The 72,089-nt window shown below is 41.3% G+C and overlaps 3 protein-coding genes across 7 annotated transcripts; 1 reads left to right on the top strand and 2 right to left on the bottom strand.

Annotated features, from left to right (window-relative positions):
- Window positions 1-5,438: 5,438 nt before the first annotated feature.
- Window positions 5,439-5,951, bottom strand: LOC131230436 (uncharacterized). The gene has a single exon (XM_058226361.1). The coding sequence runs from the start codon at window positions 5,949-5,951 to the stop codon at window positions 5,439-5,441; it is 513 nt and encodes a 170-aa protein (XP_058082344.1).
- Window positions 5,952-15,293: 9,342 nt separating this feature from the next.
- Window positions 15,294-46,955, top strand: LOC131231317 (uncharacterized). 3 transcript variants are annotated; one of them, XM_058227474.1, is made up of 15 exons: window positions 15,294-15,590; window positions 17,893-17,965; window positions 18,161-18,182; window positions 19,096-19,174; window positions 19,379-19,411; window positions 20,675-20,823; window positions 20,905-21,061; window positions 22,026-22,266; window positions 39,085-39,326; window positions 40,080-40,343; window positions 40,539-40,649; window positions 40,916-41,140; window positions 42,625-42,828; window positions 45,467-45,640; window positions 46,551-46,955. In XM_058227474.1, exons 1-15 carry the CDS (start codon window positions 15,300-15,302, stop codon window positions 46,752-46,754), a joined length of 2,469 nt encoding a protein of 822 aa, XP_058083457.1. In that variant the 5' UTR covers window positions 15,294-15,299; the 3' UTR covers window positions 46,755-46,955. The 3 variants fall into 3 exon arrangements, with proteins under 3 accessions (XP_058083457.1, XP_058083458.1, XP_058083459.1); XM_058227475.1 differs by lacking the exons at window positions 20,675-20,823; window positions 20,905-21,061 and having other exon boundaries at window positions 15,295-15,590; XM_058227476.1 differs by lacking the exons at window positions 15,294-15,590; window positions 17,893-17,965; window positions 18,161-18,182 and adding an exon at window positions 18,276-18,297.
- LOC131231318 (uncharacterized) lies at window positions 46,657-63,788 on the bottom strand. Of its 3 annotated transcripts, none has more exons than XR_009164288.1 (6): window positions 63,628-63,788; window positions 63,296-63,453; window positions 53,490-53,551; window positions 53,297-53,389; window positions 53,050-53,219; window positions 46,657-47,015 (listed from the first exon to the last, which is right to left on the bottom strand). XR_009164288.1 is itself a non-coding variant. In XM_058227477.1 (5 exons), exons 1-5 carry the CDS (start codon window positions 63,753-63,755, stop codon window positions 53,160-53,162), a joined length of 501 nt encoding a protein of 166 aa, XP_058083460.1. In that variant the 5' UTR covers window positions 63,756-63,788; the 3' UTR covers window positions 52,885-53,159. The 3 variants fall into 3 exon arrangements, 1 of the variants encoding a protein (XP_058083460.1); XR_009164287.1 differs by lacking the exon at window positions 46,657-47,015 and adding an exon at window positions 52,620-52,844; XM_058227477.1 differs by lacking the exon at window positions 46,657-47,015 and having other exon boundaries at window positions 52,885-53,219.
- Between the last annotated feature and the right edge of the window lie 8,301 nt (window positions 63,789-72,089).

Raw genomic sequence — 72,089 nt, 5'->3', positions numbered from 1 at the left:
TAAGGCCCATGTGATTTGGCTCATTTGATGTATTTAAGGCCCAATGGGATGTACCTATGGTCCATTGCAATGTGTGATCCCAACATAATTTATGTAATGATATTTACGGCAGTCATGCCTTGGGGGCAATGTTGGTTTGGCGTCTACATTGTAAGTATAGTGTTGGTTCAATGTCCACATTATGCCTTTCCCGATGGCCCATTGTTAGGCTCGTACGTCTAATGTGTAGGCCGTCTAGGCCCATCTTTGTTATGAACATCATCCATCCTATATAACATGTTTAGTTCCATGATTCATGATCATATGCATCATACGTATGCTTGATATGAGAAATGACTGATCATCACATATGCCTTCGGGCAGATTGTTTAGGAGCTCCCGTACAGGGGGTGTTGCCCTACATGAGTGCACGATACGCGCAGGATTGCTGTATGACTGGATAGTGTGATTCATGCATTCGCATTGTGTGATATGGATTAATTTACGCCCTAGCGACATCAGGGCCGTAGCCTCCACAGACATATCGTGGTTGGCAGGATTGGATACCGAAAATACTGTTTTACATGGGGTGTGATAGATATCCCTGGGTGAAAGTCCCTAAACCCTTATGGTACCAAGAGGTTGCTCCAACGTCTAGACCGAGTGGTTGCATGAGCGCTGAGTGCCGATTACCAGATGGTTGCTCTTTCCACTGTGTCGTGGTCGGTTGGAAGGGGGTGCGGCCTTACCCGCCCGAGAGTAGGGGGCAATGCTAGGCTGAGTCTGACCAGCTCGAGGAATGGGTCCGCTATTGACGAGCTAAGCCCGATTTTGGTAGGCGGATAGTGAGGTCTTTTCCACTCACCTTATTGAGCGCGATGTGGCGGCAATCTTGCTTGGAGTGTACTAGACCCCGGTGATATTCCAGATTTTGAGCTGTATTGATATGTGGACTTAGATGAGGATTTGTATGCTTGAGTTGCATTTCGCATTGCATGGCCTTGGTATGGCCGACATCATTCTTTGCACCGCATGGCCTTGGTACGGCTAATGGTATTCTTGGCATTCATCAGCATGTTCCACATTACTCTGATACTGCATAACTGCATTACCACCTTGAGCATACACTTTCACCACCCTCTAAGCTTTCTATAAGCTTATGCACGACCGTTGCGTGCAGGTGACATTGGATCGCAACAGCGCTGAGACTTAGACGCGTTGCTGATCTTTTTGGAGCTTTTGGTCTATCATCATTGTATTTCCCTTTATGCTCATTATACTTGTAAAGTTTTTGATCATAGTGGAAATGTGATGGAGTTTTTGGTTGTTGTTTGTGGGTTATGCCCTTTGGTTATGCTTATTACGAATCAAACTGATGTTGAAAATTCTCCTTGTAACATCCTAGGATCGGAACCTGGCGAATGGGTGCTGGGAGCCGAGAATGGGGTTCTACGGAGGCTGTCGGAGCGTAAACGGTCATCCGGCTTGGCAGCTTGCACTTGGTCTTGCCATGACCCGTCTGGTCCCCTCAATTTGGCTAATCCTAGATTAATTTATTTGTAGAACCTCACCACAAGTAGTATAATCAAACAGTCTTGCGACAAATCCTATGTAGACGCCCCAGGACACTGTGCTGGTTGGACGGGATGTTACAGTCTATCCCCCTTACAAATAAATTTTGTCCTCAAAATTTGTACCTGTTCGTATTACTGAAGCAGGGTTGGGTAATGCTTGCGGACTTCTACTTCTGTCTCCTAAGTGGCTTCTTCTTCATCGTGATGGGTCCATAGTACCTTGACCAATGGGATGACCTTGTTGCGTAGGACCTGCTCCTTCTTATCTAGCATTTGAGTGGGTCGGAGAATATATGTGGCATTTTTCTTGAGTTCCACATGCTCCCACTTGATGATATGCGAAGGATCGAGGACGTACTTCTTCAACATTGATACATGGAAGACGTTATGCACTCCGGCGAGGGGCGTAGGTAGGGCCAAGCGATAGGCAACCGCACCAACTCGGTCCAAAATCTGGAATGGCCCGATGAACCATGGCGCGAGCTTTCCTTTCTTGCCGAAGCGTAAAACGTCCTTCATTGGGGAGATCTTGAGAAATACATGGTCCCCAGCTTCAAACTCTAAGTCCCTTCGCCTTGTGTCAGCATAACTTTTCTACCTGCTTTGAGCCGTCAAGAGGCAGCGCCGTATAATTCTAATCTTTTCAGTCATGATCCTCACCAAATCTGGTCCGAGCAAACTCTTCTCGTCAACTTCCTCCCAACAATGCGGGGCTCGACACGGGCGCCCATACAAAGCCTCGTAAGGCGCCATACCGATGCTAGCCTGGAAGCTGTTGTTGTAGGTGAACTCGACATATGGGAGACAATCGTCCCAACTCTCCTGAAAGTTCAGAACACAAGCCCGTAACATGTCTTCCAAAATCTGGTTCACCCGCTCGGTTTGCCCATCTGTCTGCGGGTGGAAGGCGGTGCTAAACTTCAGTTTCACTCCCATAGCTTCCTGAATACGGGTCCAGAAGATCGACGTGAATCGAGTATCCCAGTCCGACACAATCTCTAACGGAACGCCATGGAACCGCACTATCTCCTTGATATATAGCTTGGCCAAATCATCGGCGGAGCTAGAAGTCTTGATTGGCAAGAAATGGGCTGACTTGGTTAGCCTGTCCACGATCACCCATATCGAGTCGTGTCCCTTTCTAGTATTGGAAAAACTAGAAATGAAATCCATAGATATGAAGTCCCACTTCCATTCTGCTATGGGCATTGGTTGCAAAAGGCCCGGCAGTTGGCGGTGCTCGGCCTTGACCTGTTGACACGTGAGGTATCGGGATACATACTCCATTACCTCCTTCTTCATGTTGTCCCACCAATAGTTTCACTTTAGATCCTGGTACATTTTTGTACTACCAGGATGTATCGCTAACTTGGAGTTGTGAGCGGCATTCAAGACTTCTTCTCGTAGTCCTTGAAGGCTTGGGACACAAAGGTGGCCTTGGTACCACAATCCCTCATCGGTGCCGACTCTCCATTCAGACTTTCCATCATTCTTTGCTCTTTCCTCATCTTCTTCAATAGCTCATCGCCCTCTTGGGCTTCAATGATTTTGCTGTCAATCATTGGCTAAGCTTGAATGTGGGCTATGAACTCGTATGGTTCCTCCACCGTTAGCTTCATGTCAAAGTCCCGCACAAATTCTATCATGTCCCACTCCCTCACCATTAGCGGGGCCACAAATTCAATTGTTTTCTTGCGACTCAAGGCGTCCGCCACCAAATTGGCCTTACTGGGGTGATATGAGACATCGAACTTGAAGTCCTTCAACGTTTCCATCCAGCGTCGCTGTCTCATGTTCAGGTCATTCTGGGTGAAGATGTATTTGAGACTCTTATGATCAGAAAAGAGCTCAAACTCCACACCATACAGATAGTGTCTTCATATCTTCAATGCGAAGACTACCGCTGCGAGTTCAACGTCATGCGTGGGGTAGTTCTCCTCATGCTTCCTTAGCTGGTGAGAAGCATAAGCAATTGCCCGGTCTTTTTGCATGAGTACGCAACCCAAGCCCATACGAGAGGCGTCTGTGTAAACAGTGTACTTGACCCCTTGCTCAGGTAGCACAAGCACAGGCACTGACGTCAATTTGTTCTTCAACTCTTGGAAGGCCACCTCTGCCTTCTCATTCCATGCAAATTTGAGATTCTTCCGCGTAAGCTGGGATAGCGGTCGGGCTATCTTCGAAATGTCTTTAATAAATCTTCGATAATAGCCGGCGAGACCAAGAAAACTTCGCACTTCTGTAACCGACTTCGGTTGCTTCCAATCTTGTACCACCGCCACCTTGGCGAGATCCACAGATATTCCTTCCTTGCACACTACATGTCCCAGAAATTTGACCTTCTCCTTCTAGAAGTCACATTTTCTAAATTGCGCATACAATCGATTCTTCTTAAGTGTTTCTAAGACCGCTCTCAAATGTTCTTCATGGCTCTTTGAATAGATCAGTATGTCATCGATGAATACGATGACGAATGTATAAGAACGGCCTGAAGACCCTGTTCATGAGATCCATGAATACCGCCGGGGCATTAGTGAGCCTGAACGACATAACTAGGAATTCATAATGACCAAAGCAGGTTCTAAAAGTTGTTTTTTGTATATCCTTATCCCTAACTCGCAACTGATGGTACCCTGATTGTAAATCAATCTTTGAAAAGTATTGAGTACCGCTCAGCTGGTCGAATAAATCATCGATTCTGGGCAACGGGTATTTGTTCCGAACCGTCACTTGGATCAATCTTCTGTAATTCACACATAGTTGTAAGGAGTCGTCCTTTTTCTTTACAAATAGGACCGGGGCTCCCCAGGATGATACGCTAGGTTGGATGAAGCCTGACTCTAGCAATTTGTCGATTTGAGAACGCAGTTCTTCCATCTCACATGGGGGGATACGGTAAGTAGGCAAGGAGATGGGCTTGACACTCGGAGTTAGATCGATCGTGAAGTCTATCTCACGTCGAGGAGGAAGTCTAGGTATAGCTTTAAATACGTCCCCAAAATCTTGGACCACGAGTGTGAATGTTATCGAGGGCCCATCATAACCATCCTCCAATGAAGCATAACACAAAATCCTGTGATCATAGCTGACCTAGACTGGGAATGTGAGGAAAGTGTCGTCATCCTCGTGTATCTTCACTGTCATTGTGTCACAATCAATTTCTGCTTTCATCACTATCAACCAATCCATGCCTAGGATGACGTCATAATGGAAGATCTTAGTCACTATCAAATCGACAAGTGTCACCTTGCATCCCAAGTTGATGGGGCAATCATGGCATATCTTCGTTGCTTCTGAGAAAGTACCGGCGGTGATAATGATCTTTACCCCTACGAAGGGGCTAGGGCGTAACCCTAGATGCTTGACAGTTGCATGTGATATAAGAGAAGCAGTGGACCCGGTGTCCACCAAAAGAAATATGGGAGTACCTTGAATGTGGGCCGTCACCTCAAAGGTCGTAGGAGTGGGGATGGCCGCATCTTGGCCCTCGGCTGTCAAGGCATGCACTCGTGCCTGTTGTGGGAAGTTTGGCTGTTGCAAGGGCCATTGTGGCAGCCTAACTTGAGGTGGAGGTGGATGGCGAAACTGCTGACTGGGCCCTATTGCCCATAGGGGCGGAATCTGCAAGGTCTGCTGTGGGGGCCTATTGTTGCGCTGTAGCGTGAAGCCGAGGTCCCTCATCCTCGTAAAGCAATACGGCTCAGAGTGCCCTGCTCTCTTACAGTAGCTACATGTCTGGGCAGGTCGTGCGGAAGGGGCCGGTGCGGCGGCCAATCGGGGCGGAGAGTTCGGGCGTGGCCTTTTTCCTGTAAAGGAAGAGGACGGGCCCTCCATCCTGTTCCGTGGCCCTAACTATGAGCGGGACCGTGCGACACACTCCTCATCCTACTCCACCCAGGCCGACATCTTAATGAGCTCGGCATATGTTCTAATGCTGGCACAACACATCTTAGAGCGGATACCGCTCCTCAACCCCGCTGAAAATCGCCTCATCTTAATCGCCTCATTGGCGATCATCTCGGAAGCGTAACGTGACAATTCTGTAAACCGATTCTCATATGGCGCTACAGTCATTCCCCCTTGTTGGAGGCGGAGGAATTCATTCTCTCTCTCATGCCGGTACGTCTGAGGGAGATATTTTTCATTGAAGCGGATCTCAAACGCCTCCCACGTCCACACATGGTCCTCGGAGATAGAGCAGAGGACGCTCTCCCACCATAGGTCGGCCTCTTTCTCAAAAAGGTAGGAGAGGAGTTCCACGTTCTCTGTTTCTGTGCAATGGAGAGGCCTAAGCAATTTGGTGACTCGATTGAGCCAGTACTCCGCTTCCTCAGGGCGGTGGGTGCCTGCGAATGTAGGCGGTCTGTACCGCTGGAACCGCTCAAATAGGTTGCTCATGTTGTTTGTGGGTGTGGTCAAGTCGGGTTGCGCTGGTTACGGCATACCCATGTTTTGGGCCATAGCCCCCATCATAGTGGCCATCATCTGTTGTTGTTGTTGCATATTAGTGACCATTATCTATTGCTGTTGTTGCATGAGAAGCAACATCTGGTCTACTCGATCCATAACCGGTGGCAGAGGAGGTACGGATGCCGCGGCTTGCGGCGGTGGAGCATTCAGAGCCGCCTCCTGGGTAGTGCTACCCATATTCTGGGATCCGTTTCTCCCCTGGGGGCCTTACTGATGGTCGGGGAGGAGGTCCCTTTCGACTAGGCCGCCATAAGGAAGGCGGACATACCCACCCTCCAGTCGTGAAGGCATTTCCTGGAAAAACATTCCTGGATAGGTTAGTTACTAAAACATCTCTCATACCTAGTTTATGCGTACATATGCAAGATCCATATACAATCCATTCGTGCATATAGGCGACACTCATACAGGCATTTTCATGGCAACAAGAAATTTCCAAGGCAATCCATACATTCACATTGATTTCAAAATGTCATAGGTATGGCTAATTATATGTTACAGCATGGATTACAAGCATTACTAAACACGCCTAAGGAAAGGGAAACAGAACTAGTCAAGCAAGGGCCCTAACTATCTCCTAGTACATGAGATTTGGCCTAATCGGCCTAAAACAACTACTAGTTAGCAGTAAGGTTGTGGGGCTACTCGTTCGAGTCAAGCGAAAGTGGGGGCGCTTCTTCCCCTTTGCTGCAACAGATCAGGGCCTTTATGGCCTAATACATCTTCTTGTTCCACTTCCCCTGCTTCGCTTGGTTCTCTTTGATCCTGGCCATCCTAGCGTCGAGTGCTTCTAAACGCCCAAGTACGTTTGGAGCGATAGGTGGCTCCCTTCTGACTCCTTCAATCTCCTTAACTCCTATCGTCTCTTCAGCCCCCTCAGGCCCCTCAGGCCCCTCAAGTGCTTCGGCCTCATCCTCGCCCTCGCTTTCTTCCTCTTCGTCCCCATCACTGTCATCCTCTTCTTCGACAGGGTCTCCATATCGGTCGATGTGGGCTTGTCACTGCTTGGGGCCACCCTCAGGCTGTTTAACACGTCATCACCCAGCAGTTGTGTCGGTACAGGATTCCCGTCTGATTCGCGTATCCCGTATTCTTTGGCCAACCAGCAGACCAGACTACCAAACGGAAGACATGCACTCTTCCTCGTAGCTCGCGCAGCCCACACAATTTGATAGAGTACCACACTGGGAAGGCACATGTCCGCCCCACGCCCCACCTGATATAAGAACTCTACCATGTAGCCAGAGCACTCGGTGTGGTTAATCAGTCTCTGGTACATGTTATGGGTGCAGATGCGGTGGAGTACCTGGTACTCCGGGGTCAAGTTGGCTGCGCTTAGACCTTGCCCTCGCTCCCCTCGCTTCCACTGGGCCACTTGACTGCACAAAAAGCAGGTCCACACATCGCGGGCTTGGCTCGTATCTAAGTTCCCCTCATCAATCTGTAGCTCGCCCTGCGACACTCCAAGCACGTTAGCAATATCTGCCACCCCGATCGGGATTCTCTCGTCTCCCACCATCAGATCAAAACCTAGGGGCTTAAATTGAGGGTTTCTAATCCGCACATAGAAAGCCCTAACTTGTCTTGCATTCACCTGGTAATTTTCATAGAACATTGGGCCCCAGTCCTTCTCCATAAGTCGGCCGAGTTTGGCGAACTCGTCAAACAGGTGCTCCTCCACGGAGACCTCGAAAGCGACACTACGCACTCGGAAGTTTCCCACATCCTCCACGGGTGGTCGGGTCGCTTGACTCGCGGGAGCCCTTTGAGAGTCATTTTTACGCTTGGATTGGACTTTTGCGACCGCCTTCCTCTTTGGATCGGCCTTCTGCTTGCTCCGCCTTTCTCGGCTCGGTCCCAGCTTGGCGGTTGCCGGTCTTTTCTATGAAAAGATCACCGAGATGGAGAAGAAAGAGGCAATGGTTGCTAGGAGTGTCATTTGAGAAGAGAATGTGTTGGAAGAGAAATGGGCGTAGGGTTGGATTGGTGGAAGGGGTTCTCGATGTGTTTCACGATGGTGCTAAGGAAATGAGATTTTGAAGGAGATGATGGGTTTGAGAAAAGTGAGAGTTGGAGAAAATGGTGAGTTTAAAATGGGTTGAGGAAAAGCTTGAAGAAAATGATGGGCTTGATAAAATGGGGGTTTGGGAGAGTTGAAGAATGGTTTAGTAAGGAGGATTTAGAAGAAAAATGGGGTGAGATGGGTTATGGGGAAGAAGGAAATGATTTGAGGGGATGGGTTTTGTGAAGGGGAGAGTGGAGGAAGAGGGAGGTGGGTCTTGAGGTCTTGGAGAGGAAGAGGGCTTTTCTAAGGGTTTGTGGGCTATGGAGAGTGTTGTAAGATGGAAAATGGGGTGTTAGGCCCTTAAACTGCATTAGAGGTGGGCCCCACTCGTGCAAAGATGGAAGAGAGAGAGAAAACCCCCGGGGCTTGGCACTGGCAGCGCCGGGACGGGTGCTGCGGCGTTGGCTCGCTGGACGCCGGGCGCTGGCGGCACTGGTCGGGCGTTACGGCGCCGGCTCGCTGGACGTCGGGTGCTGGCGGCGCCGGGGCTGGGCGCTGCGGCACCGGATCTCTGAGCCGTCACCTTGCGATGGCCATATCTCCTAAACCGGAACCAGTTGCTCGACGTGCTTTATATGAAATTGGGGTAGGAGAAGCTGATCTACGCAATGGGCATAGTGGCTTTATGAGGTTCCCCATCAGTCATAGGTAAAAATTCAATTCTTCCTACATTTCTTCTAATCCCCACAAAAATTTATTCACTCCTACGCAACTATCCCCAAAAGGGGTCAGGACTATTAAATTTGTCCATAACTACCTCCTGCATGAGTGGACAATGGTTGCGACCGTCAAATCCTTGGAATTTCGGCCCGATCCTACCCGACCTACTATAAAACTCTCGGACCTGATATTAGCTCGTTTGGACCTGAACGATGGCTCTAACCGTCCAATCACTCCTATCACCGGACTGAAGTACTGTCAGTCTCGCGGACTCATTCTCTAGTGTCACTACTCCTTGCTACCGGATCCTAATTCCTAGGAGTCTTACACGTCCTAAATCTCTATTGCGTTTTCTAATATGTATCCTCTCTAGTCAGCAGACACGTAATGAGTCCATGACCCATGGCCCGATTAATTCCAAACCATGCTTTGATACCAACTTGTAACGCCCTGGAATTCGGGGGTCGCACATACACTTAACTCCAGAGTTCCCAAGAGTCACTTATAACTGATTTTTATTAATGTGCATTTAATCCGGTTTAATTGCGCAGCCTGAAATTTCTCAGGACATGAACATAACTACACAAGTCTCCTGAAATGAAAGAAACCTATCATACATACAGGTCCAAAAATATAAATGGGTCGCACAAGGCATTGCCCAACCAAAACAACAAAAGAATATTATATCTCAAAAATAATAAGGCTAAGCCCACTACTCAGCAATCCCGGTCCTGCCCATCAAGCCGATGGAGAGTCATTCATCAACTGAAAATAAGATAACTCATCCTTCTCGTCAAAGCTCGCCTCGTCAGGCTCCTCCAGTCCGAAGTCACCTGCATCTATGAACGGGTCTGGTTGGTGTTTTAAAACACCGTCCCAGAGTAGGAGTGAGTGATCAACTCAGTGGGTTCTATTAATCTTAAGTTATCACAGGCATCAATTATAATATGATCTTAATGAAAAGCAGTCAATCAAAAACATCTAACTAATCTTATTAATGCGCATATATGTTGTATGATATGATGCATGCCCTCGCCACAACGCTCCCTCGAGCGACTCCATCTAACGATCGCGTATGTTAACACTCCCTCAGAGCGACCTCGATTGCCGAGTGGCCACCCTAGCTAATGCGGTACAATGCGATCGTGTTAACCGAGTTGTTAGTTAAGTCCTTTCATCCAGCAGGTTGGGGATTCTGGTACACCCCACGTATCAACGCCCTAAACTGGTTGCGAGGCCAAGACCCCCCAACGTGTGAGGCCGAGACCCCGCGGTCCGTGATCCCGTCGGGTTCCTCATCCCCGACTTCAAGCACATGAGGAGTGCCGAGAGAAAGGGATCGCTCGCGGTCACTACGGGGAGGCGCGGTACCCCAGCATAGGCCGACAGCTCGGACACAGTGTCCTATTCCACCATGCCCGGCTCACGAGGCTGTAGACCAATTTCAAGTGGGTTATTGATGGGCTACCACGGTTGTAGGATATTCCAGGTTCCATACATGTGTGAGCAAATAGGGTTAACAATCAAGGTTAGTCAGACAGTAGGCTAGACCGCACGAGTCAGGCGAGCGTGAGACGAGTAACATCAGGCACAAGGGACCCATGTAGTCGAACTATAGCCACCCGAACACACCCGCCTAAACCCACGAGTCCAACCATAGCGTAGTCCTACCGATGGGACTACCGTTTCTCCTCAAGTTCCTGACCAACCCAAGGGGGTGAGGGAATCCATAACATGTCAACTATCCAAGTTATCAACAAGCATTTCACATCATGTTTTCATGCATCTCAATTATACAAATCACATATTCTCAATGAGCAAGCTATCACTATCATGAACAAGTTCATGTGAGTTGTGTGGGCCTATGAGGAAGTTAAGCACTTCCCCCATATTACGAAATCATATGCACAAGCGAAATGACATCATATATACTATGAGGCACAATACATGAAGAAATCAAACATGGCATAATCATGTAATCATACATACACAACAATCATGTGAGAGACAAGAACGACATCAAAGAGCCAAATATGCAAATCCATACAATGTCACAAACACATACTTCCTAGGGTTTCTTCTATATTCTCTAAATACTTCAACCAAGCAATCAAAATCATTAATCTCATAATGAAATTGGTGCTAGGCCACCTAAGATCAATAGTCCACACCTATGGGTTGTTGGAGATTCGAAAAACGCCCTACAAAAGAGGGCTTTTGGGTCGATCGGCCAGAATCCCTAAAATAAGCTCTTGCATGTTAGAATTCCAAGCCAATCCCATCTTAATACATGGATTTCATGAAGAATGGGTGAAAGATCTTACCTAGACAACCCACGGACGATCATTGAAGTTAAGGGGGGGAGGGGAGTTTCTCCTTATAAGAGAGGTAGGGAGTTGGAAGGGTTGACTCTCTTGAGCCCCACTTCAATCTAGAGTCCACCTTGTATCTCCTTCACTCACACTATCTTCTCCTCTTAGCTCCTTTACTCTCTTTTTACTCTTGGTGGTTGTGGTAAATGAGAGAGAGTTATGAGAGTTAGGGTTTATTCCCTAGACTTGAGCCCTTTGGCCTTAAGTTCCCATACTTGCCCAAAATAGCCTTCTAGGTCTCCATATGGAATTTGGAGTAGACCCAATACATCTTTTGGCCACCAAATTTGGTGGGCAGGTGCCCTATGGTCCAATGAGTGGCCATATAAAATTTGAGAACAAACGGATGAACGGTTATGGGGTTTGAGTCAACGACTCCGATCTTTAAATGGCCCTGTGAGGTCTATTCTGGTGATTGGAGTGGTTCTGATGGCCCTCTAACTATGAAATTCATATAATAGTTACTCCATAGCCTGATGAAGGGCCATGCAAAATTTGGGGACAATCGGATCTGGGGTTTGATCGTACGGGTCCGATTTGTGATCAACGGTCACCGTTCCTTGATCGGGTCCTAGAGTTTGTGGACGGGTGTAGAAAAATTCATTAGACCTCCACCGTAAATGTAGAAGAGATCCGACTGTTGGATAGCCTGGTATCTCGGTTTCATTGCAAGCGCCAGATTTCGGTCCTGGCATTGGTGGGGTGCATTTAGTCAATGCCAAATCCCACTTCTGGGTGTCCACTGGGTCCGTGGTCCGCGATGGTCCCCAAGCCCGGTAAGATCTATGCTTCCCTTATTTTTTATAATTTTCTGACCTATTCTCTCTCGCAACCAACTTGGACTGGCCATTGCACCCGTTTGATATAAAGAACGCATTTCTCCATGGTGACCTTGAAGAGGAAGTCTACATGGATACTCCTCCAGGCTACACAGCATCTTCAAAAGCTGAAGTTTTGTGCAAATTGTAACGAACACTGTATGGATTAAAACAATCACCTCGAGCATGGTTTGCGAGGTTCAATCTGGCAATGAAGAAGTATGGCTTCTACCAAAGTAATTTGGATCATACATTATTTGTGAAGCACCAACGGGGCAAGGTAACAACTTTAATTGTATATGTCGATGATATGATCATTACAAGGGATGATAAAGAGGAAATCGCTAAGCTTCAAAAATATTTGGCGGCCGAGTTCGAGATGAAAAATCTAGGAGGGCTTAAATATTTCCTAGGAATAGAGGTTGCTAGATCAAGGCGAGGTATATTTCTTTCTCAGTGAAAATATATATTAGACATACTATATGAGGTTAGAATGTTGGATTGTAAGCTAGCAGACACTCCAATCATTCAAAACCACAAGCTAGGAGAATATCCAAGCCAAATGCCAACAGACAAATGAAGGTACCAGAGATTAGTTGGTAAACTTATTTACCTCTCCCATATTTGTCCAGATATTACCTACGTAGTGAGTATAGTAAGTCAATTCATGCATCAACCTAGTAAGGATCATACGGAGGCGGTGATTCGGATTTTATGATACTTAAAATCCTCTCTGGAAAAAGGGCTTATGTTTTCGAAAAAATAACCATCTCAGAGCTAATGGTTATATAGACGCAGATTGGGCGGGGAATACCACAGATAGAAGATCCACCTCAGGATACTTCATGTTTGTTAGAGGGAATCTTGTTACATGGAGAAGTAAGAAGCAAAAAGTGGTGGCATTATCAAGTGTTGAAGCAGAGTTCCGTGGAATGGCTAAAGGACTGTGTGAACTTCTATGGCTCAAAAGACTTCTAACTGAATTTGGGTTTGCTCCTACATCCGAGATGGACATCTTTTGTGATAACAAGGTAGCTATTGCCATTGCTCACAATCCGATCTACTATGATCGTACCAAACATGTGGAGGTTGACAGACACTTTATTAGAGAAAATCTCGAAGCTAAAATAATTCGGTTTTCATTCGTGAAGTCCAAAGACCAACCGACAGATATTCTTACGAAGGTTGTATCAAGCAAGGATTTTTACAACTCACTTAATAAGTTGCGCATTAAAGATTTGGATGTTTCCACTTGAAAAAGGGGAGGAGGGGTATTGGCATGAGTTGTCAAATCAATCAATGAGTTGTCAATTAAGAGATAAATCAGAAAGATTATGTTCGTGATTGTACAATATTTATGTATAGCCAAGAATAGGGTTGCTAATCTCCATATAGTTGTACAATATCTCTGTAAAAAGAAAATGAAAGAAATACAATAATAGAAAATCTGACAAAGTTGACTATGTAACATGTGCTAGGTTGGTTGGGAGGCATGGGCTAAGTGGGGTAGAGGGGTTGAACTTGGGCTAAGCTAGGATATAAACTAGAGTAGTGACTAAGTTGTGGGTAAGAATCCTCTCCCTCTCCTCCACTTGGTGTTGGAGTGTCTTGAGAATGAAAGAGATGAGGGATACTTATAGGTGAAGGGATCAATTTAATAATATAGAAGTAGGTAAGGGGTAAACATATCAAATTGTATTTTGTAATTAGATAATAAAGTCTGGTGCCGTGTGGCATCTCCTCATTAACCCTTAGAGTGGTATTTCTTGTAATTTTGATAAGTGTGAGAGTCATTTTAGGAAATTGATCATGGCCACACCTTGATCTAAAATGACTCTCACACTTCTCAAAATTAACTTAATGTGGGGCACACCTTTATCATCTGACTTAATTTACAGGTGTGGACCACCTAAAGAGTAGATGGGTCCAAAATCTCCGTATGCAAATCAGGTGGTGTTGCAATAGGCCAGCAGTGTCCTTCAATGATGTGGGCTCATCGAGACATGAACTCAAAAAATTAAGTAAATCTTAAGCTTAAGTGAACAACAGGAAACAAGATAGAGTGGTGATTGAATGCCCACTGTTAAAAAATTCATGAGGGCCACAAAAAGTTTTGGATCAAGCTGTTGCTTGTGTTTTCCCTTCATCCAGGCTTGACTGTCTTTAACAAGAGGTCTGATGACAAATAAACATTACCATGAGCCTTATAATAGTATCAATGGTGGGTATTGTCATCCCCAGTGTTTCGTATGACGTGGTCCACTTGATATTCAGGTATCTTTCATTTTTTGATTCATTTCCTATAATGAACTCCTAATACATCAACACACCACCACTGGGGTTGATGATGGGAGAGCCGCCTAATCCAACTTGTCTTTTATGAGAAACAGATTGTGTAGATTGCGTACTGAGTAAACTCTGTGGGGCCCACCTTAAATGTGTGTTATATCCACGCTGTCCATTCGTTTTTTTCAGATCATTTTAAGGCATTAGCCCAAAAATATCCACACTGTCCATTCGTATTTTTCGGATCATTTTAGGGCAGGTATTCAATTCACACTATTTCCTTTAGTGTGGTTTATTTCATCTTTCGGTCATATAAGCATCGATGAAGGAAAACACAAAATATAGGGTCATATAAATATGGATGAAGGAAAACACAAAACCAACTTGTTCCAAAACTCCTGTAGCCGCATGAAGTTTTCTAATGTAGGTATTCAATTCACACTATCTCCTTTAGTGTGGTCTATTTTATCTTTGGATATGCTTCAAATTTAGTTTCAGGACCTCAAATGAGCTTCTAAGACGGATGGACGGCGTGGATAAGATACTTACATCACGGTGGGCTGCAAAGAGTTTACTCAGTATGATATAGCTACCGAACTACTCAGTACGCAATCCGCTTCCTTCTTTACTTTTCTTGCACGCCTGGGATGTTCCGCAATTGACAGGTGAATGGCAAATAAACGGACGCGGATTCCCTGCCAAAAGCCTTCGCAGGAACTTCCTACCGGAAGTTAGGTGGGGCCCACCGTGATGTTTATGGGAAATCCATCACGTTTATCAGTTTTCAAGATCATTACATGTGATGGGCCTAAAAATGATCTAAATCCAAAACTCAAGTGAGCCGTAGATCAGGAAAACGTGTGTAGGTCAATTCCTACCGTTGAAACCTTCCCGAGGTCCAACGTGATGTTCATATACCATCTATACCGTTCATGAGGTCATTCCTATTTAGGATGAACTGAAAATATAAAAATTATTTTCGGCACTCCAGATCACACCAACGCCACGTGGCGCCCATCAAACAACATCACAAGCAAGAGATGACTAATCCCTTCTCCCTCCCTCATTCCTCCAAATGGCATTTCTAAATACGCTCACACCTACAAAACCGTTTTCACTCCCTTCATCTCCTTCCCTTCTCATCCATTCCATGCTCGTTAGATTGTTTCGTTCTCCCATCCATCGCCTCCTCCCAATCAAAACCAGAATTCTCCCAAACCCCACCACCTCCTTCTTCCCCCATCCTACTCGCAGCATCCATACTCGCACCGTTCTCGCCATGGCAGAAGGGTCCCACACACACAAACACACCAACCGCCTCGCGGCGGAGCACAGCCCTTACCTGCTCCAGCACGCACACAATCCGGTATCTTCCTTCCTTCCTCACATTTTCTTCTTTTATTACAGAATTTCTCTACCACTCAAGAAAATAGAGTGGTTTCTCGAACGATAATCTGTGGTGTATTCTACGGTGTGCCCGATGTCTGTGCGAGGGCAGGACCATGAATTTCGTCAAAGTCGGGGGGTAATTTTATTCATTTTTTTTTATATGAGTAATGGGTATTTCACGTGGAAGATGCGGAATTTACAAGAGAGTGACAATGGACGAGTAGAATGGGAGGACTCTGAATTTCATTGAAAATCGGCGTAATTCTCATTGCTGTGAGAAGTGTGTAAGGTGTGGTTTGGATGTGAAGAAAGCTGCCATTATGGAGAGAGTTTTATTGTAAGCAGAATTCTGTAATTGGATGAATTGGAAATTCGCATCACCATACATGTGCCGACTTGGGTCAATTGAGATATGGTATTGGGTCGAAGAATAGGCTAACCCAAGCATTTTGTAGACCCGTTGATTTGGTCCTGATACTCATTCGAGGGTAGGATCGTGAATTTTAGTGAATTGGGGGAGGGGGGCGGTTATGTAGTCTTTGAATGGGTATTTTGTGATTTTGCTTATAAAGGACATGGTTGTGGAATTTACAACATGTTGTTGACCACTAAGCACAAGGAAGGACTGAATTTCATTGAAATTAGTGGTTATTTTTGTGGTAAATGTATAAGGTGTGGACTGTATGCAAGGAAACTTGTGATTATGGAAAGAGTTTCTGTAGTAAGATAAACTTTCTAATTGGGTTAGTGGGAAATAGATGCTAGGAACCTCCTTGTGGGTATTCACATGAGAGGGGGGATTGAATTGGTAAGTTGCATCGCCTGTGCGAACATGTCATGCATGTGCAAGATCTGAGGCATTCATTTGACCTGAGCCATTGTAGGTATTCACATGAGAGGGATTGAATTGGTAATTTGGTAATTTGCATCACCCGTGCCATTGTGGTGCACGTGCAAGATTCGAGACATTCATCGACTTGGGCCCATCAGGACATGGCCTTGGCACAAACAATATGCTAACTTAATCATCTGGTGGCCTGCAAAAGTGGACACTGATTTGGTCATTCAGATCTCATTGGAGAAGACAACCATCGTGTTTAGAATGCACCATTGTGAGTTGAGAGCAGGGGAGTGGAGAATGACCTCCTGATAGGACTTGGTATCTTTCGAGTTGTAGTGGTTTCTATGAAGTGAAAAAAATCGCCATATCAACACAGGTCCAAAATGGACTGATACGGGGTGAGTCGTGCTGATTCCTGTACCATAGCGATTTGCAATACGAAACCATGATTTAAATACATGATTGTGCATGGATTGGGGTCTTTATAAAGTTTGAATTTTCAACCTTGGGAGGAAAGAGTTGAGGTTGGAAAATGCAGCCTTCCATTTTAGAAAGAAGCACTGCCTGGATTTTTATTTTTTGGGTTTAAAGAGTCCCACTTGTAAATTGTTCCCACCTCATTCCTAACATCCAAATGAAAGAAAATCTTTAAATATCTGAAAATCTTTGCATAAGTGAAACTTTCCTCACATCCCAATGATGCCTAAATTATTTTATTTTATTTTTTAATGGATAATGGGCAATCTAGTTTCTCTAGTAATCCATGGAGGAATGGTAAACGTGAAGTTATTGTCATAAAGTTCTATGTGGCTTCCTCCTCACAATATGCATTGCAAACGTGGGTGGTGACTGGGTCTTCTGATCTGGTGGGCCACCACATGGATGTGCTTTAGGCCAAATATGGCCATGATTGGACGAATCTCACATGTTGTGAGTTTTCTTAGCTGAATGTGGGCTTTTCCCGTGGACTATTTCCTTTTGCATACCATTGGTTGGAGGTATTCCATAGTTCAACCAGCTTTGTCTTTGTGGATACTGGATACAGTCCATTCACATGATAACCCACTAGGTCAACATCCGCAAGCACCACACTTGTTTGAGACATGGAGGGTGCTTCAGATTTGTCAATTGGACATTCGATTTGTCTGTATCATCAGTTAGTTCAATTTGGACTCTTGGATTGCCCTGTTTTTTAATCAGAACCCTTGCATGGGCCTAAGCTTTAATCAGGAAACTTGGATGGGCCTGATCTTCAATCGGACGGCAATGAGCCCAATCTGGACCCTGATTGGATCATCAGGGCCTGGAAGCATCAATATGTTTTACATGGATGTGAACCCACACAAGGCGAATGAGCATTGCATTTTTGGTTATTGCAAAATTGACCTAGTTCTTCATTGGAACTGAAACAGAAGGTTAATTTCTTTTTAAACTGAAGGTTGATTGGTACCCATGGGGTGAGGAAGCTTTTGAGAAGGCTCATAGAAAAGACATCCCAATCTTTTTGTCAAGTAGGTACATTTTTATTTTTATTTTTTCATTTTTTTCCTTCTTGCTCACTTCTGTTACTTGTTCACATCTTACATATGTTTCTTTGTAGTGCATCTGCTCTCGAGTTATAATCCTCGAATGCATTTCACCTTCTGATATTCATTTTTTTTTTTTTTTTGCTGGTCCCATCTGTTTGGATTTCTTTGCTCATGAAGTTGGATACAGCACATGCCATTGGTGAGTGGCTCCATTACCTTTTCTAGCTTTCTTAGCATGCTGCTGTTGGGTAAAATTTGAAATCCATGTACTTGCAATAATCTACAACTAATTCGCGGGGATACAGAAGTGGAAGGTACTCATTCATATTTTAGAAATTTAGTGCATATGAGTAGCAAATGAATGTTTGATAGTAGTCCTGACACATGCACTATGTGTCCATGTGCATGGGCATGGACAAGCAAACATTTGAATGCAAAGAGGTAGAACTTACCATCGAAATTGCACATCATCCAGTTGAAGTATTTACCAAGGTGCATTTAGATGCTTGTGGTTCCCAATGCCAAACTCTTGTACCAACATCAAAAGTGTGGTTGAGATAAGAACATGAGAACCTTCATGTTCGATGTCAGACAGGATTTGGGGTTGGCAAAGCAGGTAAATGCTAGCCTGCTTAATGCGTATTGTTCTTCCCATACGGCTGGGACACCAATTGCCTTAAGGGTGCTTTAGAGCAAGGTTTAAAATGGGTGTATCGGGTACCATATCATTCACCACCGATATGGCCTTGTATCTGCCTGTTCAGGCTGTTTTGGGCATTTATAGATGATATGGTTACATATGTATTGGGGTAGCACCACAAAATGCTACCTGGGTAACTTGCCCAAAAAAGCTGATTTCATTGTCTAAGCGGAAGGCATTTTTTCTTCCTTCACCATCCTGCCTATTTGTTGGAATTGACATTTGAGTTTGCACCAATATATGCATGCATATTTTTGAATGTTTCTAAAGTAGGGGACATAATGTTAAGGGTATTTATTCTATCTTATAAGTTTTATGTAGGGGACATAATCTCAAGGGTATTTGTTCCTTCTCATAAGTTTTATGTCAAAACTTCTATGCACTAACTGATTCGCTGCTAATCTTTGCCAAGGTGTCATGTAATGGAGGTGGAGTCATTTGAGAATGAAGAGGTTGCTAAGATGCTAAATGATTGGTTTGTTAGCATCAAGGTGAATTTTCTTTTAATTTGTAAATGTTAGTTATTTCTAGCTGCACCCATGAAGAGTAGGTATGGTAAGCTGCTTCACATGTTTTCCTACTTAAAATACTTCTAACTCAGACAAAAAAAGTTTTAACCAGTTGAAATGTTTCATGTTTAACATTATCTTGAACTCTATAGTTTTTTTTTTTTTCCTAATACTCGCTTGCAACAGGTGGATCGTGAGGAACGGCCAGACGTTGACAAGGTAAGTAAAATCTTTTTTGGTGACTCCAATTAAAGCAATTCATGTTTTGTTTCTGGAGAATATGATGCGTACTTTGATGTAATGTTTTTTTCGATATCAATGTAAGACATCTTTGGATGCCAATTACTTGATGTGTTTTTACTTGCTTGGCATTTTTGAACAGTCTTTTTGATGTAGCGGTCACTATTAATCTGGTAGGCAACCCTGGTTTGCTTTATGTTGATATGCTTTTTCTGATTACCATGAAGAGTAGGTATAGTAAGCTGCTTCAATTATACTCCTTCAAGCCCATTAGTTTCTTTATTTTTCTTAATGTAAATGAAATTGGAACTGGGACATATTTGAACTTCTAATCTGCTTTTAGGTTTGCAGATCCATGTAGCAAATTTTGCTTGAGAACTTACCAGAACTTAAGTATAGAAACTTGCAAGCTGAGTTTGTCCCGATTAGTTTAGCAATGTTGATTTGCTGCTTGTTTGGGTTTTTGATTAAGTCAATGGGCCTGTTTGGAATGCAGGATTAAATGGTATGGAATTACATTAGATGGAATTAACACCATTATTGCACAATGATTATATCTATGGAAATACCACGGTATTTTGATCGTCCAATCCCACATTTGGGATCAAATTCTTCGTCTGGGGAAAACATTGTATTGAGTGAATCATTTGTTTGGTGGACCATGGAATTGTAATCAACGGACCGGATTGTCACATGTAAAGTGCGCATATGGATGGACGGCGTGGATAAAACACATGCATCAGTGTGGGGCCCACAAATATAGTGGATTTCGAAATCCACCAGAAATTGTGTAGTATCTACTGTTGGGACTGGATGATATGATACTTGGATTATGGTTGAAAGTTGTAAAATATTAAAAGCCAAACGGTTATAATGGTTGCATTAAGTTCTTTATTATAAGTATAGATTCTCAATCATTGGAGTAAAGGCTTCAAATTTAAGTGAGGGAAAACATTCATCATGTGGTTGCAGTTACACACATATATCATTTTTTTCAGTCTCTTTGTATTCCAGTTCAAATCAAGACATGCAGACTTATGTCCAAGCAACGTATGATTTGTAAGGAAGCATTTGGAAAGAATGCTTGCTATGATATGTAGAATGTATTTTGCAGTAACCTGTTTCTTGGTAATCATTGCCTAGGACTCTAATCTTAAGGGTACTTGCAAAGAATTAAACTTTCACATGTACTACTGTTCCTGTATTATATTGAGTTCTATTTTCATATGTTTGCCTCTGTAGGTGTACATGACTTACGTACAGGCATTATATGGTGGGGGTGGTTGGCCACTGAGTGTCTTCCTTTCTCCCAATCTGAAGCCCTTAATGGGTGGAACTTACTTCCCTCCTGATGACAATTATGGACGACCGGGTTTCAAAACTGTCCTCAGGTGCAAACTCAATCTACTGAAATTGCATTCTTTACCAATTTAGTTTGCTGCTTGACCATTAACCTTCCTATGCTGGTTCAGGAAGGTGAAGGAAGCTTGGGAAACTAAACGGGAGGTGCTTGAGAAGAGTGGAACCTTTGCAATCGAGCAACTTTCAGAAGCACTGTCCACAAATGCTAGCTCTCAAAAATTACCCGATGGGCTTTCCCAAGATGCATTGCAACTGTGTGCTGAACAGGCAAGAATTTTTTTTATGTCGCGAGTGTGGTGTTGTTTGTTTCTGCACACATCTTGTTTCGAGTACCCAGTGGCCTCTCCCAAAGCGTATTTGTGAATATATGAATAGTAAAGGATTGCAATATTGGGTTCTGATATTTTGTTTTGTTTATATCATCTTTCAAAATCTTCTCTACTGACTCAAGTCTTGGCAATACGGACTTGACTGGGTCGGGATGTAGACTCAAGTTCTCCCTTTAGTTTTAATTTTATTATTTATTATTTTTTAACTAGAAACTCGAAAATCTTGGCCAAATACTCCACAATCTTGAAAAGCTTGGTTGAAAACTTAAGAGATTTGGAAATATTTGCTTGATGCTTTTCTCAAGGCAATCTATAAGATGTAGAGTGTGGTTAAATGAACTCGAGACTTCTCAGAGTCACAGCGGGACTGAGTTTCTAGTTTTTAATCCTTGTTTCACATCTTAATAATTCTTTTTTTTTTTTTTTTTTTGAAGGATACATTTTAATAATTCTTGACATGCATTATTATAGAGGGCTTTTCTATTTCATCTTCAATTAGACCTATTGGAAAATCTGCAGCTGAACTTCTGTCTTCATCTTCTTTCTCCCTCCTCCTCGTCCTTGTCCTCATCTTCCTCTTCCTCTTCCTCTTCTTCTTCCTTACCTCTTCTTCCTCCTCCTCCTCTTCTTCTTCCTCCTCCTCTTCCACTTCTTCTTTGTCTTCCTCCTCTTCCTCGTCCTCTTCTTCCTCTTCTTCTACTTCATCTTCACTTTCATCGTATTCCTCCTCCCCTTCTTAGTGGTTCAAACTTTGATTTTAATAACATATGAAATTGTCATAAAAACCAACTCCGTGATAGTCTCTAGAAATCAATATGGCTGATGTCCTGCATGGTTATCTCTATTGCTTGTCTGGCTAAATTAGTCTTCTGAACCATGCTATTTCATGGTATTTTTTGTAGCTAACAAGAAGTTACGATGAAGAATATGGTGGATTTGGATCGGCCCCAAAATTTCCTAGGCCTGTTGAGATTCAACTCATGCTTTATCAGACAAAGAAACTGGAGGAAAATGGGGAAAAAAGTGAAGCCAATAGGAGTTTGAAGATGGTTTGTTTTACCTTGCAATGCATGGCCAGAGGGGGCATTCATGATCACATTGGAGGTGGTTTCCATAGATATAGTGTGGATGAGTGTTGGCATGGTGAGTTTCTGAAGTGGTGCTGAAAGTGTATGGAAGACACCCTCTTTCTCTTCTTCCAAACTGTTCTGCAGAGGATGAATTTGACCTCCATTACTGATAGATATATAACAGATTGCTATTGTCATTCTTTTTGAGTATTTTTGAAGCAAATGATAGAAATTGTCTTATGAATGCGAGAAATATTCGTTCCTTGAAAGCCAATAATCTTTTGAACAGTTTCTCCTGCTTTTAGCTTGTCACTTTTAAATGATATTGAAGATGTCTTGGAATCACAAACACACAAACACACGTAGAATCCATTTCTAATACCATGTAATTTGTTTCTGATGCAGGACATGAAAATTAAATATGATATACGAGATTTCAGGCTTAAGATCACGTTAGTTCAGAAACAATTACATAAATTCCATATCCCACATGAAAGTCCAAACATTCAATTAAGGGGAATCTATGCGGGTCCAGACCTACACATGATAGGGCTGGATCAATAAAAATTATGAACCAAGCAATACTCAAAGATAAGAAATAATCATCCACGCATCTATAGTAATTAGTACCTAATCCAAGGGATTCAGAAATTCCAATTGGGGGAACCCTAGGGTAAGAAAATTGGCAAATAACTTAGGAAAAACGTAATCTAAGGCTAGGATTCATGAAAAACGGATATGAGATGATAAAAGAGGATAAAAACCTGAGCCAAAAGACGATCCCGCGTGTGGACAACAACAATGGCCAGACGGACGTGCGTGTGATCCCGACCGCACGTGTGTGGGGCCCACTATTCAGAAAAAGGCCACCTTGGCCCTGGTCGGCCAGGGATGGTCTCCAAAACCCCCAAATCTCAGCTCGATCCGATGTACGGTTTATGCGTGGTGCTCCGCCGAAGTTTCAGCTCGCCTGCGGGCCGAAATCTGAAAACCTGCTGTAATGAAGAAATTTGATGCAACAAAACGACGAATTCGAAGTACGGATGGTGGGGGAAAATGGAAAAAAAAGATGATGGAGGATGGGGGTGAATCGGTATCGATGTGGCTTCGCACCACGGTAGTTAGCCCCTCGAAAAGGGAGGGCTTCGCACCCACTTTTGAATTCTTCCACAACTCACGAAGAGAGCAGAAAAATAAAGCAGAAATTTTTTTATTAACTTCAATGAATCAAAAGAACTACAAGGGGTGCCTAGTTATAGGGAAAATCCTATACCCCAAAACTTGCACTATGTGTGCAACCTATTACTTGGCGATGGAGTAAATTAAAATAAAAATCAAACAGAGAAATCTAAAGCGTTCATAATGTTCTAAATAATAACAATAAGTAAAACCTAAAATATGAAATCAATCTGACGAGTGGGGCCACGATCATGAGATCCCATGATGGGCTTTTATTGATTATCGGGCCCAATCTTTTGAACCAAACTTCGTCTTCTAGGTAGGAGGCCCTCCCTGGACGTCGTCATCGAGACAGATTGATGGTGGGGCCCTCCTACTCCGTGCGTACGTGCGTGCACGTATGCGCGAGATGTCCCCATCAGTTTCTTACCTATACTCGAGGGAGAGTTGGTTAGAGGACGACCATTCCTGTTTTATAGGATGACAATATTATGTGACAAGTGTTATACCATGGGACATACCGCAAGAAACAGTGGAGGGTCTCTGTATGAGAGTATGAGATATCAATAGAATGTGTATACGTGTATATGATATGATCAGTAGGTCTGATATTTTGTGAAACCAACAAATTGTTCCTTTTTTCATGTGAATATGATGGCAATCATTCCTACATTTAGTCATGTGAATATTGTTGTTCTTAATGAATAATATGTAATGGAAATAACTCTCTTTTGGTCTTGTATTGTTTTTCGATTTTGATGCTTTTCTTTAGCTTATAAGTATGCCTAGAGCATGGCATGAAGATATCCACATGATAGTTAAAGAATATAGCCATAGAAGAAGCATGGTGAGGCCACAGCCCCTCCATTTACTTCGCAAATACCTTACTAGTCCAACATTGAGAATGCTGCCTTTTGGCAATTTCTTGTAGTGCAAAGCTGAGAGTTGCTACCATGCCAAATGAATCTGAAAAGTTTTGATGTTTGTCACAGGGGGTATCTTTTGAGAATGCTCTAACAACAAGTCCTTGGAATTGTGGCAGATATCTTGTTAGAACGAGTATGGCCAACTCTAAACTAATCTGCCTTGCATCTCTTATACAAAAGTGGCATAATCAACAACAAACAAATGAGCAGTCCCAATGAAATGTATCAAACGTTAATTGTGGAAAGAAAATCTCCCCCCTTTGTAGCATGAATCTTCCACTTAGTTGGCACCTCTCCTTTTGAAATCGGAATGTCATTTTACTCTATATGTCTGGTGGCTCCTTGCAGCAATGATAAATAGGTATAAATCTTTACAGGGGGCCACTATACCTAGCCTTTTGATTGATACAACCATTCTTCTCACTTTTGATGACATAATAATTTAAATGTCCTATTAAGTTCCAAACGTGAAAAAGCCTGTCCCTAAAGTTTTAAAAAGAGGGTGTCATCATCATCATCATCATCATCACCACCTTGTCCCAGCTCTTTGGGGCAGTTTATTCTCATGATTTCTTGGAAAATGTTTGATGATCGGCTTCCCATCTGCCATCAACCCTCTTCCTTTACCTAGGGTGGGGACTGTGTTATTATTTTACAAAGGTAGAAGCTTAAACTTTTGAAAACCAGTTGATTTTTTTTATATTCCCTAGAATCCCCATGTAGAATACATTCAAAATCTTAAAATTACAAGCCAATGATAGAGATTATACCTTAAACCATAAATCGTGATGTAGAAAGTGTAAATGCCGATCCTCCTAAGCAGGTCTATCCTTGATCTATCCTAGATGGAGGAGAAAGTGGAGAGTCAATGCACCGCTTTAGAATAGGGCTAGAGTTTCTATGGCTATGGTGTGTGCACGTTGAGAGCTGGCCATGTTATGGACCACACTGTATCCGTGAAGAAGGGAGATGAGAGAGAAGTCTCTCTCTCTCTCTCTCTCGCTCTGGTGGTGAAACCCCAAAGGAGTTTGGGCATTCAAGGCTCTCTCTTATGCATGGCTCTCCCCCTTTTGGATAGGATCTATATATAAAGAGAGAATTAGGGTTTTAAAGATACTATGGTTATGGTACACTGTCCTTACAAATGTATGTATGCCCCACTACACCAAACGATTGTGACCTTGCCGACCCATGCACCCAATTGACCCGATCCCTCTACTAAACATGACAATCTATCCTTCATCAAATACCCTTGCAAATCATTGGTTGGATCGTTAAGATCTTAACCATTACATATCAATTAACTATGATTGAATGGTTAAAACAAAAGATTAATGGCAAAAAACATTTTAAGAGTTAGTCAAAGTTATATGCAAGCTAATCTAGATTGAGCACAATGGATCTCCCTATTAAGAGGCTTGAAGGGATACTCATGCAAGTGTCTAAAAGCTCTAATAACAAGATGCCCTATCCATGAACACTCACATTTTTATGTGAGGTAGGACAAAGGCATCAACTCTTCATTGAGCTCGATGGTGGAGACATTCTATCTCAATTTATCATTAGTCCCCTCACATAGGATGACAACATAAGAACAAACACATGTTCGGTTTAGAACTTGCTAGGTGGTAATGGGATAACAGGTGCTGAGATTCATGAAAAACTCACTTGGCCAGTGGTTGTCATGCCCAAACTCAAGTTCCCAAGTATAACAAAGGTAACCTCCTCTTTTAACTAATGAATACATGTAAGGTTAAGGTAAATCCACATTAATAATGGTGCTAATAACATGTCCACACATGACCATGGTCATCATGATATCAGTCAATATTATCATTGGTTTTCAGGGATGTTTCGACAAGAAACAAATGCATTCGATTTGGGGGATTTCATTCAATGATAACAAAAAAAGAATGAGAGAATAATGATCACAAAATATTTATTCATTCCGAGTTCATTTACATCCTCGCATTTCTCTTAATTTTAAGATAGATTACAATGAATAAGCATAATGAATGAAAGAGAAGGCAGTTTAATAGCAATTTTAGCAGCATTTCGACGCTTTTGATGTTCATCGCAAAGGATGGAATTTTCTTTCTCCTAGAACTCCTCGAGATTCTTTCATTTGGTTGTGCGTCCTGTAGTGCTCTAATAGAAGGGTTGTGCACCTGTATAGGTTGTGTACTTGTAGGGTTGTGTACCTGCCGAGTTATGTGCCTGTAGGGTTGTGTACTTGCCAGTTTGTGCGCCTGTAGGGTTGTGCGCACAACACTCCCCTTCCAGGGGGAGTGCACAACATCTGTTCCAAAGTTGGAATGCATAAGAGCAGCCAAGGTGGGAGTGCAAAACACATGGTGGGAGCGCACAAAGCTTGGTATTTGGACAAGCGCACAATCCTTTCCTTTATAAGTGGTGTAGGAAGCCTGACATTAGGAAAAAGCAACATGGGAAATGATGCACAAGGACTGTCTTCAGGACAAATCTCCACTTGATATGGCGCACAATGCAACCTTCTTACAAGTAGTGCACAATTCTATTCTTTCTCCACTCAAAAGTGGCGCACAACCATGGTATTAGGACAAGTCCCTTAGAGAGTAGTGCACAACTATGGTATCAGGACAAGAGTCACTTGGAAAGTGGCGCACAAAGCCTTGGATTAGGACAAAGTCCCTTGGGGAGTGGCGTTGGAGAGGATTGCGCACAAGGCTTCTCTTTGAAAAGTGGCGTTATGCACTTGTGTTAGAATAAAGTCTCATATGAAGTTGCGCACAAAGGAAGATGCTAGGACAAGAAGCCATATGAAGTGGCGCACAAAGGAGGGTGTTAGGAAAAGAAGCCATATGAAGTGGCGCACAAAGCCAACTCTTTGGACATGGAAGCATAAGAAGTGGCGTACAAGTTTGGTGTTAGGACAAGCGCACAACCTCTCCTTAAGAAGTGGTGCACAATACATGGTGTTAGGATAAGCGCACAACATCTCCTTTTCTTTCTCCACTTAAGATGCACACAACACCATTTCCTTAGGACAAGAGACCCCTATTCTTTCTCCATTTCAAATGCGCACTACACCATTTCATCTTCCACTCAAAATGCTGACAACACAATTCTTATAAAGTGGTGCACAAGCCACTTCTTAGGACAAGAGTACCTTAAAGAATGGCACATAAGCTTCTTCTTTAAGACAAGAAAGACAGGGAAGTGGCACACAATGAGATTTCCTCAAGACAAATGCCCACTTGAAGTGGCGCATAATGGAGGATTGCGCACAATGGGATATTGCGCACAATGGGAGGGGTGGATGAGCTCCTCTCCCTATTTCTTGTCTCCAGCTTTTCTTTTATTTAAATGAGTGAGGGGTATTTATAGGCCAAAGGAGTGAATGGGGGTATTTCGGTAAAAAGGAGTGGATAGGGTTATTTTGATAAAAAGGAGTGGATGGGTGTTGCCTTGTATGAGGGGAGGAAGTGAGGTTCTTGTCTTAGAAAAGGAGGTACACCATCATTTAAGGAAAAGTGGTTGAACACCACTATGTAAGGAAGGAAGGTGGAAGTTGTATGGAGGAAGTTGTGGTGATCACCACTATTTAAGGGAGGAGCCTGGGAGGCCTATAAATACTCTTCCTCACTCATTTAGACAAGAGAGAAGCTGGAGACAAGAAATGGGGAGAGGAGCTCATTCGCCCCTCCCATCGTGCGCAGTCCTCCATTGTGCGCAATATCTCATTGTGCGTAATCCTCCATTGTGCGCTACTTCAAGTGGGCATTTATCTTGAGGAAATCCCATTGTGCGCTACTTCCCTCTTTTCTTGTCTTAAAGAAGAAGTTTGTGTGCCATTCTTCAAGAGACTCTTGTCCTAAGAAGTGGCTTGTGCGCCATTTTATAAGGATTGTGTTGTGCGCATTTTGAGTGGAAGAGGAAATAGTGTAGTGCACATTTGAAATGGAGAAAGAATAGGGTCTTTTGTCCTAAGGAAATGGTGTTGTGCGCATCTTAAGTGGAGAAAGAAAAGGAGAGGTTGTGCGCTTGTCCTAACACTATGTATTGTGCGCCACTTCTCAAAGAGAGGTTGTGCGCTTGTCCTAACACCAAGCTTGTGCGCCACTTCTTATACTCCCATGTCCAAAGAGTTGGCTTTGTGCGCCACTTCATATGGCTTCTTGTCCTAACACCCTCTTTTGTGCGCCACTTCATATGACTTCTTGTCCTAACATCCTCCTTTGTGCGCAACTTCATATGAGACTTTGTCCTAACACAAGCGCATAATGCCACTTTTCAAGGAGAAGCCTTGTGTGCAATCCTCTCCAATGCCACTCCCCAAGAGACTGTCCTAATCCAAGGTTTTGTGCGCCACTTTCCAAGTGATTCTTGTTCTGATACCATGGTTGTGCGCCACTCTCTAAGGGACTCTTATCTTGATACCATGGTTGTGCGCCACTTTGAGTGGAGAAAGAATAGGGTTGTGCGCAACTTGTAAGAAGGTTGCATTGTGCGCCATATCAAGTGGAGATTTATCCTGAAGACAGTCCTTGTGCACCATTTCCCATGGTGCTTTGTCCTAATGCCAGACTTCCTGCGCCACTTATAAAGGAAAATGTTGTGCGCTTGTCCAAATACCAAGCTTTGTGCGCTCCCACATTGTGTTGTGCACTCCCACCTTAGCTGATCTTGTGCATTCCACCTTTGGAACAGATGTTGTGCGCTCCCCCTGGAAGGTAGAGTGTTGTGCGTACAACCCTACAGGCGCACAACCCGGCAGGTACACACAACCCTACAGGTGCACAACTCAGCAGGTACACAAACCTATAGGTACATAACCTCTACAGGTGCACAACCCTTTTATAAGAGCACTAAGGGGTGCACAACCAAGTGAGAGAATCTCGAGGAGTTCTAGGAGAAAGAAAAGTCCATCCTTTGCGATGAACATCAAAAGCGTCGAAATGCTGCTAAAATTGCTATTCAACTGCCTTCTCTTTCATTCATTGTAATCTATCTTAGAATCAAGGGAAATGCGAGGATGTAAATGAACTCGGAATGAATAAATATTTTGTGATCATTGTTCTCTCATTCTTTCTTTGTTATCATTGAATGAAATCTCTCAAATCGAATGCATTTGTTTCTTGTCGAAACAAAATGATGACTTTGCTAGGGAATCTTTATAAAAGACATGTAATATTCATGTGTGCTTAATTTTTGGCTTTACAAGTTAAATTTGAGAGTACTTCCTTTTTTAGAGTGTTCAGGGTGTTTGGATTGCCAAATCACAATCTAAACCCCGTTTCACACATAGCCCATCATTTCTCATCTCCTTTTCTCCTCGCAAGCAAGACTCCTTAGGATTTTATCATGGTTAGATGGTGTTAGAGTGGTATTTCAGCAAAGATCCTCGTCCGGGATTTACAGACATGGGAAGAGTGCATGATCAAGGTTATCAAGAATCTTGAGGGTTACAAGGTTGCTTGTGATGCCACTTTGTGAGAAGAGGCGTGGGCGTACTGCAATGCAAGGGGAGATTGAGGTAGATTCTTGATTGGTGGAGATTAATTGGGCCTCAAGATTTGGAAATTGAGTTTCTCCGACGACAAATCGTGATTGTCTCAGCTTGAAATGTTATCGTAGCGGCCACGCGTGCAATTCAACATCATCTCTCGGAAGTGTTGGTATGGAGATGGCAAGTGGCAAGAATTCCTCTTGCCTTCGTGTGATGTGTCATGATGTGTGGAAGGGGAAGACTAGTGCGAGAGCCTTGCCACACTGATGGAAGTTTTTAGTGTTGACATCAAGATCGAGATTCTGGAGTTCCATGAAGGGCTCGATGACGACAAAGTTTTAAAATGGCTTGATGGGGTTGAGCGAGTGCTTGATTTCAACAATGCGCCAGATGATTGGCGTGTGAACTTCGTGACATCCTGAATCAAGGACCATGCATTGACATGGTGGGAACAAACACGCTATGTCTAGACATGCTACGGGCAAACCAAGATCTCGATGTAGTTGAAGTTATGTTGAATGATCAAAGGGTTTTGTCCATCTGACTCCCTTGTAACCCTTGTGGCTGAGCTCCAAATCACATCGCCACACTTTGAGCAAGAGTTCGCAACCAATCCAACTTGGATATAGATCCAGCCATGGGAGGTGGGCAATTCTTATACCTACAAGAAGGGGCCAACTCATTCGGCTTGTTGCAAGATCAACTATTTGGAGGTCTACATAGTATCGCGGTGAAAGGCCATTGGGAGATTATGCCCAATTTTGGAACGTCTGTAGCCACCATGATGAGCTGGTTATGGTTATTGGATTGATGACAAATATAACGGAGGTAGCGAATAGGATGAGTGTACCCTTCATCTGTTTTCGAGCACCCATGCTTTGATCACCTAAAGGGTGTAGGAGTTGTGTATAGGAGAATTAGATTTTAGCATGAGCCTAGTTTTTGAAAGGAAATTTTCCCATTTGCATGACACTTGGTAATTTGGTTTTCCATGGGAAATCTCGCAATGTTCAACGGCATCCAATTCCCAATGATGAGATGGCTGAGTTTCATGGTGTTTTTGGAGCATCGATTGACAACCAGGAGCCGGTAGGGGTTCTACATGTCCTAAAGCAATTTGAATTATGATGTGGAGCTGATTGAACATGATGCATTGTAAGCAACATGATCCTTGATGCAGAACCAGTCGTGTCCTCTAGCATCATTTGTTAGCCAAGAGTTCCCTGGGAAGCCGAGTGTGATGATGGAAAGTTTGATAAAGGCACTCAAGGAGATGACCCAACTGTTATTGCAACTGATATCATCGTGGCATGAGTTTCATACAAGCCATGGTGGTTCGATAAAGGTCGTATCATAGTTGTATCCAATATGCGTCATAAGTGAGATTCAACCTTAATGGCTCATAGAGGCTGCCACCTGCCATGGCCTATATGTATATCAATTATTTAGCTCTAGTCCTACCACATTTTCCATTAGTGGTAAGTACATCAGAATGCTATGATGGTGTAACAATGGGATGTGCCATGTCTCATTTGTTGAACTACCATGTTTAGATTCGCACGTTTTGCATGATGATCAACGGGTGTTTCATGTGGCATGAAGGTTCTATTGGTGCCGATGGTTGAGGAGACAACCCCTTAATAAAGGCCTAGGGGCGAGCCCTTTTCGATCAGGAGGTGGTCATTGGGTTGCAGTTACATCTCACCGTTCATCTTTACAGAGATCTTGATCATGATCAACTGGGTGATGGATTTCCAAAGATTCGACAGAGCAATGTCGTGTTTGATCCAGGTGGATGGCAGATCCCATTTCCATAGTTCCCATGGGTCTACATCTAGGCACCCAGGCTCACCGAAGGAAACTCAAAAGATATGACTATCACCTTTATTTCTCAATTCACATTCGCTCAACAACATGCATCTTGTCCCATATGGTGGTGACTCTATGAGTGGGTATGACGATGGCAACTCAAGGGCGAGCTTTCTTTGCCCGGGGATCGGGTTGCAATTATATCTCACCATTCATATTTACAGAGATCTTGATCATGATCAATTGGGTGATGGATTTCTAGAGATTTGACAGAGCAATGCCGTGTTTGATCCAGGTGGATGGCAGATCCCTTTGCCATGGTTCCCATGGGTCTAAATCTAGGCACCCAAGCTCACCGAAGGAAACTCAAAAGATATGACTGTCACCTCTATTTCTCAATTCACATTCGCCTGCAAATACATTCAACGTCATGCATCTTGTCCCATATGGTGGTGACTCTATGAGTGGGCATGACGATGGCAACTTGAGGGCGAGCTTTCTCTGACCGGGGGAGTCTAATGTAGGTGTATTGGTCACGGTTTTTTCTTAATCGTTGGGATCAAAACAAAGACCAAATGAGGAGATAAGTAGGCCATTGTGTGTGTTGATGATGTAAATAACACTATTTTGGGCTTTTTTGTAATTGGGTTTGGAGAATGTCTTTGTAATTTCCTTCTTGCTATTGGTTTAGTTGTTACTTGTTAGTTGTTAGGGATATACAAAGGCTGTTACAATTTAGTTTTTGTTAGTTGTGATTACCAGCTAATTACCAAAATTAGTTAAGAGTAAGCTTTGGGTAGTTTGGAATTAATTTGAAATAGTCGTGTTGAGTTAGTAAAAGCTATGTAATTTTCAGTTGCACAGATGTTGGGGTTGCAAGAGATATTTGAGAGGATTTCTTCCTTTGTGAGAGTGTTTGTGGTGCCAAGTCACAATCCAAGTTCCCGTTCTCACGAGTTCCCCATTGATGTAGGATGGGACAATCTAACCTAATATGATGCATTGAAACCAAATAGCGGATTAACTAGAGCAATCAAAAGACAAAATAACGTTAAACTACAACAAGTTAAAGAAACTCATATTTCTAACATGTTAAGGTTCAAAACACCTAACAGTCCTGCAATGTGATTCTTATAGAGTATCAAGTAATTAGGATCGTGGAGAAGATAGGACGCCCACTTAGCATGGATATTAAATCTGAACATTCATGGAATCACTTGAGTTCTAAGGGTTTTGCATGTTTAGGGTTGTTTTAAGGGTTAGGGACTGAGAGGAATAAGTTTAGAGTATTTAGCAAACTAGGAATTTAGGGTTTTCAAAATAGGAATTTGAGGATTTAGGATTTTGGGGATAGGGATTGAGGGTTTAGGGTTAATAGGTTAGGGAAAATTAGGTTTAGGGTTATAGGATTTTGGGAGAATTCGGATTAAGTTTCAGATTTGGGGAATGGGGTTTAAAAAGATTGGGATTTAGGAATCTTAGGGTTTGGGTTTGGGATTTATGTTTAGGGGTTTTGTAAAGGGGATTAAATGGTAGAGGGAAGTCGAAGATTCGAAGCAAGGGGGCCATGAATTGGGGTTGTCCATATGGACATTGTTCACAGCTAAAGCTTGGGTTCAATTGGGTGTAGGTTAGGTCTAGGTTGGTTTACAATCATAAATAAAAGAAAAAGAAGAAAGAGAAGAAGAAGAAGATGAAGACGAAGAAAGAGATGAGAGGAGAATTAACTTGAGAGAGAGGAAGAAAACAAGAGGATAACTAGGGGAATCAACTCCCCAAATGGCTTTACACCATCAATCCCATTGCAGGATGGATTGCTAAATCACATACTAAAGGAAAAGAAACTCTTTTCATTCATGATTCATAATAACCAAACCCTAAAGGGGGTCCAAACCTTTTATAGTCTCAAAAAAAGACTTTCGCAAAAAACCTCTCTCGAGAAAATTCTTATGAAAAAACCCCTATCTCAAGTAAAATATAAAATAGTCTGACAAAAACTACTCAAAACAAATAAATCTAAACTATCCTAAACTATTCATAGCCAATGGGGTGGTCCACGATCAAGAGTAGCCCAAAGGTCCATCGTGCATGATCCAAGGGGCTAATCGATGCGCCCATGCAATCGAACAGTCCAAACAAGCAACGCACACGTATCTACCCAGTGTGGGGTCTTCAACGATGGTTAGGAATGCGAATTGGGCCCCGTGGGCCTTATAGGCCCCTTGTGATGATAGTCTGGCCATAAGTGTTTGGATGTCCTGATCAATTCCCTTCTGCTGAGCCTCTAGCGAAATAAAGCGGCGGTGATGCTCGAGGAGATCTAGGTCTCGTCGTTGAAGCTCTGTCTCCGTGATCCGTATGTTGTCTGAATCTTGCTTGCCCTTTCACTTGACAAGGTACTCTTGATAACCTCCATGTAGAGTGGAAGCCACTTGCTTATCCTAGATATCTTCTATCGTTTCTCTTTGGTAGGTGTGTATGGAAGAAGAGGTAGATGCTGGAAAGAATAGATGGGTATAAACCAAGGGCCTGTTTGGATTCACGTATTAGGGTGTATTGTATTGTATTCGGGTACTGTTCATGTATACTTTGAAAGATTTTCAGAATACATCCTAATCAGCATGCCATTATTCAATGTTTGGATAGGACGTATTGTTTGGGCAAGTATATAATTTCTTGTACTATTCAATGTTTGGATACGATGTATTAGGCTTGCGTATTGTACCGTCATACAACATACAATAGCTTTTGTACGGATTGATTTTTTTTTTCCACGTCTATTTCATAAGAGCTGGTGCCCACCGTCAGTTGATATCATTAATCCCACCGTCAATTTCTGGTCCTTGGCCGTGATCCAAGATGGGAAGTCACCGGCCCACCGTCCGATCAGTTCTTCTCCATTTGAAGTGGAAATGGCATCGATAATGGCCAAGGAGGTACTGGCCAGGGCCATCAATTGATCTAGCTCGATCATCATCGTTGATTTGGTGGACCCGTGGAGCCCATTTGAGCAAGTCACATGATTGGTGAGGACCCCACTAAGCCATGAATGTACATTTGCATGAGATTGTGCGGGAGGATTGTCGAGAGATGATACAGAGTCTTTCAAGCGGTCATGTGATAGATCCATCAGTAGCATGCAATCAGATAGAGCCATTTGTTGATTTGGGTCGTTGATTCGATGGTGGATGTTCTTGGCCACTATAGTGGCCTGTTCGATGTGCGGTAGGGATTGTTTTAGTATGGTTTGGAGGAGTTTGATCTTGGTTAATGGTAGGATTCTGAAGGTGGCTACATTGGGGAGGATGGCCTGGCATGAAGATGGCTGGTGGGCCTAATCACATATTTGAAAGTGGTTTGTGATGGTCAGTTGGTGGGCCACAAGAGATGCTAGGGCTGTGATGGTGGCTATGCAAAGTACGAGGATGAGGGCTTTGAAAGCAGGTGAGGACCTCTTGGGAGAACTAAGAAGGGGTGTGTTGACAGTTGTCATGATGCAAGGTTGTGTGCAGAACCTCTTTTCTCGGAATCATCTCTTACACAAATGCAGTACATTGAAGAGAGAGTATTGACGGCAACAGAGCCGTCTGACAACGCTTTACCGCTGATTCAAATTTTTGGATTTTAAATGTATTCGCGCACGTGGAATTACAGGCATTTCAATTCCAATCCAAACATCGTAAATGTCAAATCAGAACCCCTAATACCATATAATACGTTCTAATACGCGAATCCAAACAGGCCCCAAGGGTTATGGGACAGGTCGGGAGGGTTATCATCAAGATCAATGTGATGGTTTGAATAAAGGCTAATAGGTGTAGGTACTGGACCCTCAAAAGATAAAATATCTTCCACTTTTAATATAGATCTAAAACCCATGTCAGGTGGAAGATCCACGACATACACATTATGTCCCAATATACCTAGTATCTTATAAGGTCCTACACTATGGGTTTGTAGTTTCTTAACGGCCCTTTGTGGAAACCATTTGGACCTAATACAAACCATCACATAGTCACCTATTTGAAGCTCTCTAAACCTGTGATGGGAGTTTGCGAATATCTTGTGTGTTTCCTTGCTCATGCTAATCTGTTTTCTAATTTCAACCTGCAAATCATGGATATGATATGAAAATGTATTTGCGAACTTTGACGACCTATGGGATACCGACATAGGAACTCACTCTATTATTCCATCCTTAGCCTCCTTGTGAAATTCTTTCATAGTGATAATAGGGAGAGACTTAGGTTGCGACTCTTCACTATTCTCACTCCTCTTCGTGTTTTTCTCATTTTCTGTGGTGATTGTGGGAGGAAGAAGATCTGAGGCACACCTAACAAATGCAAGGGGTGCGTTCTCAACTAGCTCAGCCTCTTCATCACTAGTACTAGCAACATCGGGCCGATAAATTTCTTCTTCGTAATCGCCGATCAACCACATCTTTATCCAACTCGCCAATGATAAGGGCCTTATTTTGCTCTTTTGTAGGATATTGATGTGCGAAATGCCCATATCCTCGGCAGTTGTAACATTGCGTGGACTCATCGGCCCACGCACTAGTACCAACCAACCCTTTCCCCCTTTTGTCTCTATAGGTGGGCCTCGAACTGGTAGGGCCTTTGGGTTGAGTTCCAACGTTTGGTCTGGCTCCTTGCGGAGTGGGCTCGATGTTATAATCTCTTGGATCAACCTGCCTCACGAATGGCGGTTTCAGATACTGCTGCAACTCTTGCACCACCTGATAGGCCTGCTCTAGAGTGCTCACATTGTGATGAATGAAGCCATGCTGGATCTTTGGGTGGAGGTCCATTATAAAATGGGACAGTGTGACTAGTGGGTCCTCCTGAACATTGCATCGCATCATGTATTCATCAAGGCCCTCGATGTTATCAGTTATAGACATGGATCCTTGCCTAAGGGATTGCCATTGATCCAGGAGCCTCTGTTCATAGGAAAGGGGGAGATATTTCTCCCTTGATATCTCTTTCATCTAAACCCAAAGAGAGACTAGATCCTTTCTAGATCTTTCCACCTTTCACTTCGCATTCGTCCAGAATAGTTTAGCTTAGTCCATTAGCTTCATCTTGGCAAACCTCACACGACGAGCATCAGACATGTCATACCACTCAAAGTAGTGGTCCATGTCCGCCATTCAGTCGAGGAATGCCTTGGGGTCCAGGCAACCATCAAAACTAGGGGCCTTAACTTTAATGCTCTTCATGACATGCGCATCTGGGTTGTGGCGGCCATGATGCTCCTCACGATGTGGTTGCACGTGCACGTCATCACGACCAACACCTTGGCCACGCCTGTGTTCACAGCCTTCAACTTGACCCCCAACTTGAAAGTAGAAATCTTCCCTAGTGTCGAGGTTCGCCTGAAGGGAGGCTTCTACCTGATTGACTCGCACATTGGTCGCAATCAATTGAGTAGCGGTGGTCCTATTGTGAGCCTCAATGGCCATAAGATGGTTGTTGATAGCGTTAAGGGCCTTGGCAATCTGTTTTAGATTCATGGTAGTAGGGTGAAGACCAAAACCATGCCCAGATCACATGAGCATGCACTAAAAACCTAAGGTGAAGACTTGACTAGACCCTAGATGAACCTAGACAACTCTAGATGACCTCATATGCATTGGATGTGCTAACAAGCCTAGATGTAATGAATATGATAACCTATGCTAAACCTATGGTCACTCTGATATCAAATTTGATGCAGGACGGGATGATCTAACTTAATATGATGCATTGAAACTAGATAGTGGATTAACTAGAGCAATTGAAAGACAAAATAACGTTAAACTATCACAAGTTAAAGAAACTTAGATTTGTAACATGTTAAGGTTCAAAACACCTAACAGTCTCGCAATGTGATTCTTGTAAAGTATCAAATAATTAGGATCGTGTAGAGATAGGACTACCACTTATTATGTATTAAATCTTAACATTCATGGAATCACTTGAGTTCTAAGGGTTTTGCATGTTTAGGGTTGTTTTAAGGGTTAGGGAATGGAGGGAAAGTTTAGAGTATTTAGCAAACTAGGAATTTAGGGTTTCAAAATAGGGATTTGAGGATTTAGGACTTTGAGGATAGGGATTTGAGGGTTTAGGGTTAATAGGTTAGGGAAAATTGGGGAATTAGGTTTAGGGTTATAGGATTTTGGGGGAATTCGTATTGAGGTTCAGATTTGGGGATTAGTGTTTGGAAAGATTGGGGATTTTGGGATTTGGAAATCTTAGGGTTAGGGTTTGGGATTTATGTTTAGGGGTTTTGTAAAGGGGATCAAAAGGGAAGAGGGAAGTCGAAGATTCGAAGCAAGGGGGCCACGAATTGGGGTTGTCCGTACGGACACTGTTCATGCCTAAAGCATGGGTTCTGTTGGGTGTCGGTTGGTTTAGAATAATAAAAGAAGAAGAAGAAGAAGAAGAAAGAGAAGAAGATGAAAAAAGAGAGATGAGAAGTGAAGTACATTGAGAGAGAGAGAGAGAGAGAGAGAGAGAGAGAGAGAGAGAGAGAGAACAAGCGGATAACTAGGGAAATCACTCCCCAAATGGTTTCACACCATCAATCCCATTGTAGGATGAATTGCTAAATCACATAGCATAGGAGAGGAAATTCTTTTCATTCATGATTCATAATAATCAAACCCTAATGTGGGTCTGAGCCTTTTGTAGTCTCAGAAAGAGACTTTTACAAAACACCTCTCAAGAAATAATTCTCATTTAAAATTTTTTTTATCTCAAGTAAAACATAAAATAGTCCAAAAATAATACAATAAATGACAAAAACTACTCAAAACAAATAAATCTAAACTATCCTAAACTATTCATGGCCAATAAGGTGGTACATGATCAAGATGGGCCACGATCAAGAGTGGCCCAAAGGTCCATCGTGTGCAATCCAACAGGCCGATCGATGCGCTCATGCAATATAACAGTCCAAACGCTCTAAACAAGCAACCCATGTGCATTTACCCAGTGTGGGGTCTTCAACGATGGTTAGGAATGCGACTTGGGCACCGTGGGCCCCGTGTGATGATCGTCTAGCCATAAGTGCTTGAATGTCCTCATCACCCATCCTTTCTTCGGCCTTTCTCTTATATTTTCTCCTTACATGCAAGACTCCAGAGGATTCTGTCAAAATAGTCAATCAGGAGTATCGTTATGCAACACAATTGCTACCAGGCAGAGTTTACTCTGGAAAAGAGGGTGTCCTTACATTAAATTTTTAAAAAAAAGGTGCAAGTAAATATCACTTCCCTTTTTGACATCTTGTACATGATTGGTGATAATATCCATTTTGTTAAGATGAATGCTTTTGTGCTTCTACTTCTTTACGCTTGTTTGGTGATCCCTTATTCTTTTATTTGACTTTGTTTTTTCCTGTCATTTTGCAGCTCCATTTTGTTAAGCTGATGTTGTTACATTTATTCCTTCTCTAGTTCTTTAATTGATGTGTAATTTTTTTTTTAATATGTGCCATTTTGCAGTTCCTCACTTTGAAAAGATGTTGTACGATCAGGGACAGCTTGCCAATGCTTATTTGGATGCATTTTGTATCATAAAAGATTCCTTCTATTCATCCGTGGCCCGCGATATTCTTGATTATTTGAGGAGAGATATGATTGGAGCACAAGGTGAGATCTACTCAGCTGAAGATGCTGATAGTGCTGAATTTGAAGGCGCTTCAAGAAAAAAGGAGGGAGCCTTCTATGTTTGGACAATTAGTGAGGTTTTTTTTTCCTCCTTTCACTTCCTTTGATATTAGCCATTTTACCTGTGTTATTCTGTAGGCATTTGTTTATATATTGCCTTCTTGAATCTCTTTCTGCATTGTATGAAATGCTGTCCTCCACATTGAATTTAGATACAATTCATATAGACAACTAATGAGAAGGGTCCAATAAATAGATGATGTTAGTTCTCCTTCTGTGACATTTGTTGTAGTAATTACCTTGATGTTGAAATGGAGACAAGAAATGCAGGTACTTGGAAGAGGAAAAGAGATTCATAGTTACTGTTGTACTGTAAGGAATTGAGTAAAAAGAGCATTAGGGTTTCTCCACTTTGTTTATTTATTTATTTAAAAAAAAAATTAATTTCATTGGTTGGAGCTCATGCTTATACAACCCTTGTTTTGGAAGTACCACCAACTGGGATTGGTTCCTCTTTCTCCACTGAACCAATCTACTATGCATTTGGGGCCGCTCAGGAGATGGGAGCTCCATTAGGGGCCTTCTTTTCTCTCTTTTCCCACTCTAAATTGTGAAACATTCCATTTCCCTTATGATTTGGGTGGGCCGCACCCCATCAGCTGCCAAAACGGGAAATTTCAGACCTAGCCTTAGCTACGGCAAGTTCCAGCATTTCAACATTGATTAATGAGATCTATTTATAGGTTCATATCTTATGAGATGATACTAACTTTATCTGTAAATGGCTGGTTTGTGCTTGCTATTGATGTATTGGTCTATTGTTGCTAAAGGTTGAAGATATAGTTGGAGATGCTGCAAATATTTTCAAGGACCATTACTACATAAAACCTTCAGGGAATTGCAATCTTTCTACAATGAGTGATCCTCATAATGAATTCAAGGGGAAAAATGTACTGATCGAGAGAAAAGATGTTTCTACGATGGCATCGCAGTTGGGTATGTCCATAGATGAATACTCTGCTCTTTTAGGAGCATGCCGACAGAAGCTTTTCAATAAGAGGTTGAATCGGCCACGACCACATTTGGACGATAAGGTATCTTGTTGGCAAGAATTAATTATATTCCCAAATTCGGTTTTGGATTTCTATCTTTTTATGCACTTTTCTTTCTGTCAGCTGTTTTTTTTTTTCCTTTCTGTTTTTTACATGCACTCACACCACAGTGGATTTTCACCACAATGGGTACTTGACCCATGACCTTGTGTTGAAACCTGTGAGCTTCTTGTGCAGGTAATTGTTTCATGGAATGGGCTTGCAATTTCTTCTTTTGCGAGAGCTTCTCAGATTCTCAGGACAGAAGCTGAAGGGACCAAATTAAATTTTCCTGTTGTTGGCTGCGATGTAAGATTTCGTTGATGTCTTGACATTCTATGTTTTGCATCACTTCTCTACTTACATGATGTTTCTATTATAGGAATTTTACAAATGTTGATTTCTATTGTGTTTGGGAATTGCATTATCTTTGTATTTAATAGCTGCCTCTTTCTTGGCTTACACCAGTAGTTTCATTTCATTTGCTGTCTCTTTCCTGTCCAACATCATCGGTCTTGGGATGTTTGTATTTGTTTTTTAGGTCCATTCATGCAATATGTATCTACTGTTTGCAGCCCAAGGAGTACCTGGAAGTCGCAGAAAAAGCAGCGTCTTTTATCGAGAGTAGGCTTTACGAAAAGCACACAGGCAGGCTGCACCACAGCTTCCGGAATGGCCCATCAAAAGCACCTGGATTCTTAGATGATTATGCCTTTCTAATTTCTGGATTGCTGGATCTGTATGAATTTGGTGGTGGGACCCATTGGTTATCATGGGCAATTGAACTGCAGGCTACTCAGGCAAGTAATACTGGTCGAACTGGTGCTCAACGAATTATAGGGTCGTATACCTCGAATGCATAGTTTGTTGAGGCGCAAGATCTGGATCTGGTGATCTAGACCACCTGCTCTGATGGGCGCTCTAATGGGGAATGCCCTGAGAATATCTAGATCGGAAGATCCTAAGCCTCCTCCCTGCCTATTTTCCATTGGTGTGGTCTGCTTCTGCATCTTTCCCTTAACCATCTAGTTGCAACTGTGATCAAAGCTAGAGGTGTACATGAGTCGAACCGAGTCGAGCTTGGCACGGCTCGACTCAGCTCGGCCACTAGCTGACCCCAGCTCGAACTCGGCTCGGCTCGATCCTCGAGCCTGACTGGCCAGCTCGGCTTGGTTCGGTCAGCAGCTCGTGCTGGTTCGAGCCGAGTTCAAGCCGAGATCGAGCCAGTGCGGCATTTTCACAAACACATGGAGTGCACTTTCAATTTCCTACTGTATGTAAAACAGCAGCAGCTGTTTACAGGTATTTCATCAAACACCTTGTAAGCAACATCAAAATCAGGAAAAAAGGGTATTTGTTTCATATACATACCTTCCTTGCTACCAGCCGACACTTCATTGAGTCATTTCATCAAACACTTGGTGAGCAACATCAATATCAAAGTAACCGAGTCACTGGGCTGGTTTGATCCCAGTTCGATTTGAGTTGGGGTTTGATCCGAGTCGAGTTGAGCTCAGGCAAGCTCGAACTTGGTTCGAAAATTTTTCGAGCTAAAAAAATCAGCTTGACTTGGCTCGAACTCATTTTCGAACCGAGTTGAATTGAGCTTTTTCAAGTAAAGTCGAGCGAGCTAACCGAGCTAACTCAGTTTGTGTACAACCTTAATCAAATGGTCAGGCTCTTCCAATCTGGGAGACTTTAGGTAGTCTCCACAAATGTTGCACCCATCAGATAAACAGTGCAGACCACCAAAATTGCGCACCCCCCCCCCCCCCCCCCCCCACAGATTCCTGTTGCGTTTCGTTTGCAAACACTACTGTTAAACAGTATCTCATGGAAACACTTCCAATATTTGGTGGAGTGTCCTTAGGTTGGCGGGTATGTCTTGGATAATGCTGCAATCTATGGACGACATATTACGTGGTTGGCACGCTGATTCGGGAGGAGATTTGGGAAAAAGGAAGTGGAGAATTCTCTTTATGGCTGTGCTCTGGGCTGTTTGGGCTGAAAGAAATAACCGTTGCTGCCGAGATAAAAGTGTTTCAGCTATGGGGGTCTTTTTGAGAGTGTTAGTGATGTTCAGAGATTGGGCTCCTTAGGTTTTGTTGTAGCTCTGGTTTTGGGCTGCTGTGGAACAGTTTTGTGTATTTAGTTTTCTTTTTTTCTTTTCAGTTTTTCGGCTGTTTGTTTGTTTGGTGTTGTTTTCTTTGTTTGTCTTTCAATAAAATTCTCATCTTCGAAAAAAAAAAAACAGTATCTCATGGAAAGTAAAAACTGTCTTCAGGATAAGTTGTTTCTCGATGGAGATGGGGGAGGCTATTTTAACACCCCGGGAGAGGATCCGTCTGTCCTACTCCGAGTAAAAGAAGATCATGACGGAGCAGAGCCTTCTGGGAACTCGGTGTCAGCAATCAATCTCATAAGATTGTCGTCTATGGTTGCCGGCAATCTGTCTAGCTATTACAGCGAGACTGCAGAGCATCTTCTGGTAATTTTCTTTCTTTCTGTCCACCAATACATACACACACACACCTACAACATCTGGACCCTTTAGTCGATGATTCATAGATAAGTAATATACTGATCTGGCAGTCCTCTCTGAACTGAAGATTTTATCACACTGAATATGTGAAGTTACTTTTAGCTTTTCTTGCTATCTTGCACTCCGCAATAAGATGATTAGGATTGTCTGATCTGTGAGTTTGGGCTTTGGATCCATCATGGTAGGCCCACCTAATGAATATCCAGATCTCATCGTCTCATGGGTGCAGTGTTCAAAGTATCGGTATCACTACAAGTTTCGATGGCCGGGGATACGGAAACAATATTGATATCGCCGATAATATCTCTGATAACTGGAAATGCGGGGGAAACATGGGGAAAATGTTGGAATTTTTAGTGAAACTTTAGGAGATGATAAAATACACATATTTGCTTATTCAAGAATTTTTTTTAAAAAAAATGCATACATAATAAGTTTCCATTTAATGGGGGCCTAAAAGCATGTGCTGTCATAAGTAATCAGTCCAACCATCTCATCCATCCCATCTATCCATCCAACCATCCATCCAACCTTCCATCCAAACATCCATCGATATTTTAGAATATTGACAACACATTATATTACGCCAAGAAATCATCAACAACTAGAAGGGAAACAAAAGATTGTGGTCTTGATATCGTGCATGTTATGATAACAATAATATGGAGATATTATCAATATTATCATAGACAAATTGAACGCTGCATACAACCATGTGCCCATAAAAAATTTGAAATGGAATTTTTTTTTTAATAAACGGTTTTTTTTTTTTTTTTTGGGTGATATCGATATGTTGGCAATATTATCGAAATATCGTCGATACAATTGTGATACAAGTGACACCTACAATTTACACAGTAAAATTTTTTGGGATGCATTGGTGATACCGATACATCAACAATACAAGCAACACTTGGAATTTACACAGTTAAAAATATTGGCAATGCATTGGCAATATCGATACATTAGCAATACTTAGCGATACATTGCTGATACCTGGAATTTATGATACTACCAATGTTATCGGTATTGTTACCAGTGTTAAGGATACTATCGATAATATTGAGGATACTTTGAACAATGCATGGGTGTGGATGGTTTTTCCACTAATTGATAAAATATATATATTTTTTAAAGCACTGATACTGATATTTATGAACTTTGTGTACCATTAAAAAAATACAATGTTTTCTGATAACACTTTGCTCATTTGTCAGGAACAGCAACATGTTTTGGATGTGTAGAATATAATATTCAGGTCGAAAGTTCAAATTCATCTTCATTGCCAGCTGCAAAAAATTTAAGATTTCAAACTCTGAAATCAATTGCTAGCCTGGCATGTACCTTTAAATGCAGCACATGTGCCATTCTAGCAAGTGTGTCAGTCATCTTAGTGCTGCATAAGTTGGACCCTACTGTGAAGATGATCATAACCGAGAATGGGTTGGTCAACAAGATTGGTCCACACATCTTGTTGACCATGCCTGTAAGAAAAGAATATCCTGGTGGGGGCCTATTGTGCAATTTATATGGAAGGATGGGTGGACCAACAACAGGTGGGATAGGGGGAGGGGCCCATTGTGCAATTTATATGACATCCTATGATCCATTAACATGATGCATCGGGATAATGGAACACACCAAAATCAGGCCATTCCAACACCTAGATGGACCCCAATGCAATCAAGGGCTGTCATCCCTCCCAATAATTTCCTGGGCCCACCTAAGTCATGGATCAACTAAACACAAGGGGATCCATCATGGATGGCTTAGATGCTATGCACATTGCATGTGGGCGGCACACACTGCACTAGGTCTGCTGGTGGAGTTGACTCCTATATACATCCAATAGTATGGACACTATCTTAAGTTGCGGTAGTGTCGAGACGTGTGGACCCCACCACGATGTGCGTTTGGAATCCACTGTGAATTGTCTGCCGCCCCTCATGTTTACCCTTTGAGCCCAAAAATCAGGTCGATCCAAAACTGAAGGGGTCACAATAGAGATAACAACATAAAATCATGCCTAAAAACTCTTATAAATTCATTTAGTGCGCACCTAAATTTTGTAATGACCTGATCTTTTAGATGTTCACATACATGTAGTGCACACCAAAAATTTGGAATGGCCCAGTTTTTTAGGTGGTTTCCACATGCTGGCAGGGTGGGGCACATCTGATGACTGGATGAGATAAACAGACCACAGCGTGCCCCACAACCTGAAAGATCTTTATGGGCATCCCCTCCCAGTTGTTTCCTGTGGTGTGGTTCGCCTGAGTTTTGGATTGGCCTGTTTTTTGGGCTCTGGGCCAAACCTGGAAGGCAGGACTTGATCATCGGAGTGGATGTCATGCATGCATCACAGTGAGGTCCATCTCACTCGAGACTACTGAAACTTAGTGTAGTGTCAATGATGTGATCATTACGCGCACTTACTATTTTAGAATATTGATCAAATAGGTTCTCAAATTATCAGATGCATACCCCATCGTTGCGGTTGGACTGCTTGAGCTTATTTAATTCGTTTGAAAAAAAAAATAAAAATAAAAATCTTATGTGGTCTTTGATGTATGTATGTTTTCAGGCAGTTTTCGCATCAAGGTTGAAAGATCAGCCCGTGGCCGTGCCGCTGATGTGCTGTGCAGCAGACATGCTATCTGCTCCTAGGAAACAAGTCGTGTTGGTTGGCCATAAACCTTCTGAAGAGTTTGACGACATGGTTGTTGCTGCACATGCATCCTATGATACCAACAAAACTGTGAGTGTGATGGCAAATCTAACTTCCATGGGCTTTCTGTGGTAAATCAAATCACAAGCGATGTGATTACAATTCTCCTCCGTTTCGATTGCAATAGATATTCTGGATTATGGGAAAACAGAATTCAGGACATTCTGCGTGTGTTGGAAAAGGAAATTGTAATCATTGCTAAATTGATTTGTTTTACCAAACTGGCTTTAAGCACAAGAATGGAGATGCTTGCTTGGGTTCAAGTCCTTGCTTTGGTGGTAGACTCTCAGGAGTTTCAACAAGAGGTCTTGGTTTTGAATTCTCATATGTGGTGAAATCTCACTACGGGTGTGTGGGGTGTATTAAAAAAAAGGAAGAAAGAAAAAGAAAAAGAAGAAGAATGGAGATGCTTGAAAGGTTCCTTGAATGAAGAGTGCTCTGATTTCAGCAAGAAATTCAGCTACAAGTGGGGTCTATGGTTCATTTTATCCAGGCCATTCATCTGATAAGACCCACAAATCTTTCAGATTGAAGGATCTGGAGCCTGCACATACAAGTGGGGTCTATTGTTCAGTGAACATGGCCGCACCATGGATTGGAAATGCCCCAGAAATTTCCAGATTGAAAGGTTCTGACCCTTTAAAAAGAGGCATACTAATAGATGGCTACAAGAATCCTTCTGTATAGGAAAAAAGGGACTGGGGCTGGATGTCTAGGAACTTCCCACTCCCAAATATTTTCTGTCATCCCCCATCTGTTGCATGGCCTAATATTAGATTAATGGTCTGGAATAATCTCTATCTCCAAACTACTGGCCCCACTTATACACAACTGGTGAATGACCCTGGTGCTAAGCTATCTTTTCTATCTTTTCTCTGTGTCTGGTAAATTATAATTATATTGTGGACGTTGATTACTGGGCCATCTTGGATAAATGCAGGTGATCCAGATAGACCCCAACAATATTGAAGAAATGGAGTTCTGGGAGACCCACAACCAGAACATTGCCCTCATGGCAAAGGGTAGCCCAGCAGGCAAGGTGGTGGCCCATGTCTGCCAGAATTTCACATGCAGTGCTCCTGTTGCCGATCCAAAGTCTCTCGAGGCCTCGCTAAAAAAGCCAGTCACTGCTTATACAAAGTAGTTGGAGGAAAAAGAGATGGATGTTCCATTTTAAAAAAAATGCTTGTGGATGTAAAAGGGCTTTATTAGTAGTTAGTTATCACTTGTAAATGCTAAGTTATAGATTTGGCGTCTACTTAAATCTCTATCTGTATCTATATTGTATGTACAAAGAGAAATGCTGCCGCTGCAGACGGAAAAAGATGATGATGGTAATAGCGAATAGAGCTGTATTGAACACGAGGTAGCTGCATTTTTGCATGGTGAAGATCGTCCGACCAATCTGCATATTGGTCAGTGGTCTATCCAAGAGGTGTGGCCATTTCAATTATCCATGAGTATGTAGTGTTGAAGAGTAGTTTGGGATAGGGAAACATATATCCTATCGTGGATAATATTACAGGGAGGGTAAAATATTACAGCCGGAGGGAGAAATGGGAAAAGGTGGGAGTTTTTCAGAGAAATATTACAAGATGATAGAAGACATCTTTACACAATTAGGATTCAAAGTTTTACAAGAAATAAATATCAGGACATAATATATATTTTTTGAAATATTATAAAAAATAATTATACAGAATGGGTTTCCATTTTATAGGAGTCTAAACCGTCGGTTGTCGATAGAAAGTGGTGTAATTATATCCAAAATGATTATCATTCAAATATCAAACAATGGAAATAATAAAGCTCACATATTATTTTTAAAAACTAAACAGAACTATTATAGCTTCATCCAGTCAAACATCTATTCAACCATCCTACATGTATGCATATGACGCATCCATACATCAATCCATGCATGTGTTCATGTCTTATATGAATGTAAGAATAATTAATAAAACAATGTAATTATTGTTTTTTATTTCTTAATTTAAATAATTAAAAAAACATATTTTCCTGTCAACAAGTTTTTTATATTTTAAAAATCTAAAAACCTTTGATAACTTAACTTCTCTTCCTTATATGGGGCCAGGGCAAAGACCTTTTTCAGCCCGTTTGGGCAAGAGCCAGGACAGGGATTATGGCTGGGCTAGAGTTCAACTCTAGTGAGCTCTAGCTGGTCCATTTTCACCACCAATCCTGAATATGAAGTATTTATACTTGGGACTACTAACCGGTTGTCTCACAATATTGACAGTACCAGAAATATGGTTGATCTTATTGAAAATATTGCCAATTACATGGTGTTTATGTATCACTACTCTAGCGATATCGATAATCTCATCCATAACAATAACATTGTATGTTGATTACCATGATGAGGTTAATACACTTCACCGTCTGTTAGGAATAGAGAGATGGTTTGGTAGTGTTGTTTCCAAAATGATACAATGTTCTACCTTGTTCACGTGGGCAAATATTGAAAAGCATTAGTCTGAAATCACTCTCGTCTATGTTCTGCTGATTATTTTAAGACACAATTCATCTGAGTTGACTGGAATAGCACCCAATCTGGTTTTATACAACGAGTCAGTCACCCCTGACTCGAATGAGCTGGGCTCACCTGGGCGAGTCCCGACTCGACTAAGTACTGAACGAGTTGGTCCGATTGCCGAGTCTTCTCACTATGGTTCTGGTGCGGTTATCATGTTCTAATCCATCTCAGCATACTTACGTGGTTAAAAGTTGAGTTTCTTTTCTTTTGTAGGTAGGTCACGCTGAATCTTTTCATAAACCATATCTATCTTTTGTTCCTCTTGATGGTACCGTTTTATCCCATCAAAAGACATGATATAAGCTGCAACCATGAATTAGCTTGGACCCATGTGTTAATGGTGTTTGCGCCCATTTTCGATCAATAAGATGCCACCACGTGTGTTGGCACTACCGGCTTAATGATGACAGAATCATAATCACACGTGAGGATCTCTCTCTCTCTCTCTCTTAATGATCACAGAATCATAATCACACGTGAGGATCTCTCTCTACCGGCTTAATGATGACAGAATCATAATCACACGTGAGGATCTCTCTCTCTCTCTCTCTCCTTTCAGCGACAAGTTACCCATCATAAATGGGGTGGCAAGAACTGTACAAATGCACGCCTCTAGAGGAAATGAAGCAATAAATGACACATACCCTTAATCCTGATATGCTTGGAAAGTTTGTCTCTCAAAATCTTTCCAAAATGAGAGGTCTTCTTAAAGACTATTGGAGCTCTCGCAGCGATTACAAAGATTCGAAGATTGGGTCAATATCTTTGCAGATGAGAAACAATGAATTGGATCCTGATCTAGATTCAGTTGGACCAATTCTATGAATCTTCATAGTCATGATAGGAGATCTCTAAAAATGGTCTATGATCAAATCGGATATAATGAGACAGAATTCTAAAAATGATTTTTGATGTATGGAGATCACTACAATCACGTTGATAAGATATCTGAAAACGGTTTCAAATTTATAGAGATCTCTTATGGCAAAAGCATATAAAAAAGGCTGTGACCGCAAAGAATCTTGAATCAATAAGGAAACTCAGTGAGGATTTTTACTACCTCTAAAAGTTATAGAAGGAGAACGTGATGAAAAGTTCCAGACCCTTGCTGAACATAATTTATCTTCAGTATTTATCTTCACCTTTATGTTTTTATTTTAACATAGTCTTAAATTAGATCGCTACTATTTAGCGCCATTGCTATGGTACATATAGGAGTAGGATAAATATACAAAACTTTCCATCGCTAGATCTTAATCAACTAAGTTTGTACTTGAAAGATCAAATATTTTAGTCACATCTTGCTGACCATTCGCTTATATGGTGTGTCCATACAGACAATTAAAGTATTTATCTTTTCTTTTTTTTCCTCTAATTTTATTTATTACTCTGTCCATTGTAATAAGCATCATTTTTAAAGAAATGAAGGAAAATCGACTTTGTTTTTAGCCTCTTTTATTTTAATTTATCCATCTTTATTCCTCTAAGAAATATACTGTCTACAATTATTGGTGAAAGAGTAAGTCCTTAAGACACAGCCAAAAAGAATCCACCAAAAATGACTAACCCCTACCCCTTTGCAAATCGACCCATCATTGTTACCAACAGTGGTTGAGATGGCAGCTGAGTTCTAGAACTCGGTCTTAAACAATCCATCTCAACGCGGAGCACCAACATTCAATTAAACATTGAGTTGAGTATAACTATGGTATGCCCACACTTTTCTAATTGCACATGTTAACTGATACATGCCCTCGCTAACACGTGCGGCCTCCTATTTAATTGGATTGTGCAAACAGGTGGTTCCTTTATAAAGTCGTTGACATGCCCCAAGGAGGCCCCTCTGTCGTTGATATTGGCTGAAATGTGATAAGCATGGAACCATTAAAGTTCTATCCAGACAACCTATTTTGGATAGGCTTGCATGGATAGCAATTTGGCTGTGATTATTGTTTACGAAACACTCTGGAATAAGGATGGATGGGGAAAAACAAATGCCACTTTTAGATTTCAGTGTCAAATGTATTACATTTAGAAACTTGAAGAAGATGAATGCTGAGACATGTGCTGTCGTATTCACATTTGGGGGATTGGTGATTAGTGGCGGCAATGTAGGGCCCCTTGAAGATGAATGGTTGCATATGGGAAACGTGGGGCATCAGTACATGTAGAGTATGGCACGGTTGGGAGTGGATCGGGTACCACCCCCACCAGGACCTAACTAAAGACGGACAGTCCTGTCAGGGGATCTGTGGGGCCCACCATGATGTATATGTTTTATCCATGCCAGCAATCCATCCATTTTGAAAGATCATTTTCGGCCATGAGCCCAAAAAAGAGGCAGCTTGAATGAAGGGTAAACATAAATATCAGCTTGACCCAAAACTTCTATGTCCCCCCAAGAAGTTTTCAACAGTAAGATTTCAATCCCTACTGCTTCCACACCCGTTGTGTGGTTCACTTGAGCCTTCAATCTGCTTCCTTTTTGGGCTCCTGGTCCAAAATGAATGGACAGCGTGGATAAAACATATAGATCATGGTGGCCCTCATAGATCCCCTGATAGGGCCATCCATCTCTAAGTAGGTCTGGGTGAGGGTGGTACCCAATCCACGCCTGGTGCAGTTGATCTAGTTCCATTGTATACATTTTGGGAATGTGGTTGAACAAGAATTTCTACCTTTTTGCAGTGATTCATCTCCTCCTCATTATTATTGTTTTTGTGTTAAGGCACCAATTTCCATATTTTTAGTATTGATGAGACCATTAAATAAGCAGGCTCTTAAATTTCTTTAAATTAGAAGTAGCCTCTTTAGTTCTAAAAAGAAAGTAGAAATGCACTTAGCTAGCCACATTCCTACTAAAGTGCGCATCTTTGTGATTAAATGTTATTGCACTATCTGCTAATATCATCATCCATATCCAAGGTCCAACATGCTGCCATGAGCACATGTACTATATTCCAAACACCCGACGGTCATGTGCCATTGTAAATCGTCAAGCATCCCATAAGCCCCATGTGCCACTATCAGTTAGACACGTTCACAACATGCCCACATGTGCCAAAATGGCATGTGTACAGGTATCGTGGATGCTTGTCCATCCATCTCTATTTCAGGGTGTTTGGCAAACAATAGACATGACAATGGAATAACCAATTCAGATATGTTTTAGGAAGTGGATGTGTACAAGATAGCCTATCTAAACACAAAAAAAAAAGGGGCCTTAATAGAATGAAGTTGCTCCCAAATCTCAGAAAGAGCAGCAACAGCAACAATCCCCGCACATTTCCAAATGCAATTCCATATCATGGATATGGTAGTCAATAGATTTATCTACTAGGAGATAACTACTTGATCAAATAGTTATTTGAAACACCTGTTCATGTACCGAAACAGCCTACCCACATTTTGCATATCCCTTCTTACCGTGGTATACGGGCTGTGTTTGGATCTTCACTGTTACAAATATCTGCAATATTACCGACAATACCGATACCAAAACTGCTACGATTTTTAAAAAATTTCAAATATTGCAAATAATTTCAATAATATCAGAGATATTTGGTGATATTATTGATGATGGGGATATTTTGAGAAGGCTTCTTATAAAAGTTCCCTTATACCATCAATAAAATCTCCGAAACCAGCAACAATATCCACAATACCAGGAAACAGGTGAAAATCAACCGTTAATTGGAAGAGAAAAAATCTCCCTTTAATGGTTTTTTTTTTTTTTTTTGGAATTTTATTCCTTAAATGATTTTGAGCACTCTTGGTTTTTAATGAAACAAAGTTTGGATTTGAAGGACAAATCTAGACTCAAGGTGGAGACAAGCTGAAACTCATGGGGTGATGAAAAGTCCATAGAAACTTCATTTTTTTTTTTTTTTTTCCAGATCTCAGCATGGAGTACAATGGAAATCCATTTCAATGCATAATTCTCATGCGATAACATGGATTTATGGTGAAAATTTTTACCATGTAAGTGGGAAATTGGGAAAATCCTAATTTCTCCATTTTCATATTTAAAAATGCATTTTTTTTCACTATTAGTTAGATACAAAATTTATATATTTATTTTGTACTCTTTTTTTTTCCGACAAAACATGGTTTGTGCACTTCTAAAATGGAAACTCATTATGTATAGTTATTTTTTACAATAGTTTGATTCGTGAATACATAAACATGTCTTTTAATATCTCATGAAGTTTCACTGAAAAAATCCACTTATTTATCCCAATGTTTACCCTATGTTTCACTCAGACAACGATATTAGTCCAAGTACTGGAAATAATATCAGCAATGCTGGTACATGTTTCCCTATATCCCGGGTCATCGATACATGTGACTACGCTGATGCCATATGACCATTGACCACACTAAGTATCCATGGAATGCATGGATGTGTGAGCTATTAACTAGATATAACTTAAGCAAAGAGTGGGAAGCTGATTAGGATGAAGATTGCCATCATTAACTTTTAGCCTTTCTCCCAGTAATTTGGGGTCCACTGTTTAATGGATTGACAGAGTTTTACAATCATCGATTATGCATATGACCATTTGTCAAAAATGGCACCAAACAACAGCAATGTGGTCATATGTGTGGACAAATTTCCTCGTGATCTGGAAAATATTGATGAAGCTATGGACAGATGCACATCCCTGCTGATGCCCACTTCACAACCACCACAGAAAAACAAAAAGAAGAAGAGAAAAACAAAATATGTAATGAATAAAAGCATGTCATGGTACGTGCTGCGTGGGTACAACCTCAAGGCAAAAATCACATCTGTTTTAGCAGAATCTTGTTGGATGGCTTTTTCCAGCAGCTATTAACACCCTCAAGACTCCCAAAACAAAATCCCACCTCTTTGACTTACCAAATGATCTCTACTTCCTTTCCTGTGACATGCTGGTAGTATTAATTCCTGTCCATCCTTGCAAGTACTGGACCGATATAGTTCTGGCTCAGGTTATCCTTCTAGTCAGGTCATGATTTGGACTTCTTTCTGTGCTTTGTCGTATTTGTAGTTTCTGTGCTTTCCACAGCCTGCAATGCAAGAGAATGTGTGATCTACACAGTTGGTGGAAAACAAAACAAAGAGCCCTACTTCTGTAGAACATTACCTTCTTCCTTTTCTTTTTCTTATGCTTCTTATGTTTCTTCTGCTTAGTTCCTTCCACTTGGTTGTGAACGTCTTCTTTATCTTCATCAGAATCCTGCAATTTTTTTTGCAATTTTTTTAAGGTACATTTATAATCTGAAGAGCATATTATAATTCTCCATGAGCCAATTACAGGCAATGTTAAATCTAGGCACCTCAATGGAGTCGCCAAAGGAGTCAACATGTCGAACTATTGTTCCTGAACTCGACGTCCCACCTGAAAATCAGAAATGAATTGAAAAACATCCCACGTGAAAATGACCAGCGAGATGAGGACATAACCCAAATGTTCCATGCGGCAATGTGAGACGAAAGATTGTTTATAATTTTATCTTCACATTTTTTGCAACTTATATATAAATAATAAAGAGGTTTACTAAACCCATATATACGAGAAACCCTTCCCATCTCCACACAAGCTCACGTGCCAATATGGTACACCAGTGTGACATCTGAGGTTTCAACCAGGTGCACCAAACTGATTAGATCTTCTGGAGCAAAAGACGTGCTGTTTCACTCATCAGGTATGCCACATTGAAAAAAAAAGTATGGTTGAAAGATTATTATTATTATTATTATTATTTTTAAATTCCAGCCATTAATTTTGATTCATACATTGTGACCCACCTTAGGAGTGAAATGGCCTAGTAAGCCATAAGATCAGATCAGTTTGACCCACCTGATGTCAAGTTCGGATTTCACACCCAAGCCATATCGGCACGTATGGTTGCATAGATGGGCGAGGCTCTACACATCGTGTGGATTTAGTGAACCTCAATAACCAAATGGGTCCCCCAACATCCTATAACATCAGCGACAGCCCTACCATGATAAGACTTGATACAACTAATGGATATGGACCGAAGTCAATCAGAATTCATCCATTGTGTTGTTTGCAGTTTACCTTCATTGCCCAACCAATAACATACTGAAGTGCTTTTGACAATCCTCTTCCCAAGATATGATCCTTTTCATGTTGGCATACAGAATTCCCAGTGAAGACATTTTTATGCAGTGTTATGCTCGCTACCCCTTTTTAAAAAAAAGGTAGAAGAAGAAAGAAAGAAAGAAAGAAAAGCTTAGCTACCCCTCTGAAATACGAAGCTAAGGCTACCTCAATTCATGCAGCTCTATGAAAAAGCCAGGTTCTGCTGCAGCATCCAGGCATCTCACTCAAATTGGTATTATATAATGCTCAGGCTGAAACTTTATAAAATATTATTTTTCTTGAATGATATTCCTGCTTTAAATATTTAATAAAAATCATTAGGTTTTCCATTTGTACAAGTGGCACCATTGCTTCAGTGACCGTCACCAATGATATTATCAACCTCTGCTTGGATGGGACCACACTCCAAAAATACCCTAGATTGTAAGACCCTAACCATCAAATATTCAGCCTGGAATGCTGCTGTAGCCTTTATGTTCTATCTTCTTTTTTTTAAAAAGATCACGCAAATTATATTAAACCAAAAGGAGAAAAACAGAGAAGAGAATAGCAGGTCTGCTGAGAGAGAAGACGAGGCTAGACTCAGAGAAAAAGAAGGTCATAATCCTTCAGGAAATCTACATGAACAGCCCATTCTAAAATTAAACACTTAGCTTTAGATGAAACAACTAGAGCAGGATTAGCGATATTCCTGAAGCATCTTCCATTTCTTTCTTCCCAAACTGACCACCAAACTGCGAGAATAGCCATTCTCCATAAGCGAGACCTATGCTTGCCTATACCGACCCCGTGGCAAGCCTTGAAGAGAGTATCCACCGAATCTGGAATGCACCAGATGATGTTGAAACGATCACAAAATTCAGCCCAAATTAAAGTGATGAAGGGACAATGCACCAGAAGATGGTCAACCAATTCTTCCATCTTCATGCAGCAAAGACATATATTAACAAAGCACATCCCCTTCTTCCTCAGATTATCCACTGTCAGAATTCTCTTCTTACTAACCAGCCAACCAAAAGCAATTATCTTGGGCGGAGCCGAGTACTTCCAGATTTGCTTACACAAAATATCATCGTTTGTGACTGAAATATCCAACTGATTATAGAATGATTTAACCGAGAACTAACTTGATTTGTCCATCCTCCAGATCAGCTTGTCTTCGATTAAAGGATTTGGCGAAGATTTGTATATGCAATCGAGAAGATCCGCATACTCCTGGATCTCCCAATCTTGGAGATTCCTCCTACACTCCACATTCCATTCTACTTTCCCCGCAGAGACAGTATAACAGTCAGCTACGGAGATGGCTTGATTTGGAGCAAGAGAGAAAATGACTGAGAATTTTTCTTTCAGCGGCTCATCACCCACCCATCTGTCTTTCCAAAACTGAATGCTGTTGCCCTTGCCTAGATCAAAGTCGATACCTTTTAGAACTTTTTTCATTGAGAGAATACCTTTCCACAGGGCTGAGGCCCTATAGCGGGAGGTATCTTTGATCCACCAGCCGCCCTCTGATCTTCCATATTTACTTTTTTATGATCTTATTCCATAGACTCTTGTTTTCTATACCTAATCTCCAGATCCACTTACCTAATAGAGCCCGGTTCATAAACTTAAGATTTTTAATCCCTGCACCACCTTGATGAAATTGTTTGCAGACTGTTTTCCAATCGACGAGGTGAAATTTCTTTATCTCCACCTTGTTGTGCCATAGAAAATCCTGTCTTTTTTTGTCAATAGAAGCCCAAACTGAAGAAGGGCATTTATACAAGGACATGAGGTAGATAGGGAGATTAGAGAGGGCCGCTTTGATGAGAGTGAGGCAGCCTCCTAGCGATAAGAATCGATATTTCCATTTGGCCAGATACCTGTCGAACCTATTAATAACCTTGTCCCAAGAAGCCTTAGAAGGGACGCCGATACACAAAGGAAGACCAACGAAGAAAGAAGGTAGAGTCGCCGCCGAACAATCAAGAGATCTCGCCCATCTGATAATCTCTTCTTCCTCCATATTCACCCCTAATAGCTTAGACTTTGCCAGATTAATGGTCAGCCCTGAAACTGCCTCAAAGCATCAGATTGTTGTACGAAGATTATTAACCTTCTCCTAGGTTGCTTCACTGAAAATCAGAGTATCATCTGCGAATTGAATATGCGAAATGTTTACTGGAAGCGAAGGGGGGAGTTTACTTTTGAAGTGTTTACAGCCTTTATGCTCTATCTAAACAAGCTATTTGTTGGCTCCTATTGACCAGAGGAAAGAAGGGGGGGGCGGGGTGTAAAAGCACCTATTTGTTTATTAACACAGTTAGGATCTTTCTATCTAGGGGAATTTTAGGTTCATGGGCCAGCGAAAGTGGGACTCATGATTGCATCTACTTGTTGGCCAAAACTTGAAGGGTTAGGATTTTTTGCACCCGGGGGATTTTTGGGTTCAGAGGCCATCCAAAGTGGGGCTCACGATACCTTTAGCCTGATCAATGTATAATACCTACCTAACTCCAAGAATGGTTTGAACTTTCAACTGCTATGGAACTTAATAATGCGAACCTTGGACCAAGGCGCTGCTTCCACTTTGGATGCTCTTCAGATTCTTCACCTTGGTCATGCTTCCTAGGCCTTTTCACTTTCTAACATTTTCAACCGGATCCTTCTCCATTCCCACACCCAAATCCCTCATGCTTCTTCTTAGGCTTTATGCAACTAAGGGGTCATTTGGATGCCTGTAGAATCTTAGGCTGTAAAGGGTTTACAGGTAGACACTTTATAGGTAAGTGTTTGAATGGAAAATTTTGCTTATAAGTGTTTACAAGCTGCAAACGCTTCACAAGTAAACTCCCCCTTTCACTTCCAGGTAAAATACCTATGTTTCGGATTACAGGTAATGTTTTTGCACATGAAAAGACTTTATACATAGCAGAACATGATGGGTGATACACACACAAGCTCTGTGGGGCCCACCGCAACATGTATCCAATCTGTTCACCATGTGTGCCCCCTAATGCTCTCCGATAGCCCCCCAAAACAGACGATTGATCATCAAGTAGGCCACATGACAGGGCACAGTTGGGATAGGGTGCCCATCATTAAAAGCCTTCCAAATTCTATGCGAGGCCCACTGTGAGGGGTGCAGGATATCCAATCTATCCAGCATGTGCATCCCTTGATGCTCTCCTAGGACCTTAATAAAAAAATCAAGTCATTTTTATGTGATTTGAAGATTTTGGTGGAATTTACCACCCCAAGCTCTCTGTGGTGTGAATAGCCACTTTATACATTGTAAATACTTACTTTACAAGTTAGCCAAACGCATAAATTGTTTACCTGTAAACACTTTATCACTTAAAAGCCAAACACATAAATTGCTTACCTGTAAACACTTTATCACTTAACAAGCCAAACAAGATATCATGTAAAAAATTTACACTTGAAACTCTCTTCAGATGGAAAATGTTTAAAACTTTAAAACTCGTAAGGGAGTTTTTTTTTTTTTTTTTGGAGAATTAACGATTTTATTGAAAAACAGGCCAAAAGGCTTGAAAAGAATACAGGCAGAATTACAATCCTAACAAAGCAAGAAGCACACAGGCCTCAATTGATTTGAAGCCCGAAGCCCAATCTCCAACCAAGGACTTGGCCTTTCGAATAACCCAATAATCTGATTCATGCTCCCCCCATATGTACCATAGGACAGCCATGACCACTAGCTGTCAAACCACTTTTCCTTCTTTCCAAAGCGCACTTCCATGCCAGGAAGCCAAAAAAGATGAGGTGGACAGCATAACCCAATTCACATTAAGAGAAGAGAGAAACACATCCCAAATCTTCCTAGCAAAGCTGCAGTGGAGGAAGAGATGATCCATGGATTCAACATCCCGCATGCATAATAAGCAAACATTCGGAAGTACCATACCCATTTTGCACAAATTGTCTACCATAAGAACCCTCTAACCAACCATCAAGGAAGGCACAATCAAATTACGAAACTCAGGCAGAGGAATTAATCAAATAACACCAATTCTTTTTTCTTTTTTTCTTTACTTGAGGCTGTTAATTAAGAGGGCAAGATGAAAGTTTAAACCAATTCAGCTGATGCACATGAGGTAGGTAATAGTAATACCTCGGAAATGAGATATAATATATTTATCATTGATATTAGATATTTAAGGAATTAAATATAGGAGTTTTGTAGTTAATTCAAGGCTGTCAGGTTCATAAAATCATTAGACAGGCCAAGAAAACATTCTCACCAAGGAGCGGACTGTTACATTGTCATAAGCACAGTATATATATATATATATTTGGAATTCTCAAAATATTTGGAAAATTTCCCATATTTTATGAATATCCTTTACAAAAAAAAATTATCCATTACACCCCCATAATGGTATCAGCGGGAGTGGGAATCATCACACCCACTGATATCATTACGACACACCTTGGTCGATACAATGTGATATACCATGCAATACTTGGAAGTTCTATGACTTTTCGGCTGTTTTGTATTGGCCCACCTCGATACTGATAGCATGGATATAAACATCGGTATCATATTGGCCGATACAATTGTATCATATCCATATCAACACAAGATGACAATACATGATACAAAGTTGTATTGGCCTGATACAAAAAAATTGACCCATATCGGCTAATACGAAGCCGATATATGCCTATAAAAGTTCGATTATTATTATTATTATTATTCAAATATTCACTCATATTTCCTTCTTATTTATTTAAACCATGGAAGAAGCTTAAAAACTCACTTTAGGCTGGATTCAATAAATTGAAGCGAAGTCAACCATTATGGGAAAAATCAAAAAGAAGGGTAAACCTTCACTTTCTTCTTCTTCTTCTTCTTTTTTTTTTTCCCTCTCTCTTTTTATAAATATTTTCATCTTCTTTTTGTCGTATTTCAATGTAATGGGCCCTAGTTTACCAAATTATGCTTAATTTGTGTTCAATTAGGGCCCATTTAGTTGACCTTCAACAAGTTAAACCGAAAGGCAACATGTTCATCAAAGAATGGTTTGATACACCATCATATGCATATCCAAAATACAATAAAAAGGATTGATTATTAAATATCTTATTATTCTCTTCTTCTTTTTTTCCCTTAATATTTTGCATGATTCTTTGGCTTAAAATAATAAGTCAACTAACATAGGCCAATATTGTCCGATACAGACCGATATCGATATGCAATGCCTGTATCATATCGTTTTTTTGCCGAGCCGATAAGCCCCCCAATATTGATATTTAGAACCATGACCGATAGTACCGATTGATGCTATGGATACTGCAAATGTTGCTACCGATGACAATGATACGATCCAAATCCAATCGGGTTATGCGTCTGACCAGGCTGATTGACTCCCAAAAAAATCACATCATTCCATCAATCAGGTGAGCCACACCACAAGCAACAGTTGGGGTGGGGATTGTGAATTTTGTGGGGCCCACTGTGGACTGTATGCACCATCCAATTTAGTTAGACTATGCATCTGACCACACTGATTGGACTCCTGATGCAGGACATGAAAATTAAATATGATATGCGAGATTTCAGGCTTAAGATCACGTTAGTTCAGAAACAATTACACATTCCATATCCCACATGAAAGTCCAAATATTCAATTAAGGGAAATCTATGCGGGTCCAGGCCTATACATGATAGGGCTGGATCAATAAAAATTATGAACCAAACGATACTTAAAGATAAGAAATAATCATCCACACATGCGTGGGAATCAGTCTCTAATCCAAGGGATTCATCAATTTCAAATCAAGGAACCCTAGGATAAGAAAAGGGGCATAAAATTGGAGATTTGAGTAATTTAGAGATTTTGGGTGAAAGCGGAGAGAAAAAAAGAAGAGAGATGAACCAGAGAAGTACCGCATGCGTGGACAATAACAATGGCTCAGACGCACATGCGCGTGATCTCGGCCGCACGTGTGTGCGGCCCGCTATTCAGAAAAAGGTCACCTTGGCCCTGGTCGGCTAGGGATGGACTCTAAAACCCCCAAATCTCAGTTCGATCCGATGTACAGTTTGTGCGTGGTGCTTCGCCGAAGTTTCAGCCCCCCTATAGGGCCAGATTCTGAAATTCTGCTGTGTGAAGGAGAATTGCTGCAATAAATGATTGATTCAAAGTGTAGATAATGGGGTGAAATGAGAAAAAGGGATGGTAAAAGATGGGTAGTAGAAATGGTGATGGATGGGGGTGAATCGGGATAGATGTGACTTCGCACCACAATAGTTAACCCTTCGATGAAGGGAGGGCTTCGCACCCAATTAGGCTTCACAACTCAGAGAGTAGGAAAACATAAAATTTTTATTAACCTTCCATGAATTAAAAAAACTACAAGGGGTGCCTATTTATAGAAAAACCCTATACCCCAAAACTCGCACCATGTGCGCAACCTATTACTTGACAATAAAGTAAACTAAAATAAAAATCAATCAAAGAAATCTAAAGCGTTCACGATGTTCTAAAAACATAAATAAGCAAAACCTAAAATATGAAATCAATCCGACTAGTGGGTCATGATCACGAGATCCCATGATGGGCTTTTCTTGGCTATCGGGCCCACTCTCTTGAACTAAAACTCCGTCTTCTAACTAGGAGGCCCTCCCTGGACGTCGTCATCGATCTAGATCGACGGTGGGGCCCTCCTTCTGGCATACATGTGTAGGGGGCGGCATGAGTGCGCGTGTGCGCATGATGTCCCCACAACTCCCAATGAGAGAGCAGCTGCAATGCTCTCTTTAAAGGCATATTTGAAACATATGACCATTGGTTTGTAATCAGATCACGGGTAATATGAAACACAACTTACTAGGAAAAAAAAAGTAGCTCCCCTCTTGTAAAGTGTTTATAGCCTATAAAAACTTTACAAACAAACTCAAGCATACAAACACCTCATATAAAGTGTTTACCTATAAACCTTTTACAACTAAAGGATTTTACAAGCATCCAAATGACCCCTAAACACTTTACACCTAAAAAGAGTTTCAAGTGTAAACTGCAAGGTATTCAAAATGGTGGCCATAATGTAACGACTATTACAACCCTTGAAAAAAATGTATTTCTTTCAAAAAAGCAAAAAATGTATCGGCCCTATAACAGTCATTACATGATTTTGAATACCTTGGTGAAGTGTTTACAAAATAAAATTTTATAGCCATCCAAACGACTCCTAAAAAATCTCAAACCCTTCCCCTCTATTTTTCTATGCAATTTTATTTTTCTTGATTTCGTCATGCAACAACATGGGCAGGCATCAACACATTCCATCTGTGAACTCTATCAAGTTTGCAGTGGTAGTAAACACTAGCCTTTAGAGCTATCAAAAGCTGTGGTACATAAGTCCTTCAATTTCAGTCCACCCTCAATGAAATGCACTGTTCGTACCTCATTCACAGGCATTGGCATGGGTCATTTACAGTCCTAAGGAAGCTAGCTGCAATCTGGTCACTTCCGCTTTATTGAATGAACAACAACATTCCAATTTGATACTGCATCCAAATGCAGTCTAAATGGTATGAGATCACTAAATGAAGTTTCTAAGCTCAGCTTCAAGTACCGAATGAATAAAATAAGAGGTATTATTATATGATGTGTGATTGAACAAATGGTGCTGTTGTTCAAACAAGGATCTTTACAGGTAGGCTCACCCTCCTTAATCCAAGCCATTCATCTGGTAGGCTCCATCATGTAGATTCCAAGTCATTCATCTGGCAGGCTCTGCTTTACTGAACTAATTACAGCAATCCAATTCGATATCGCATCCAAATGCACTAAATGAATTTCCAAAACTCAGCCGCCAGTACTGATGATTGAAATAAGAGGTATTATATGATGCTCAATTGACAAATGGAGTTATTGTTCCATCCAAGATCTTTATATGTGAGCCCACCTCTCCTTACTCCAACCCACACATCTGATACACTCCATCATGTAGACTCCAGGTTGTTTATCTGGCAGGCTCTGCTTCATTAAACTGACTACAGCAATCTAATTCGTTATAACATCCAAATGCAGCCTAACCAGCATACATTCACAAATGAATTTCCTAAACTCAGCCGCAAGTACCGAATAATCAAAAGAAGAGGTATTATATGATGACTGTTATTGTACCATCCAGGATCTTTACAGTTGGGCCCACCTTTTGGTAATCCAAGCCCTTCATCTGGCAGGCTCCATCACGCAGCAGACAATGCCACAACAACCAACTGGTGTCTTGCAAATGAGCAGTCCAGTGAATGGGCCCAGATTTATCACGGACCAATTTGAAGGTCATATTCTGGGCAGTCTCCCATCAACAACGGAGAGCAAGGTGTTCCAAAACGGTAGTGGTGGCTGTAACAGCCCTTTTTTTTTTTTTTTGAAAAAACTGTTACAAGGCTGCTACCATCCGTTACAGTGCCATTACAAGGCCCTTACGGCCTGTTTTTTCTGTAATGGCCGTTATGGCCATTTCAACTCCGTAATGTGTAATGGTTATAACTGTTACCGTTGCGTAAAGGCTGTTACCAATTTTGAATACCTTGACAGAGAGCCCACATCACAAATAGCTCCAATTGCCAAAAGGCAGGCCCCGCACAAATTCCCCATTTGGGCACCATACGCACCCTCATCAGCATAGGAAAATGACGCACATGCATAGAGCACAAGCCGACATGGACACTGATTGCATACTGACACTGCCAGTAATGACTCGCTACTGGATGGAGCTCTATGGGCCCCACCATGAGGTATGAGTTTTATCCACGCCGTCCATCCATTTTTCCAGTTCATTTTAGGGCACGCCACAAGAAAGCAGTGGTGATTGAACGCCCACCATTGGGACCCACAAAAGTTTTGGATCAAGCTGATATTTGTGTTTTCCCTTCCTCCAGGTCTATGTGATTCCCCACAAAGGAAAAATTCGATCGATGAAGTAACTAAGAAAAGCAAAACAATTACAATAATAGATTGCAGATGATGAAAGAGATGATTGGGTTACCAGCGGCTTTGAGAGTGTCTTTGGCATTCTTCACGGCGAGTTCGACAAGATCTGGATTTATCGAAGACAGTCCACCGGGCTCTTTGAGCTTCCTGTCGAGGAATTTCGCCAACGCCGCCGCCTTGTTGGTGGTGAGTGGCCCACCTGGATGGGCCAGCCTTCATCAAAACAGAATCGGAAGAAGAGAAGATGGGATGAATGAATGAATGAATGAATGAACGAATCAATAGGTGGATGGGAATGGGAAAGGAAGAAAAGAAAAACCCTAGAAATGAGAAGAGATGCATTAGAATGCTGAGAAAAGATGGGGATGCGGGGATGGTGGGGCCTACCTTGGGTGTGATCGAGAAATGGACGGCTGAGATGGGAGAGGGGCGAATTTGCTTCCACGCAACGCGCGTCGTTCGTCTTCGGTCAATTGCAATTCCTCTTCTTCTTCTCTTCTCAGCTTCTTCCCCATCTTTGATCGCTTTGGGGCCTTTCCCCAGCTTTCTCGTCTTTTACATATGATCCTCGACCCGAGGATATGAATTGTGTAATCGGGTTTTCGGTTCTGAGAAGTGGGGCCCTTGATTCCGTAATCAAGACCGTTGGTTTGTTTTCGGACCGACCGTGGATGGATGATGGCATGAAAAAAATATGATGCGGATTCACTAGGTCGGGATTTGACCGAGATCTGTCAACGTGGGGCCCACCTCGATGTATATGTTGCGTACCGTCCATCGGTTTTGGCAGCTCATTTTAAGACAAGGGAAAAAAAAAAAAAAAGCCCAAGCACATCAAAATCTCAGGTGGACCACACAACAGAAAAAAAAAAATGATCATTGAATGCCCACCATTAAAAACCTCTTAGGGTCCACCGTAATGTTTATTTTACATCCAAACCGTTGATAAAGTCAGTCAAACTTAGACGAGGTAAAAGCACAACTAACAGCTTGATCCAAAACTCTCGTGGCTCCTAAAATTTTGATCTACTTTGTTTTTGGCCCATGGCCTACAATAAGCTGAAAAATGGATGGACGGCCTGGATATACAGCATATACATCGAGGTGGGCCTCACAGTCAGCACCTGACTGAAAAATTTCCCATATTGGAAGGGATAGGTGAGACCCCGGACTCACCCAAGACAGTGGCCCTTACCGTGGGGCCCACCTTGACGTGTGTATTACGTGCCCACGCACTCCATGCGTTTTTTCAAATCAGTTTTGGACATTATTTCAAAAATAAAGCGGATCCAATAGCATACCATGAGAAACAGTAGCGGTTGACCATTAATGAGCCATAAAGCTATATATATATATATATATATATATATATATATATATATATATATATATATATATATATATATATATATATATATATTACCCCTTCATGAGGCTTATCTGACCTTATGAACAGATTGGGTGGTAAATAAACACCGCAGAACATTAAGGTGCGCCCTAAAATATTTTTAATGGTAGGACGGTTAATCACCATTGTTTCTAATGGTACAGTCCACCTGATAATTGGAACTACTTTATTTTTGGAATAATGACCTAAAATAATCTCTTAAAAAATAGATAAAAGGCATGAATACATAATACATATATGTAGGTGGGCCTCACGGTAGCCCCACATTATTTCTCCTCGAATTCTAGCTTATTTATCTACAAACAACTCTTATGAGAATCATTTATAGCTCATTGAGGATTTTTTTCCGAAGAAAAAAAAAATGCTTTAGCTCAAATTCTCTCATTACTGATGAACATTGACCAGCACCAGCAGGAAAATCCCAACTGTCCAAGATCTGTCTTGGGCACAAGCACTCTTTAAGTCCGTCCAGAAAAGTTCAAAAGCCCCCTAACAAGTTAAAAATGAGGTTATTGTAGAAATTGTCTATTTAGATTACTATAGCACTTCGATGAAAATATTGTAACTACGGTACCTAGTAGTAAAATCACCTTATCAAAATGTTGTTGTAAATAGTAGTCCCATAATGGTTTATTATAGCAGTTTGTCTCTATTTTGTCAATAGAATACCGTAGTGGAATTAAAACCTCCTAAAGTCTGGACCATTATTTAGAAAATATTGTAACAGATTTGTCATGTTGTAAAATCCAAAGCTTTTAGTCTATAAAATGAGAAGCCCTCTCACTCATCGGGCAAAGTAAATCCCAACAGGGGATTTCAGCTTGGTTTTTCAGTATGTTGTAATTTTGCTTTTGTTGGGGGAAAAATATGACAAGCCAGATGAGTTGGCTTATGAAGTGGCCCAACTATATTGACATAGCTTGGACTCCTTAGGCGCCGAGCCTGACCGATGCATACATGTCGAGAACGCTGAAAGGAGAGACATGGCCCGGGTTTATCAGGCGCTGAGCCTGACCGGGGTCTACATGTCTCGAGCCAAAGAGCGAGACTCTACAGAGGCTAATACACCTTTATGGACACTCAAGAGGTCTTTCAGAGGTGACTTCAGGCCGACTCCATACATCGGTCGGGTACAAACCATGCCTTGGCCTAACGTCAGCCCAACCTATCTTTTAGGTCAGCCATGGGTTGGCCATCAGTCAATAGAGAGACGATTATGGGTCGATTGACTACACTGATTGAAAATCGGCATCCGCAACCCGCCGATGATTGGCAAGAGAGCGAGATGACCAGCGTAGGCTGTCCGAATACACTGATGTTCAAAATCGACGAACGGTCCGCCGAGCCTCGGTCAGTCAAATCTCAAATATTATTGCCTCTTACAGAACTAGAGCCGAGCCAAGAAGATGACTCAATTTCCTTCCGGGATCTTTGGAAGATAAACTCCAATCCTGAAAATCTAGGGGATCAAAGATCTTAAAATCCTTAAAGATATCGATCAATCCCTTCAGAGAAAGTTCTATACGCCACGGGATTACGTTGCCTCTATAAATGAAAGACCTACCCATGGTAAAAGGTACAGATACACATCCACTTTTCACCCCTAAATCTTTACCATTAGACCCAGATTCCAGGCTTAACTTAGGCATCGGAGGGTCTCCTAAACTAGCCAGGGTCTCCTTTGTCCTCTCCCTGTGCAAGCACGAGGTACTCAAGCGCTGAAAGAGGGGTGAGCCGAAAAAACTGCATTAACAACTTTCATAATACATCTTACAGTTGCTTTAGTTATTATTGCAATTTGTGATCTTGTTGTCTTCCTGTTATTGAGGCTTTATTGTTATATTGGTATCGGAGTCATGTGTGAGTACATTTGTTGATTAGGTTACTATTAATCCTTGTGTTTGTTATGGATCTACCTTAAAGATGTCTTGACTACGCTATACTATGACTAGTAAGCTCTGTTCTAGTATCATGATTAATATGCTCTTGAGTTGCCTCTTTGTGGGATCTTTTGTATCAAAAAACATAGTTTAAAGGAATAATTGAAAACTCAGTATAATGACATAATCTGATCTTTATGGTCATAAGACAAGATCATGATTTAATTATATACTGTCTAGACAAAAACAGACCGTGTCTTAGGTTTTGAAGGCGAGAGGCCAAGTTGTGACCCTTTCTCTAACAGTCTGATGTATATCCTTGTTTAATACTGAACATAATCTTTCTATGTGCTTATTATAACAAATGCTTGGACTAAAAAAAAAAAAAAACTTATCACTTACTTATGTTAAGAATTATGCCTTACTCTAAGATTCCCGCCACAATTTACCTGGTTGTAAATCTTTACTCAGTGTTAGATAAGCCTAAGTCTTTTATGACCCAAAAAGCCTTCAAAAAGCTTCTTTCTTGTAGAACTTCACCTTTGATAGAGGAGTAGGCAATAACCTATAAGTTTGATCAATATCTCATAGTAACTAACCAACTTGATTTTTTTTGTGATGCTCCTGATTTTCGCAGCCCGAGTATATATTCGTGCCCGAGAATTTCGGGTGTTAGTGAAATGAATGAATGAATACTTCATAATTGGACTTTTTTTATTATTATTTTAATGAAAGTATCCATTTACAAGAATAAAATCAACAATATTATAAATCTTATTCCATTTAAACATAAAAATTTAACTAATCATTTAATGCTCACTCGGGTGGGAGTTTATTGCAAATATCCAAATTCATATCATGAAACGTCAATAAAGCTAAATTGAAATGAAAGCATCGACAACATAATTCCACGTCACATAATCTTTCATAGAGAGATCATGCATCGCCCATATCTTCAACTTGTGCATCACATGCATCGCCCATATCTTCAACCTATGCATCATCTATATGGTTGGAAAGGGTCAATGCCTTACTCATAGTAATGGTGATCCTTCATGATTAACACAATTCAAGTAATTCATCAAAGTAAGACAATATCAAGGTTCTAATATTTTTCGTACTCTACCACTACGAATGGTTTTAATATGCGCAACCAATTTACATAAATACATATGCCTAGCATAATACGTGTTGCTCAACATAATAGTGACCACCACATTGTGGAATATAATTTATAAAAATCCGACTCACTTTGCATTCAATAACTATAGAGATTCATCGGCATGTTAGACACTACCATAAATTTATGTGAACACTTTGATACAACACAACTCATGAATTGAAAGAATTATGTTATACGATTTGTTCATGGAGTTACCATTTGTGACATCCAATTATAGGAAAGTGACGTAACACATGCCCGCAGATTACTTACATCGATTTGTGCATTTCTAACCAAAACCAATGATTTACGCGTCGACTAAAAGGGTTAATACACATATCGTATTACATTCACAATAAATATATATATATATATATATATATATGTATGTTACTAGTCGTAAGTCTTTCAATACATCACTTGCATCAATAGAGAAATAAGTTGAACCATGAAAGTTTTAAAACTCCAAGATACATTGCCAAGCCACAAAATAAGAGAGGTAGCACAAAGCTAACCTAATAAAGGAAAAAATTAGCAATAAGTTAACTCAATAAAAGAGAAGTAGCCTTAGGCTATCTTAATAAAAATAATGAGAGATGAACAAAAGCCAACTCAATATAGAGTGGAAACACGCGTTGCACTCAAAATCGATGAAGGACAAGGCTTGTATCCATTACTCTATATAAATTCATAAAAAGTCCAGCGGTATTTGCATAGATTAATTTATCTAAAATTATAATAAATTAAACTCCAATAGGGTAGAAAATAATCCATACACTTTCAAATGTATTAATAGGTAAAATAGTGCGATTTCGGGTCAGACGGGTTACCCAATAAGTTTTAATTGCTTCAAAAGTGAGTCCCGCTGCCATAAGGTTTAAAATATGGATTTTATGTCAGATTAATGTCAGTAAAATTATAAGATTTGTTGACATAACTATCTGTTCTATTGGATGCGCAAACTATGCACCATACGGGGCCCGAACGTGTATAGTTTCACAATTTAACACATAGTTTTGTGATCCAACGCACAAAATATGTCCAACATGATTAAAATCATATATTAAATTTCCAATATGAATTAATAATTTATCATAATCCAACAACTTATTAGCATAAAAATCATATTAGAAATCAAACTATACACAATTTAACGCGAAAATAAGAGAACTATGTATAAACTTAACTTCTTCTTTTTTACACACGCACACACACCCCAACACACTCGTGCTAGTGGAATTTCACCACCTATGGGTACTCGAACCCTTAACTAGGTGTTGAAACTCCTGAGAGTCTACCACCAAAGCAATAGTACGGACCCTAGGTAGATCTCAATGTAGGAGAGCTTTTACATAAACTACGATGTCGCTCGAGCAAGAGGAAGACACCACACATGTGGAGAAGGAAGATAAGGAATTTATATCTAGGCTTGGATCTCTCTTTCTCTCTTTTCCTTGGATGTGATAAGTTAGGTGTGCGTGGGTTTTTGAGTGGAGAAAGGGTGCACGCCCCCTTCTGTAAAGGAGTAGGTGTGAGAGGGTGTGTGACATCCCACTTGAATTATGCTTATCAAATCTCTCCTTTTTGGCTATCTTTCTTCAAATCTAGTTTGTCCATGGTGTTTAAGTTGTCTAATAGAGCTAGAATATATAATTCTCTTGGTGATCTGAAACTTAAATTAGCCGATCTTGAAAAATAGCCTGACATGTGCCAAAACGGGCTTGATCTTAATCTAATGGTCCACGCTTGATGATCAGGGCTATGTACTCAAAATAGGCAAACAATTAGAAAAATTTTGGTGATTGATCGATGGTGAGAAAATCCTAAATCCAAAATTTCACCTGTTGCGCCAAAAGAAAAAAATTATCTTTAAGGGAGTCATCGTTCAACGGTGTAAGATTATATATCGGGGTCTAAATTTATATGATTTCGTATTCATATGAGAGAAAATTGTGGTCCAAAGTGAATTATGATGGACGGCGAAAAGTAAGTAAATTGGAAGATCCAGATTTTAAAAGAGTTGGTAACCTAAAACGGCTAATGTCGCGCATAAGGAAAGGCCTACGAATGTAGAATTCTCACATTTCATACTCAGTACATATGATGGGCAATCCAAGTCGTTCAAATAAAGGAAAATATCTTACTACGACCATCTACGAACTTTCTTCACTTGATGGACACCAAAATCAAGTATTAAGGGGCTGATTTGTTAATTAGACTACTTATACTATGATATAAGGGCTGAAATTCGACGTGTATGATTAATTATGATAGGCATACATCAAATGGATCGTGAGAACCATATGATCTAGAAATCAAGAGGCTAGGTTAATGATATTTTTATAATTATTTCTAATATGAGAGTTTTGAAAATTCTAATAATTTTACATGGTTATAGACACGTTTCTAAGTAATTCTTACAAAAGAACTCATATCTAAATCATTATAGATAAAGAGTTATTCATCAAATAAGTTACAATTTTCATTAATTAAAGAGAGATATATATATCAAACAACAGGATGAATCTAGGCTAAAACGGTAACATCTGGGTTGTTACACTTTTGTTATTATAGCCCTTCTCAGAGAACTTCACCATGTATGGAAAAAAGACGGCTATATTCACCTCCATCTTGGAGCAATGAAACTAGCCCTCACATTCCATGGACAAAAGAGGCTTCCAGTTTCAGCAAGAATTGCCTTCTTGGATACTAGATTCAAAGAATACTAACAAGCTTCCATTAGATCAATCCAAACCACCATGAATGCTGGCACATTTTTTATTACACTATTCCAAAACTTCAACATGTCACTAGGAGATCCATATATCTTTGATGCCTTAAAGTCCAAGTTCGACTCACGGGTGCATCTCAAGTGGCTTTTTGAGTCTAGAACCATGCTCTTGTTAAAGACCCTTCTGGTCTAAACTCTGACAGTACTTCATGACGGATCTCAGCAACAGAAGCTGCCTTGAACTGGCAAGCTGAAAATTCGCTTCAACCAAACAAGGTCCTTCAGAAGTTCTAAATGAACAAAAGAAGATTTCTACTATTGTCTCTCAACAAACTCCTATATTGAGATTATCCAACAAAAGATTGATCACTTGGAAAAGGAGCTTTACCATATTGCTACCACTGTGACAACTTTTTTCGTCGCTAACTCCGTGATTTTCCAGAAGGAAGGTTGGAACATAAGGGATTATTAGGAGGGTTGGTACTGGGAAGAAAGAAGTATATTCATTCATGCAAACATAGGGGATTATTAGGAGTAGATTCTGACGGTGGCAGAGGAAAGAAGTGAGACAAGTTCACGATCCTTCCTCTGATGATGATGATGATGATGCTCGCCCACCTCCTTATCAAACTATTCCACCAGGAAGAGAGAATTGTGTTTCATGAAATGACAAATTTCAAGAGAGTCTTTTGTAAGAATTTTATAAGGTGGGCTTTATTGATCAACCGTCTGGATTGTCCTAAGGGTTGGATAATGTAATCAGGTATACCAGTGGGCCCCACTAAGTTGTAATACATTCAGACATTTGTGTAAGGGGTGGAGTGCTACAATTATGATACACACACAGTGTTTTAGATGAACTAGGATTGTCCAATTCGTGTGAGCCATTGGGAGAGGAGTTTTGATGGATTTCAAACTCTTCTGCCCTCTGCATTATAAAACAGGGCTGGGTCCCCAATCCAACACCATCAACAGAAGTTTCAGCCCCATCACAGCTTCTCTAAGGGTGTAAGGAGAGGAAGACTTCGGCATCCTATCTACAACAATGGCATCACAACAAGATAAGTCATTTACTTCTTCAGATCTCCATATCCAATGCACAACGAGGTCCTTCAGCAATTCTGCATTAAGTAAATCTAACATCTTTTACCATTGATGATATTCCTCCTCATGAGCGCGGCAAACCATATTTATGGACATATATGCCTGGTGTACATCGAAGATGCAAGCTCGTAATTAATGCTATCGTAAATCGAACACTCCAGAAATCTCTCTTGATTCAGTGGTCGACTCCGTCTTGGAGAATACCGCCGGTTGTAAGGATTACAGTCTCCATCCATAGACCATTTTATTGGAATTCTTTACAATGAATTTCTTGGTACTGTTGAATCATACCAAGAAACAACTCATGATGAATTCCTCAAATGGTGGTATATTCCTTCAAGAAACATGATCCTGACAAACATTATTCAAATATGTCTAGGCGGTTTTATATCATCAACAGCATAAATGATGTGAAGGGGTTCCTTACTCTTGCCCGGGTGGTAGACTCTCAGGAGTTTCAACTCCCGGTCAAGGGTTCGAGTACCCATAGGTGGTGAAATTCCACCAGCGTGAGTGTGTGGGGGTGTGTGTGCGTGTGTAAAAAAAAAAAAACCATAGATGATG

This window comes from Magnolia sinica, chromosome 17, assembly GCF_029962835.1.
Source record: "Magnolia sinica isolate HGM2019 chromosome 17, MsV1, whole genome shotgun sequence".
NCBI classification, from domain to species: Eukaryota; Viridiplantae; Streptophyta; class Magnoliopsida; order Magnoliales; family Magnoliaceae; genus Magnolia; species Magnolia sinica.
Note: the sequence above shows the minus strand (reverse complement) of the source record. Positions and strands in the feature narration are given on the sequence as shown.

What these genes read in the sequence shown, in the direction of transcription:
- LOC131230436 (XM_058226361.1), bottom strand. Translation starts at nt 5,951, where the DNA reads ATGAGCAACCTATTTGAGCGGTTCCAGCGGTACAGACCGCCTACATTC.
- LOC131231317 (XM_058227474.1), top strand. Translation starts at nt 15,300, where the DNA reads ATGGCATTTCTAAATACGCTCACACCTACAAAACCGTTTTCACTCCCT. An exon ending in GACCACATTTGGACGATAAG is followed by an intron (nt 40,344 to 40,538) that starts GTATCTTGTTGG and finishes CTTCTTGTGCAG; the next exon opens with GTAATTGTTTCATGGAATGG. An exon ending in TTCCTGTTGTTGGCTGCGAT is followed by an intron (nt 40,650 to 40,915) that starts GTAAGATTTCGT and finishes TACTGTTTGCAG; the next exon opens with CCCAAGGAGTACCTGGAAGT.
- LOC131231318 (XM_058227477.1), bottom strand. Translation starts at nt 63,755, where the DNA reads ATGGGGAAGAAGCTGAGAAGAGAAGAAGAAGAGGAATTGCAATTGACC. An exon ending in AGACACTCTCAAAGCCGCTG is followed by an intron (nt 53,552 to 63,295) that starts GTAACCCAATCA and finishes TCTGATTTTCAG; the next exon opens with GTGGGACGTCGAGTTCAGGA. An exon ending in CCTTTGGCGACTCCATTGAG is followed by an intron (nt 53,390 to 53,489) that starts GTGCCTAGATTT and finishes AAAAAATTGCAG; the next exon opens with GATTCTGATGAAGATAAAGA.